Raw genomic sequence first — 72,089 nt, forward strand, 5'->3', positions numbered from 1 at the left:
TCAAGAATCATTTTTATGATTTTTCAGATCCTCAGTAACATGTCTCCTTTTTCATCATTCTTTCAAGAGTCAACATTCATGAACCATAAATTCAAAAGACATATGCACTGTTTAAGCATACATTCAGAAAACAAAAGTGTTGCCACCACATCAAAATAATCAATCTGTTATAAAATTCAAAATTCATGCAATTCTTCTCTTTTTCAGTTAAGAACATTGTTTATTTAAGAAAGGTGATGGATTCATAGGACATTCATAACTTTAAGGCATAGACACTAATGATCATAAGACACAAAACATGGATAAACATAAAGCATAATTTTCGAAAAACAGAAAAATAAAGAACAAGGAGATTAAAGAACGGGTCCACCTTAGTGATGGCGGCTTGTTCTTCCTCTTGAAGATCTTATGGAGTGCTTGAGCTCCTCAATGTCTCTTCCTTGTCTTTGTTGCTCCTCTCTCATGATTCTTTGATCTTCTCTAATTTCATGGAGGAGAATGGAGTGTTCTTGGTGCTCCACCCTTAGTTGTCCCATGTTGGAACTCAATTCTCCTAGGGAGGTGTTGATTTGCTCCCAATAGTTTTGTGGAGGACAGTGCATCCCTTGAGGTATCTTAGGGATTTCATGATGAGTGGGATCTCTTGTTTGCTCCATCCTTTTCTTAGTGATGGGCTTGAGGTCATGCCTTCTCAGTTGAACCGGCTTTCCTCTTGAATCTCTCTTCCATTGAGCGCCCTCTTCACAAATGTCTGTGAGGACTTGGTCCAACCTTTGATCAAAGTTGACCCTTCTTCATGGCCACAACTTCATAGAAGTGGTCTTGATGCACCCTTGAGATGAATCTCTCTATCTCCCATGACTCGGAGGTGAAAGCTTTTGCCTTCCCTTTCCTCTTTCTAGAGGTTTTTCCGGCCTTGGATGCCATAAATGGTTATGGAAAAACAAAAAGCAATGCTTTTACCACACCAAACTTAAAAGGTTTGCTCGTCCTCGAGCAAAAGAAGAAAGAAGAGAGTAGAAGAAGAAGAAATGGAGGAGAGGGAGATGGCTTTGTGGTTCGGCCAAAAGGGGAAGAAGTAGTGTTTAGGGTGTGTAAAAATGAAGGAGTGAAGATGGGTTTATATAGGGGTGAAGAAGAGAGAGGGTGGTGGGGTAGGTGGGGATCCTGTGGGGTCCACAGATCCTGAGGTGTCAAGGAAAAGTCATCCCTGCACCAAGTGGCGTGCAAAAATGCACTTTGTGCCAATTCTGGCGTTAAACGCCGGGCTGGTGCCCATTTCTGGCGTTTAACGCCAGCTTCTTGCCCTTTTCTGGCGTTTAACGCCAGTCTGGTGCCCCTTTCTGGCGTTAAACGCCCAGAATGGTTCCAGACTGGGCGTTAAATGCCCAACTGCTACTCTTACTGGCGTTTAAACACCAGCAAGGCCTTCCTCCAGGGTGTGCTATTTTTCTTCCTGTTTTTCATTCTGTTTTTGCTTTTTCAATTGATTTTGTGACTTCTCATGATCATCAACCTACAGAAAACATAAAATAACAAAGGAAAATAGATAAAATATAACATTGGGTTGCCTCCCAACAAGCGCTTCTTTAATGTCAGTAGCTTGACAGAGGGCTCTCATGGAGCCTCACAAGTGATCAGAGCAATGTTGGAACCTCCCAACACCAAACTTAGAGTTTGAATGTGGGGGTTCAACACCAAACTTAGAGTTTGGTTGTGGCCTCCCAACACCAAACTTAGAGTTTGACTGTGGGGGCTCTGTTTGGCTCTATTTTGAGAGAAGCTCTTCATGCTTCCTCTCCATGGTGACAGAGGGGTATCCTTGAGCCTTAAACACAAAGGATTCTTCATTCACTTGAATGATCAGTTCACCTCTATCAACATCAATCACAGCCTTTGCTGTGGCAAGGAAGGGTCTGCCAAGGATGATGGATTCATCCATGCACTTCCCAGTCTCTAGGACTATAAAATCAGTAGGGATGTAATGGTCTTCAACTTTCACCAGAACATCCTCTACTAGCCCATAAGCTTGTTTTCTTGAGTTGTCTGCCATCTCTAGTGAGATTCTTGCAGCTTGTACCTCAAAGATCCCTAGCTTCTCCATTACAGAGAGAGGCATGAGGTTTACACTTGACCCTAAGTCACACAGAGCCTTCTTGAAGGTCATGGTGCCTATGGTACAAGGTATTGAAAACTTCCCAGGGTCTTGTCTCTTTTGAGGTAATTTCTGCCTAGACAAGTCATCCAGTTCTTTGGTGAGCAAAGGAGGTTTGTTCTCCCAAGTCTCATTTCCAAATAACTTGTCATTTAGCTTCATGATTGCTCCAAGGTATTTAGCAACTTGCTCTTCAGTGACATACTCATCCTCTTCAGAGGAAGAATACTCATCAGAGCTCATGAATGGCAGAAGTAAATTCATTGGAATCTCTATAGTCTCATTTTGAGCCTCAGATTTCCATGGTTCCTCATTAGGGAACTCATTGGAGATCAGTGCACGCCCATTGAGGTCTTCCTCAGTGGCATTTACTGCCTCTCCTTCCTCTCCAAATTCGGCCATGTTGATGGCCTTGCACTCTCCTTTTGGATTTTCTTCTGTATTGCTTGGAAGAGTACTAGGAGGGAGTTCAGTAACTTTCTTGCTCAGCTGTCCCACTTGTGCCTCCAAATTTCTAATGGAGGACCTTGTTTCAGTCATAAAACTTTGAGTGGTTTTGATTAGATCAGAGATCATTGTTACTAAGTCAGAGGGGTTCTGCTTAGAACTCTCTGTCTGTTGCTGAGAAGATGATGGAAAAGGCTTGCCATTGCTAAACCTGTTTCTTCCACCATTATTGTTGTTGAAACCTTGTTGAGGTCTCTGTTGATCCTTCCAAGAGAAATTTGGGTGATTTCTCCATGAAGAATTATAGGTGTTTCCATAGGGTTCTCCCATGTAATTCACCTCTTCCATTGAAGGGTTCTCAGGATCATAAGCTTCTTCTTCAGATGAAGCATCCTTAGTACTGCTTGGTGCATTTTGCATTCCACACAGACTTTGAGAAATCAAATTGACTTGCTGAGTCAATATCTTGTTCTGAGCCAGAATGGCATTCAGAGTATCAATCTCAAGAACTCCTTTCTTCTGATTTGTCCCATTGTTTACAGGATTCCTTTCAGAAGTGTACATGAATTGGTTATTTGCAACCATTTCAATTAGTTCTTGAGCTTCTGTAGGCGTCTTCTTCAGATGAAGAGATCCTTCAGCAGAGCTATCCAAAGACATCTTAGATAGTTCAGAGAGACCATCATAAAAAATACCTATGATGCTCCATTCAGAAAGCATATCAGAGGGACACTTTCTGATCAATTGTTTGTATCTTTCCCAAGCTTCATAGAGGGATTCTCCTTCCTTCTGTCTGAAGGTTTGGACTTCCACTCTAAGCTTACTCAATTTTTGAGGTGGAAAGAATTTTGCCAAGAAGGCATTGACTAGCTTTTCCCAAGAGTTCAGGCTTTCTTTAGGTTGGGAATCCAACCATATCCTAGCTCTGTCTCTTACAGCAAAAGGGAATAGCATTAGTCTGTAGACCTCAAGGTCAACCCCATTAGTCTTGACAGTGTCACAGATTTGCAAGAACTCAGCTAAAAACTGATGAGGATCTTCCAATGGAAGTCCATGGAACTTGCAATTCTGTTGCATTAGAGAAACTAATTGAGGCTTAAGCTCAAAATTGTTTGCTCCAATGGCAGGGATAGAGATGCTTCTCCCATAGAAGTCGGGAGTAGGTGCAGTAAAGTCACCCGCACCTTCCTTGCACTGTTGGCATTGTTGTTGTTTTCGGCTGCCATGGGTTCTTCTTCTTTGAAGATTTCTGTCAGGTCCTTTATAGAGAATTGTGCTTTAGCTTCTCTTAGCTTTCGCTTCAAGGTCCTTTCAGGTTCAGGGTCAGCTTCAACAAGGATGCCTTTGTCTTTGTTCCTGCTCATATGAAAGAGAAGAGAACAAGAAAATGTGGAATCCTCTATGTCAAAGTATAGAGATTCCTTGAGGTGTCAGAGAAGAAAGAAAATTAGAAGGAAGAGGTAGAAGAATTCGAACTTAGTGAGATAGAGTTCGAATTGTGCATTGAGGAGGAGTGGTACTCCATAAATAGAAGGATGTGAGAAGAGGGGAAGAAATTTTTCGAAAATTAATTAAAAAGATTTTAAAAACGTTTTGAAATATTGATTGATAATTTTCAAAAACTAAAAGTGGGAAAGAAGTCAAGTGATTTTTGAAAAAGATTTTGAAATAAGAAATTAAAAAGATATGATTGAAAACTATTTTTGAAAAAGATGTGATTAAAAAGATATGATTGAAAAGATATGATTTGAAAAACAATTTAAAAAAAGATTTGATTTTAAAAATTAAAGACTTGCCTAACAAGAAAAGATATGATTCAAACATTAAACCTTTCTCAACAGAAAAGGCAACATACTTGAAATGTTGAATCAAATCATTAATTGATAGCAAGTATCTTTGAAAAAGGAAAGAAATTGATTTTGAAAACATTTGATTGAAAAAATTTGATTTGAAAAAGATTTGATTTTGAAAAACTTTGAAAACTTGAAAAAAAAATCTGAATTAAAAACAGAATCTTCCCTCTTGTGCCATCCTGGCGTTAAACGCCCAGAATGGTGCACATTCTGGCGTTTAACGCCCAATGCACTACCTTTTTGGGTGTTAAACGCCCAACCAGGCACCCTGGCTGGCGTTTAAACGCCAGTCTGTCCTTCTTCACTGGGCGTTTTGAACGCCCAGCTTTTTCTGTGTAATTCCTCTGCTGTATGTTCTGAATCTTTAATTCTCTGTATTATTGACTTGAAAAGACACAAATTAAAAATATTTTTGGATTTTTAATAATGAGGAATAATCAAAATGCAACTAAAATCAAATAGATAATGCATGCAAGACACAAAACTTAGCAATTTGTATACTATTGACACTAACAAAATGAGAATGCACATGAGAAATAACAAAACACTCAAGTCAATAGAATTCAAAGATCAAAACAAGGAAATCATCAAGAACAACTTGAAGATTAATGAAGACACATGCATAAATTCGAAAAATGCAAGAAGAACAGAAACATGCAATTGACACCAAACTTAAAATGAGACACTAGACTTAGACAAGAAATATTTTTGGTTTTTATGATTTTGTAATTTTTTTTGGTTTTTTTTCGAAAATTAAGTGGAAAAAGAAGATAAAGGTATCAAAATTCTTAATGAGAATTCCAGGAATCATGCAATGTTAGTCTAAAGCTTTAGTCTAAAGGAATTAGACATAGCTAGCCAAGCTTCAGCAGGACATTGCATTCAAGAGCTAAATTGATGAGGATCAATCAGCTTTGGTGATGATAAGAACATCACCTTGAAACACTAGAATTCATTCTTAAGAACTCTGAAAAAAAATACCTAATCTAAGCAACAAGATGAACCGTCAGTTGTCCATACACGAAACAATCCCCGGCAACGGCGCCAAAAACTTGGTGTGCGAAATTGTGATCACTACTTTTCACAACTCAAATAATCCCTAGTAATGGCCCCAAAAACTTGGTGCTCAATACCATGGCATAAACACAACTTTGCACAACTAACCAGCAAGTGCACTGGGTCGTCCAAGTAATAAACCTTACGCGAGTAAGGGTCGATCCCACGGAGATTGTTGGTATGAAGCAAGCTATGGTCACCTTGTAAATCTTAGTCAGGCAGACTCAAATGGTTATGGATGATATATGAATAAAACATAAAGATAAAGATAGAGATACTTATGTATATCATTGGTGAGAGCTTCAGATAAGCGTATGAAGATGCTTGTCCCTTCCGTCTCTCTGCTTTCCTACTGTCTTCATCCAATCCTTCTTACTCCTTTCCATGGCAAGCTTATGCAAGGGTTTCACCGTTGTCAGTGGCTACCTCCCATCCTCTCAGTGGAAATGTTCAACGCACCCTGTCACGGCACGGCTATCCATCTGTCGGTTCTCGATCAGGCCGGAATAGAATCCAGTGATTCTTTTGCGTTTGTCACTAACGCCCCGCCCTCAGGAGTTTGAAGCACGTCATAGTCATTCAATCCTTGAATCCTACTCAGAATACCACAGACAAGGTTAGACCTTCCGGATTCTCTTGAATGCCGCCATCAGTTCTTGCCTATACCACGAAGATTCCGGTTAAAGAATCCAAGAGATAAACACTAGAGCCTTGTTTGCTTGTAGAACAGAAGTGGTTGTCAGTCACTTTGTTCATAAGTGAGAATGATGATGAGTGTCACATAATCATCACATTCATCAAGTTCTTGAGTGCGAATGAATATCTTGGAATAAGAACAAGCAGAATTGAATAGAAGAACAATAGTAATTGCATTAATACTCGAGGTACAGCAGAGCTCCACACCTTAATCTATGGTGTGTAGAAACTCCACCGTTGAAAATACATAAGAACAAGGTCTAGGCTGGCCATTAAAGTGATCAAAAGATCTAAAGATCAAAAGATTCCAAAGATCAGAAGATGAAAATACAATAGTAAAAGGTCCTATATATAGAGAACTAGTAGCCTAGGGTGTACATAGATGAGTAAATGACATAAAAATCCACTTCCGGGCCCACTTGGTGTGTGCTTGGGCTGAGCATTGAAGCATTTTTGTGTAGAGACTCTTCTTGGAGTTAAACGCCAGCTTTTATGCCAGTTTGGGCGTTTAACTCCCATTTTGGTGCCAGTTCCGGCGTTTAACGCTGGGAATTCTGAAAGTGACTTTGAACGCCGGTTTGGGCCATCAAATCTTGGGCAAAGTATGAACTATCATATATTGCTGGAAAGCCCAGGATGTCTACTTTCCAACGCCATTGAGAGCGCGCCAATTGGGCTTCTGTAGCTCCAGAAAATCCACTTTGAGTGCAAAGAGGTCAGAATCCAACAGCATCTGCAGTCCTTTTCAGTCTCTGAATCAGATTTTTGCTCAGGTCCCTCAATTTCAGCCAGAAAATACCTGAAATCACAGAAAAACACACAAACTCATAGTAAAGTCCAGAAAAGTGAATTTTAACTAAAAACTAATAAAAATATACTAAAAACTCAACTAAAACTACTAAAAACATACTAAAAACAATGCCAAAAAGCGTACAAATTATCCGCTCATCAGGGAATAAGAGAAGGACAGTATATAGATATATAACATAAGTAAATAGTCACTAGTCGCAACCCGCGAAGTTTAGGTCGGCTAGGATACAGTATGACAGTAGTTGACAACAGTATCTCCTAATCTCTCCCAAAGAAACATAAGAACCTCTATAGGCAAGTTCAAAAGAGTTCAATACATAATATAAGCTTTTCAAAATAAAGGTGGAGAGATTCTAAGCAAAATATAAAGTGGAGAATATAAAGATCTTTGCCATCTCTCAAATGAACCATAGCTCACTTCTGAGCACCTGGACTTGTATCTGAAAAATAAGAGATATATACGGAATGAAAACTCCCGATCCATGGGTTTCTTGTACGGTAAAAGTGCCAAATAAATACAATAATAAAAACTCACTAAGAATTCTAAACTTCCTTTGACCAAATATTCATCCTATGTTCTCGCTAATCCATAAATAGACAACTGTCATAAGGGAATGCTAATTCATATTCCTCATGCTTCCCAACTTTCTAACTCTTCGACAATTTATAATTAGAATTATAACCAAAACCGTCGCCGGCTATTCTGTCTCAGCAATCCTATATCAATACCTCATATCCTCACCTGGAGCAAGTGAAATCACTTCACTGTGTCTACCCAGGGAGCTCAAATTATCCGATTCTCTACTTGGAGCAAGTGAAATCACTTTACTGGTCTACCCAGGGAACTCAAATTATCTCATTCTCTACCTGGAGCAAGTGAAATCACTTCACTGCGTCTACCCAGGGAGCTCAATTACCTCATTCAATAATCATCATCATTATTTAATTATATCATCAACTCATCTCATCAAGAACAACCCTCAGCGTCAACTGACACCAGCATGAGGGACCTCTCAATTGTACAAACACAAACAATACATGCAAGTAATACATAATAAGGTACAAGTAAAACAAGTAGCACATAATCAGGTAGCATAGCATATATGATATAGCAATCCAAAACAAATAGGCAAACCCAAACAATTCAAACATATGCAAATGATGTATGTCTGCCCTATGGCTGATGAGTCTCATCTGTCAGTTATAAAGCCAACCTGACAAGTCTTGGTAGCTAACCATTGGACTGTCCCTCTGTCGTACATCCCCAACTCGAGTTATTCACAATCATAATCATAATCACACAACACCCACACTGGTGTTTATCCACGGGGGCGAGCTCATCCAGAACTTTCACATTGTCCGGCCACACTTACAGCATAGGGTCAACAGAATCTCGGATCTCAACCTGGAGCAAGTAGAGCCGACCCACTACATCTACCCAAGGAAATCTGAAACTCAGATAATTTCACAAATCTCAAATCAACCTCATCTGGGAGCAAGTAGGGGCTAACCACTGCATCTACCCTAAGAGTTGCAAACCAAACCCGGAGCAAATAGAATCAATGTCACTGCATCTATCCAGGCAAGTATATCTCAACACATCCCAGAGCAAGTGGATCAATGCCACTACATCTACCCAAACAGGTATATCTCACTACATCCCGGAGCAAGTGGATCAATGTCACTGCATCTACCCAGGTAGGTGTTTAAAAGCTCAACCTGGAGCGAGTGGAATTACCACTACTGCCACTACTACTCAGGCATCATAAACACTGACCTGGAGTAAGTGGGACGAACCACAACCCTTGCTACTACCCAAGCATCTCAAACATACATTCATTCAAAACTTCATAATTAAACTCATTTATCAAAATCCTCCTACCCCATCTCAAATCTGGAGCAAGTGGACAACACCACTGCCTACTACCCGGGGTCACACATCATAATCAATATTTTCCATCATTATTTATTTACCACATTTAATCATTAATCATATACATATACATACTCAGCCATAATTCAATTCTTATCATAACCATCCGGCTCAAACTATACACAGCACTTCCACCATCATCCTCAGCAACTCACACAATCATCATTACTCATCATTCATCATCGATTCTCACTTTACTTCATCCACAAGTTACCACATGTCCTAGCTTCTTTTCATTACTAGGCATATTATAAAAATTTGGGACTTAAAGGATAACAATGGAGGCTTAGAAGTCTAAAATTTGGCTTTAAAATATCAAAAATTAATTTTTGCTGAAAATGGGGTCACGCGTGCGCGTCGCCCACGCACACGCGTGAGAATACGCGTCACCCATGCGTACGCGTGGATGCATTTTGTGCTCATCGCATAAAACCGGCACGCTACCATCACAACTCTCTAGAATTTGTACCACGCACTTGCATCAATGCAGCGACGCGTACGCGTTGGCCAGGCACACGCGTGGAGAGTAAAAGTTGTGAGTGACGCGTGCACATCAGCCATGCGTGCGCATCGGAGTACGTTTTACCTAAAATTTTACTAAGATTAATAGGCTGCAAGATTACATTCTCAAACCCCAAACTTCCATCGGGCATAACTTTTTCGTTTCAAATTATTTTCCACCCGTTCTTCGAACGGTATAAACATCTCAGATCCAATTTTACTTCTAAACAAGTTTGATACAAATCGGGGATCCGGGGACAAGTTACGCTCTGTTAAAGTAGGCCCAAATCACAACTTTCATAAATACTAAGAAAACTAAATTTTCAACACAAACAAATTTCAAACCTTTTCAAAACCAACCAAAACTTACCAAATCAACCTCAAGCCTCCTCAACTCATATTTTCAATATTCTCATTTAATTCACAATCTACTAATCCACCAATTTGACCAATCTCAATCAAATAACTCAATTTCAAACAAAATACCATATCATATATTTCATTCCACATCTCAAGTTCCAACAATACCAATTTCATCAACACCCAATACATATAAGCCTATATCATCATATACAACTCACGTGCATTATCAACAAAGACATCAATTCCTCCCTTTAAACCAATAACCACATAATCCATACAATCCCTTGTAACCAAATAACAACAATCATAATTCCCTTTAATCTCATATGACATCACACAATACACACATCACTTACCTCCTTACTTCTTTCCGGCCTCCAGCCCAAGATTCACGGCCTCCGGCCCAAATTCACAATTTAAATACATGTTCCACAAACTAATATTCATTATCCAATTTATCAATTTTTCAACACACCAAACATACAATTCACACAATTCTCAACCCAATCATTAATTTACATTGCATATCAACTATACATTTTAGTACCAACCATTTACACAATCCAAATGTAATCCTAGGGTCATCTAGCCTAGGAATTCTCATCACACCACATGGTACTTAAATGAAACTTAAATTGTACCTCTTGTAGCCAAAATAATTGAGCTTATTCTTGGAAGTCTCCACCAACCCTTAGCTCCAAGCCTCACCAAAGCTCCACAAGCAACACCAACCTCACAATTGTGCACCAAAATCAACCAATACTCTAACATAATCAATTTTCACACATATAATCAACCTAGGGTTCATTGATAAATCACAAGGGTTTGGGCACTTTTTACCTTAGCCCATATGAAATAGGGGTAGAACCCACTTAGAATTCATGTTAGAGTATCCCTAAACAATCGAAATCACAAGATTTTAACACTAACTATTCAAAAACGTGTAACAATGAAAAATTTCAAAAACTGGGAAGAGATAAATAAAATACTTACCACAATAACTAGATAGAATCAAAGATGATGAGAAGAGCAATGCGTGGCCACAAACGGCTCATCAATCGGAGTTTCGGAGAGAAAGTTATGGTGATTTGAAGTTTTGTGGAGTTAGGATTTTCTCTCTCCTTCCTCTCTTCTCCATAGTTGTGCCACAAACCCCTTTCTTTGGGCCCGGTTCACTTATTTTTGCCCGTTGACCTAATTTTGGGCCGAAACCTTTAAGATTAGAGTTTAAATCGTATTTTAAATATTTCTAGCTTCCAAAATTATAATTGCTCATTTCTTAACCTTATTCACTTATAATTAATTTATTCAGCTGCAGTACCGGATAGATCTCAGCCGGTATTGCCGGTCAAATTTTTAGTGCATATTTTTACGTAGAAACTTATGTTTTCTGACTCAGAAAAATTCACTGAGTACAAATATCATTTTTAAATTATCAAATTCTGATTGCTAAATTTTCTAACCATATTTGCTCCTACTTAATTTATTATTTACTTAATTACGGTTTGACCGGATTTTATACATTAACCTCACAATTAATAATAACCCTTTGATTAAGGAGCTATGTCTGTCATCTTGTCAAAGTAGCTAGTTTTGTGCTTCTTTAATTCTTTTATGATTAATAATGTCTCCTTTTAGGCAACATGAGATGATCATTGATCAGGAGACATGCATATAGAATGCTCAAAGCCAGATATCACAATCTAATTAAAAATCAGAAGGAAAAGAAAAAAATTCTTTCATTGCATAACTAGTGGGAAATATTGCATAATATTTGATGGTCTAGGGGGTTGCATGTTCATATCTTCATTGTAACTAGAAAAAAATTCAAAAATATAGCCTCTGATTTATTGAATTAATTTTTGATTTATTTTTTCACATGGGTAATGATGACTGTTAACTTTAATCATAGTTTTTTAATTAAAAATATCTAAAATTGTTACACCACTGAGAAGTAGGAATATTAATAATGGTAATTAAGAATTTAACGGAGTAGATGTTGCTCATGCAAATAGAGAATTAGAAAAACTAATGATAATTTTTTTGTGCACCGTCAACTAAGTTTCATTGTTGCAATAGAATGTCCTATTTTCCTTATTAGTTTCCTCCTCTAGATACACGTTTGCCTTTGGCTTTTGCTTTTTTAATTTATATGTAGTTGGATCATTTGGGAAAAAAGGTTCCTTTTATATAATTAATATATGTACGTATATATAATGTTATTTACTATCCTGTGATATAGTTATAATGCGAGTAATCTTATTAGCCTAAGATGCGGTAGTTGTATTAACAAGCTGTAAATGTATATAATTTTAATTAATATCCACTGTTTAAGTATGGGAATTTAATCAACACAAAAGGTGAAAGAGAATCAACAGTTATTTGTTTGTTAATTATTCTATTAGTCTAAGATTAACTAATGTTTTTTGGCATGCTACATATGTTTATACTAGGATTTTAAGATGACCAAGAAAGCTCGCTACACGAAAGGCACAAGAGTGGTGCCACCACGTCAGCAACCTCCAGCTGCACCTCCTACGTCTTCACCTTTTGCTGACGATGATTGGCTCATCCCCCTTCCCCTTAGTAATGGTGTTGTCTCCGCAGCGGCTCCTCTCCAACCCTTTTGTCCGCCCCGAAGTGAACCAAGACCTGAGCTACAGACCGCTAACGGTGTACAAGTGACAGAACCGTACAATGAAGACATGGACCTAAAGGCGAACGAGGTAGATTCATTTGACGAACACATTGACAGGATGTTTGCTACTTCTGATGCTGAAAAGTGCAAAGAACAAAAGGCTACTGAGTTTTGGAATGTTGATCTCATTGGTAACAAGTGTTGAACCATATGACTTTTTAATTGATTAGCTAATGATATTGTTATGTTTCTCACATGTTGGGTACATTGGACACATAAAATAAGATTTTGTTTTATAGATTCTAATGGAATAGTCGAGCAAGCTAAAATGAGTGTGAGGGAGGCTTTGGAGCGGTCTCTTAATGGTAGCAAGATCATACTGAGGTTCAACGAGGAACTGCAAGCAGTCTGAGATGGAGCTGGCCTGTTGAGTGGCATTCTAGGAGCGTTGGGTTTTTATTACAGCAAATTTTCTATCTGTGAGAAAAGTTGGGCAAAGGTGTAGGACAAAGACAGGGTTTATGATGATTGCATAAAGGTAATAACTTTCGGAATTGTTTAATTATATCAAACCTTTCAACTTACAATTACTTACAGTTGGACATTGTCGTCGCAGGAAATGTTCCACTTTCAGGAAGATAGCAATGGTAGAATCAAGAAAATATTTTTGCAACAAATGGGGAGGTCATGGAAGGATACAAATGGGAGGCTGTATGACTCACATTACAAACCAACAAGGACACTTGAGCAGAATCTTGACAACCACCCGGAGGGAATTCCTAGAGAGCATTGGAGGTGGTTCATTTATTATCGTAATGATCTTGCAACAAAGGTACCCCATTTTTTAAGTAGCCCTTGTCTTTAATCCACCTAGGTTCCAAATAAACGCATATAATACCAACTAATTTTCAGTCTTAGAGATTACTTTATTGTATATAAGCTTTTTTGGAGTTATATACATTACTTTTCAAAGAAAGAGAAAAATAACGTATATATAAATAATACACCAAAGTAAAAGAGAAATATAAGAACATTTAACTATTTATGGTACACTCGTATGTAATCATTCTGTTTCTAACCTATGTTACTGTTGATGACATAATAGGCGAAGTGCAAGCGAAACGCGCTGAATCGAAAGAAGCAACTTTACACGCACACTGGAAGTTCTAAAAGCTTGGCTAGGGCAAGGGAAGAAGAGGTAATATAAATTTAAAATCAAGTATAGGTGCCTATCATTGTCTCGAATAATTCTCTTTTTTTTAAGCGAATCATTATTCAGTTTTGATTGATAAGGAATTGACAAGTGATGCTGATTTCCAAAAAATAAATGCCGGAGCTATTAAAATAAATTTACTATTTAGGGATAATCAATTACTCAATCCTTGAAAATTAAATGGAGCAATCATTAGATACTTAACCGATTGAGGTAAAATAAATTGGTTGGTATGTAGTTTGGATTTATTTATAGAGTAGAACAAGAAAAAATTATTGGAGAAAATTAAATAAGTGAAACTTATGGTATAAACTGTATTGTCACAGACACAAAAACAAGGGAGGAGAGTTGGTAGGGGAGAAATATGGATCCTAAAGCACAAAGGACGTGATGGCACCTACATACATGAAGAAGCGCAGAGAATTGCTGTAAGTATAATTGATCATTTATGTTGTTACATGTTAGGTTTAATTATTAAAATGTCTTGAGTATGCTATATTCCTAGTGTGATTGTGTATGGTTATTTACGTCTGTAGGAAAAATATCTGAGATTGAGCAGCTGGATGAAACTACGAAAATATTGTCTGAAAATAATTCCCTTGCCCAGGCTCTCGGTAAAGAGTGCTTGGGTAGAGTGCGTGGCATAGGCTTCGGGCCGACACCAAGTCAACTCTTTCATCCGAGTTCGCAGCCGCCAGTGGATAAAGCTCAAACAGAAGAGGCCCAAAGGATGCTTTTTGAATTACAGGCAGAGGTGACGGCCGAGAAATTGAGAAGGAAGGCAGTGGAGGATGAAGTAGCAGCAGAAAAATTGAAAAGGAAGGCAATAGAGGATAAAATAGCAGCAGAGAAAACGAAGAGACAGGCATTAGAGAGTGTGCTGAGTTATGTAGTCCAACAGCAAGGTGTGAAGCTGCCACTAGACATCACTGAACAAATGAATTCTTTGAATGGACATGGCGGGAAATAGAAATTAGGATATATGTGATAGTTTATTTTTCAGTATATGTTTTGTTTATGTTACTATGCAGCATTAATTATTATCCAAATACTTTACTTTTTAGGTGACTATTGAAATACTTTATTGATATTACAATAAATATGTTAGTTTTTTTTACAGTTAAATATTCTTGAGTTTTTTGCCTGTAATATAGATTTTTAGAGGATAACGATAAGATTTTTAAAATAAAAAATTACTCCATACGATTAAGAAATACTCCCAGGTTAATAAAATAAATCAAAATAAAATTTTAGAATTAAAAAAAAGCGTCGATTTAAATAATATGGCTAATAAAAGTGCAAATAAAAACCATATAAAACAGAGGAAGCCACTACAAGAAACATCGTTAAAATCGACGGCCAAATCGACAGCTAAGCCGTCGATAATATTAAAATTCGACGGCAAAATAGATGGCTGTGGTAGTTGCTATTAAGCTTGTCGATTTTTCAAAATTCTAATATAATCAACGGCTTGCCTGGCCGTCGATAATAATTTAATAAAATCGACAGTGTTTCTGTCTATAATATGAGTTTAAGAATTTTACCTTCTTATTAAAATCGACAACATTGCCGTCGATATTTGATTCAATAAAATCAACAATATTTTCGTCTATAATATGCTTAATAAAATCGACAACATAGCCGTAGATATTTGATTAATAAAATCGACACAGTTTCCGTCGATTTAATTATTTAGATACCGACAAATTCTTTGTCTATATTTTGTTTTTTTTGTCTATTTTAAATTTAAAAAGCAACAACGTAACCGTCAATTTTAATAGTTATATGTTTTAATTATTTTTTTATTTAAAAAATAGTAAACCAATAATGCAAATAAATTTTTAAATATAGAAATAAAATGTATATAGAATATTAGATAATAAGACAAAATAAACTTTTAAATATAAAAATAAAATTTATACTAAATATTAGATAATGAGTTTACAAACTTATAAAAATAATAAATAATTCTCTAACATAAAGACTCAAGACAAAATAAATAACTAGTAAGAGAAAGATGCCAAAGTAAAAGAAAAAAGAAAAAGATGCATTAAAATACAAAAAATTACTATGTATGATATCATACAGTTGGACTAGCAATTGAAGAGATTCTTGAATCCACAATTACTATGTCTTCTTCTTCTTCCAAATTCGCACACGCAAGTTTTTCTTCTTCTTCTCCTCCTCCTCCTCCTTCTTCTTCCGAATTCGCATACGGAGGTTCTTCTTTTTCTTCTTCTTCTTCCTCTTTTTGAATAGCCTTTCCTAGAAAACTTAGCAATAGATAGGTAACTTACAAATAAGATACAATGTTTAGTAACTATTATAATATCTTGAAACATAGTATTCATATCCAATCATAAACATAAGAAATAGTAAAATAAACAATGCATATAGCTTAAATATCTTGCTAGTGATCATATAAATATAAGAGAATTTCTTGATCTATTTGCAGGTAGAACATCTCCAACATCAATCTAAAGGTACAAGAGAAAAAGTTAATATTGACATGGTTGATGAGGAGTATTAGAGATGAAGTTCTAAATTTGGAATTAACCTGCCAGTAACCCTTTTGAGATATTGGAACATAAGTGTGTTCACCTCTAAAATGCCTCGAATTAATACCACCAAAGACAATCTCACCCCCTATCTTTGCCTTTGGATCTTTATTTAGCCAAAGAGAGAAAACATTTTGATATATGTACCCTTGATCTATCATATTGTACCTGTATTCATAGAACTAATCACTCTTTTGAAGAATCGTACTTTAAACTAGTCACACCACTAATCATGCAATATTGTTTAATAACTATATGATAAGAGAAAAATGAAGAAATATGTGAATTATTGAAACACTCAAATAAACAAAAGTTACCACACTGGTGTGACTTCTCCAATTGAAATATCTTCGAATCCAAGTCCAAGTATCCCATCATCATGCAAAGCTAGAAGGGCCAATGATCCTTCCTTTGTACTTTTAGCGAATACCTGGAGAATGGAAAGCACCCATCTGTCAATGCATATAAAACTTAATAACACAGTTCGAAATAAAAATAATATTTTGTGGCTGTGTATGCTCTATACATAAAAAACTATGATATTCTGGTTCATATGCTGCTCTAAAGATGATATTGTGTCATCCTAAGAAATTCACATTCATGGAAATAAAAGTTGAAAATACTAGCTCCCTTTGTTATGGGATTGTAGCAGTCGTGGGGCTAATTGAGTTGCACAAGATGCTATCTACTCGAGTTATTTATCTAAGTACTTGTGTTGCTCTAATGAATCTCTGAAAATATGTGATAATTGTTATTTTGGTTTGTGCTGTGCTAGACATTACTATTCTGAATCTGAATTCCTCATTTTCTTTATGAATAATGTTGGCACTTTTTCTTAGATTTTAATCTTAGGTGACAAGTAGCATTTCATTGCATCATAGAGCAATAGGTTGTCTTTATTGAATTATTTTTTACTAGCTTATGCTTGTTAAACTATGAATATATGAGATTTGAAATATTCTTTGTATTTTAAAAGAAAGCATATGAAACTTAATAACACAGTTTGAAAGAAAATAAAATAAAGAGGGTAAAATACTAACTTGGTCTTTGATGATGATATCCCCAACTTTTACAACATCTTGGCTGAAGAATCTATAAATGGATCCATGGCCATAAGGAATTTTGCAAGATGTGCCTAGATAATTTTTCTAATCAGTTCAACACCAACTTTAGAAACTGAGTTTCACAAAACAAACCTTCTGTTTATACTTTGTACATATAAACCCAAACAGAAGCATGTCAAAATGATAAACATTATGATACATCATCAAATATAAAAATAATCCAAAGATACCTATCAATTTCAGTATAGGTGCTAGATATCTTTGACTTGTACTTGGAATGAAAATAGCAAGGAATCTGCATTGCAGTCACATTTATTTCTAAAATAAGTTCAATCTGAGAAACTAGCATTGTTCCCAAACCTATTATGTGAGGAAGACTTTTGTTTTTCATGTAAAGTTATCAAACTCTCGAGCAACCTCAAAGTTTCATGAGTTTATGAGTTTAGATTCTCAAATTGAGTTTAATTTTTATGGTAAACTTATAGCTGAGTTTCTAGATTCGAAATTACCTAAGCTCCACGAGTTTAGATGAACTCTCGAGTTTGATTACATTTGCTCTGTTGTAGTTTTAAAAAAAATCTGAAAACATTAAAAAAGGATCATTCAAAAAAGTTTTGCTAACTAAAGCAGGGCATTTCTTAAAGAGTCAAACAAAAATGTCTAACTTTTCAATGCAATAAGCATGTCAAAACTCAATTTTGGCTCCTTAAGCAGCACTGGATAGCAAAACCTTAACTTAACTAACTAACCATGCTAGCTGTCCACAAAATTTTTGTTTTAGAAGTCAGTCTGAATGTATTTCTTAACCTTTCAAATAGTTTTGGTTGTTGATAAAAACTTAACCAACAACAATGAGTAATCTCTTCCTCCAAATTTAAATGATAAAGACTAGACTAGATATTGCAGCAGCAGCAGCATTAAAGCAACTTCCGTAGATGTTAATACTAAATAGTTTTTATGAAGACTAAGCTAAGCTTTAGTGCATCTTCTTAGTTCTTACTTACTAACCTAAATGGGCCCCACAGCCCCTAAATAACGTGGTCTTGAATATCATATTCCACTCTCCCACGTCCCCACCAATATCATATTTCACTCCCCTCCTCCTATTTTATAAAGCTTAAATCACCCTCTAATTGCAAACAGAATATAACAGAACATAACTTTGCATATTTTACAAGTATAAAAGAGATAAACACATAATACATCAAGAAAAAACAATCACACTATTCATGCTTAGCAGGGTACAATCAAAATTGAAGCCAATTATATAGAAAGATAACAAATCAATAACATTCAAACAAAAATAAAATAGAAAACTCACCGCCTTACGTAGCTTCTTGATGAGTGCCATAGGCTTACGAGTCAAACCGCGCTGAAACCTGCAACAGCAAAAAACAATTAAAAACTTCAACACATAAATGCAAAATCCAAATGCAAATGTTTCACACATGTACCTTCTGCGAGCACGAATAATAAAGAGCTTAACGAGTTCATCGGTGGACATGTCCAAGAGTGCATCGAGATCCACGCCTCTGAAACTGAACATCTTGAACGTCCTCTTCTTTGGTACTACAGCTTGCGCTATCTCTGCATCCACATCAGCCTTCAACAAACAAAAACAAAAACGAAAATTAATCACCAGAAATAATGAATCGATGAGAAGGGTTCAAATCAAATTGATATGGGAATGAGCGACAGGCGGCGAGAGCAAACGGAGTGACGCAGCGCAACCGTCACGCCAGAAGCGGAGAATGAGGGTTGGTGAGGAAATTAACAATATTGTTCCTAATACGCTCGAATGCAGAAAAGAAAAGGATAAAATGAGGGTTGGTGAGGAATTTGGGGGTAAAATTGTGTTTCTAAAATTGGAGGCGGGAAGTGGGCACGGGGTTTATTTGGGGGTAAAATGAGGGTTGGTATTTTAAGCAGTAAAAATCGACGGTATAGTTGTCGATTTTAATTTGAAAAAAAAGCAACGTCTTTAGTATCTATTTATATATTAAATCCACAGCATTTATTTAATTTTAGAAAACAATCTAGACCGTTCAAATTTATCGACGGAAAAGTTGTTGATATTTTAAATATAAAAATAGACGCCATGTCCGTCGATTTTAAAAATCGACAGTATATTTGTCGATTTTAATTTGAAAAAAAACGTCTTTAGTGTCTATTTTATATATTAAATCCACACAATTTATTTAATGTTAGAAAGCAATCTAGACCGTTCAAATTTATCGACAGAAAAATTGTTGATAATTTAAATATAAAAATAGACACCATGCTCGTCGATTTTAAAATAAAAGTATTTTCACCCAGTAATTCGTTGCCAATATGACAATAGTTTAAAAGTGGTCTAATGCATCATAAAAAAATCGACAACGCTGCCGTCAATTTTATAATTTTATTTTTAATTATTTTTTTTATAAATATCAACTTCAAGCCGTCGAAAAATATCGATGGGAGAGATAGCCATCGATTTTTTGCGTCGAAAAATACGCTTTTTCTTGTTAGTGAGCAAATAGCGGCGGTTGAAATACGTCGCAAATAATATGGCTAAATCTCTCTTGTCGATTTGCGGCGGTTTATCCAACCAACGCAAATTAATTGATTTGCTGCAGTTATGCTTGGGTTGCTGGAAACCACTGCCGAATGTCATTCCCATCCCCTTATATGTTGTGTTTGTAGTTTCGCTGGTGTTATATTTAGCGGCAGTATAAAACCGCCGCAAATCGACAATTAAACCGTCGTTATCCTCCGTTTCTGTTGTAATAAACTTTAAAATTTAAATAAAAAAATATTTAATTATCATAAAAATTATATAAATTTTTTAATTGATTTTAGACTCAAAATCTCGTAACTTTAATTTAATTACTTTTAGTAAATAATTTTTTGTATAAAAAATCATAAATAAACATACGAATAACTTATTATTTAATTTCAAACACTTGACATCTTACTGAATATAATACATATCACACAATTTATCTAATAATCCTTGAAGGAAAAATATTTATATTACATGCCACAATAGTCTTTAATGTTAACGCTGTAACTGAAGTTCAGTAATGCAAGATGATCAAATGGCTTATACTTCAAAGGGTGCTCTTCATCTATAAGCTTTTCAGGTGCTTGAAGAATCCCTTTGTAAAAGGCAAACAAACCAAGAGAGTACCTCGTTTCATTCTTGTTATTATAATTCATCACAACTTTATGGTTCGGTGACTTGATTCTCTCATTGCTCCATGCCTACCAAAAGAGTAATAAGATCATATATAAACATCATCACCAAGAAAAACTACTGTGCTTTCATTATAATCAGTGGGTTATATAATGGTAGTATCTAGTGGTGCCATTTTAGTCTTTCTTATTTAACATAGTATTTATTTATATAATAGTAGTATGTTATTTAGTATTGCTTGTACACCATATTGCCATTTTTTTTAATGTGGTATAATTAATTAAAGCCACTCTCTTTAATTTTTTTTTAAAAAAAATATAAAAATTTATTTTCCTTTTTGCATAAACTGATTATAATATCAAATTCAAACGAATGTTTTAAAAATAACATTTTCAGTTAATTTTATTTTTGGTAAAGAGAAAATAAAAACAACTGAACTATATATATACTAGTATATCAATAAATATTAACTTTTTATTTATCCAATATGTATAAAAATAATATAAATTGAAGTAGATAAAATGGTAATGATTTGGATTTTAATGAAAAAGTTTTGAGTTTAAATAATAAAAATAATAATTTTTTATTATATATATATATATATATACTAGGGAAAGGAAGTGAATGATAATTAATTACCATTAAACCATCGCCAGCCATGACCACAAAGGAATTAGTAGAAGAAAAATCAACATGGATCCAATTCCCATCTTTTGTCTCCACCATGAGTCCATTGACATGGTTTTGGTGAAGAATTGTTGTGAAGCTCTTGTCAGTGTGACACACCAAACCCAGTTGAGGCTCCTCAACAACCTCTTTTGGTGATTTGTGTGCCAACAACCTTAGGAGATAACTTGTGGACCCCATGTATGCTTCATAATGCTCCTCCATTAGACCATAACTTTCAAATATCATTCTTGCTACCATTCGATCCAATTCCTCTGCTATCTTTGCATACTCAAACAAATTCTTACTACAAAAGTCAACAATAACACGAAATAATTAATTAGGATAATAACATGTATGTTGAGTATTTTTATACAAACTTAGCTATGTGTTGGAAGAATGGTTCAATGTGTGATTATTTCATGTATTATAAGTGTTCAAAATATACTTATTATACAATAATATATGTCTCTCTAATTTTTCGAAATAGAAAAATATCTTCAAAAACAAAGAGATTAAAAGAGTGAGAAAGTAAAAAAATAATAATTATCATCCATGGAGGAGTTCATTATCTTAATTCAAAGTGATTAGACTTTTATTTTTTTATTTTATCAATCTTTTTGTTTTAGAAAAATTTATTATTTCAAAAATTACCGGATTATTATCGCATCCTAACATAAGTGTAAAGACTAAGTAAAAAAAAAAGTAAGATATTATTATAAAAAAATACGATAACACTATCGGATTTTATTATTTTTAGTCATCAGTTAATTATTAATATTTAAAATTTTAAAATAAAATATGTTATTAAATTACTAGACTAAAAAAATTAAACTAAAAAAATTGAATGAATGATTAAGTGATAACTAAAAATAATAAATTCTCATAATCATACATCATTTTTCATTATTATATTATGTGTAAGTACCAGAAATGATGATTTCCATTGGGCCACAGTTTTTGAGCAAAGCCTTGAATCTTGTGAAGCGTTGTTCCCTCATCTATGCCCATGCTTTCATGGAGAGGAATCTTGGGGATCTGTCCAACGTAGCCTTTCAAGGGCATCCCCTCATAGTTGTTTCTCATTTTTGTTTCTGTTGGGAGATCAAACAGTTCCTTCATGGAATTGAAAACACCATTTTCAAGCTCGTCAGAAACTTTATCAAACACAACTACAAAGCAGCCATGTTCTTCGAGTGCTTTGCGCACCCTCTCGCATGCAAATGACCAGGAATTGCTTCCCAGCTTCAGATCTTCTTTGGTGAAGTTTAGAATCGGAAGCTTGATTTTTTCTTCGGAACCCATGAATAATGAATAATTCTCTCTTAATTAGTTGTTGTTTCTTAGATAGCTTTTCATAACCTTTTAGGATATATATATATATATATATATATATGGAAGTTCGAAATGGAGTGAGGAGAAAAGTCTCTATGATCATTTGGATAAATAAAAACACTACATGTAAAGAAAAAAAATTAGTCACCAAAAAATAATCATCATATATTAAAAAAATATTTAAAAAATTTATCAAAATTTATTATTTTTTATTATTAGTTTTAGACATTAACTAAAATTTTTTATTCTAATAATTTAATAATATATTTTTAGTTTATATTTTTAAATATTAGTAATTAATTAATTACCAAATTCATAAGATTTTGATAGTCCTTTAACATTTTTATTTATGTTATTTAACTTATTTTAATATATATTTTATATTTTAACTTATATTTTATATTAATTATTAATTTAGTGATAAAGTTTTTATATACACTATATAAATTAACACCCCAACTACACATCCAAGCATTTTTGTATCCAAATCCAACCAAGCAGGTTCAAACTCAACAAAAATCACTTTCATTACACCTGCATATACACACGCGCATTTCAATTTCGTCTTTGTCTTCATCTTCGCGTTCTTCTTTCTTCTTCTTCACTTTCCTCCTTCTTTGTCTTCGCATTCTTTCTTCTTCTTCTTTTTCGCCTTCCTCCTTCTTCTTTTTCGCATTCCTTCTTCTTCTTTGCATGTTTTCTCTCAATTGTCATTCTTTTATTGTTGCTGTTGTTGCTGCGTTTTTTCTTTTCCTCCTTTTAATTGAGGTTCATTTAGATTCAGAAATAAACTGAATTTGGCTCAGATTTGGTGAATACTTAACAGTAGTATCAAGTGAACCTAACTCAATTCACAAATGAACTGAATTTGGTTCAGATTTGAACAAATATTGATAAACATTCAATCAGTAAGAAAAATACATTTTAATTCATTTTTACATGCAAATGAACTCAATTAAACTAAGAGATGAACCATATTCTTAAGGAATAACATATTTAGTGAATACTGATGGTGTTTTTGCGGAAAAATAAATTTCCAACACACAAATCCAACCGGCAAGTGTACCGGGTCGCATCAAGTAGTAATAACTCACTTAGAGTGAGGTCGATCCCACAGGGATTGATGGATCAAGCAATTTTAGTGGGTGATTAGTTTAGTCAAGCTAACATTGAAGTGAATTTGGATGAAGTGTAGCCAACAGAAAGTAAATAGCAAGGAAAATTAAAGTGCAGAAAGTAAAATTGCAAGTAACTTAAAGAACAAGAAAGTAAAATAGCTGAAACTTAAATTGCAAGAATTCTAAATTGCATCAAATGTAAAGGGGGCTAGGGTGCTGGAAATTAAATGAAAGCAGTAGATCCAAGCTTAGAACAATTGCAGGGAGATTAAAGTGCTTGAAAGTAAATTAGAAGCAATAGAAACAGAAAGGTAAAAATGCAGATGAAATAAAAGCAGCAGATGTAAACAGCAAGGCAAAATTTCTTGAAGGAGCAAACAGAAATTAAGTTCAGCTTAAGTGCAGAATAAAATTGAAAATCTCAGGAAATCATAGAGACTAGAAAATAAGTCTAGATCTCAATTCATTCCTTGATCAAAGTAGAAGACAACTTGCAGAAGAGAAGAAAGATGAAAGCAGTAAAAGAAACTTCAGATCCAATTTCTCAATTTCCTCAATTATGCAGAAGAACACAAATGAATTTCAGATGGAGAATTGAAACAGAATTCCTTCAATTCTTGATCCAAAATTTAAGCAGAAAGGAAAATTTAAAAGAGAGAGCTATCTACTACTCCCTAATGGAGCGAACCTTTTTTTTCTAATGGAGCTCTATTGATGCCTTTATATAGGCTTTACAAAATGAAAAATGAAAATGAAATTAAAACAAATTACAAAAATGAAAATCCTAATTTAATTGATCCATGTGCCTTTGAGTGATGATGTGGGCTTTGCTTGCTTTGGATTTGAGGAGAAATGGGTTTGGTTGGCCTTGATTTAATTTGGAGAGGAATTGAATTTAAATGAAATTTTAGTTGAATTTTGGCCCATGTTGCTCCCAGGAGGCTACCCTGCCCTTGTGGAGGGCAGAGCAGGGAAGCCTTGTGTAAGGATCCAACTAGCGTGCCAAATTTTGGGAGAGACCTTCAGGATGCTGCCCTGCCCTTGTGGAGGGCAGGGCAATGTTGCCATGATGCACCAAGCCTTGCCTCCCTGCCCGTGTTGTGATGCGCCAAGGATGTGCGCCCAAGCACCTGGCCGTGCCAAATTGTGCGTGCCATGCACCAAGGAATGTTGCTCTGCCCTCCTTGTGGGAAGCGCTTTCCTTGTTATTGGGTGAGGTCCCAAGTTCGAATCTTGGTGGAGGAAGTTGCTGCAATTTTTCCTTGGTTTCCTTGGCACCTAATTCACGCATAAGGCTTGGCTTCCTTGGAGGTCTTGTGTTCGAACCTTGGTGAAAGCATTTGGGGGAGCAATTTTCCTTGATTCTTCATGAAGAGAGCACGACATTGCCCTGCTCTCCAAGAGGGCAGAGCAGAAAAATGAGCGCTACTTGCTTTGGAGTGAGGCTCTAGCTTCGAACCTTGGTGGAAGCACTTTGGTTTATTTTCGCTTATTTTTGGCCCTTAAAGATGCCTTTCACTCATGCCTCAATTGTGTGCCAAATATGGATTGCTATATATCGTTGGAAAGCTCTGAATGTCAGCTTTCCAACGCAACTGGAAGCACATCAATTGGACATCTGTAGCTCAAGTTATAGCCCTTTGAAGTAGGCATGGTCATGTTGTGAACGCCCAGATTTTAACTTAGCGAATTTTGCTTCCAACCTCACTTTGCATCACGATATTGCCCTGCTCTTGGCAAGGGCAGGGCAGTGTGCGTGCTGGTTGCTTTCTTCTTTGATTTGGTCATGGGCCACGCTTTTAAAAGCGTGGCCTAAGGCTCCAAAGTGTGCTCCAACTTCAAAGTGTGTCCCAAAGCTCTTTTTTTCTCCTTTTTTGTGCTTTTTTGCTTCTTTTTCTTCTTATTTCCTACAAGATTTATAAAATTAAAAGATCAAGGAAATATACCAATTAAGTATAAAAGCATTCAATATTTAAGCACAATTTATCAATTTCTTGTATGAAAAAGCATAGAAAAATAGGTATATGATGACTTGTCATCAAATACTTAAAAGTAGTATCAAGTGAACCTAACTTAATTCATAAATGAACCAAATTCGATTCAGATTTGAACAAACAGTTAAAAAATTACTTAAAGAATATAAAAATTGGTCAATACTTATCAAGAGCATCAAGTGAACCTCAATTAACGCACAAATGAACCGAAATAAACTAAGAAAAGAACCAAAATTCTTTAATGATAGCATCAGAGAAAATCAAAATTAATAAAGATGTTAGCAAAATGTTGGTGTTATTGGTGATGATGATAACGAAAAAGAAAAAGAAAAAGAAGAAGACATAACATTGGGAAAGAAGAAGAAGGAGGAGGAGGAGGAAGGAAGAAGAAGTATCTGGAAGAAGAAGAAGAAGGACGAGGAGGAGGAGAAGGAGAATGAGAAGGAAATGGAGAAGGAGAAGGAGGCGCGTAATTTGAAAAGTTGTTATAATAACTTTGTTAGACTTGTTTAAGTATTTTTCTTGGATGTAGAGTTTTATTCATAAATTAATTAAGATCAGAGTTGATTATATGCGAGTTTGATTTGGAGAATGTGGGTTTTGTTGGGCCTTTAATTTTTGGTGGAGACTCAAATATATAAAGAAAATGTACATAGAATACAGAGTTTCCTCGTTATAAAAAAAATAAAGAAAAACCCTAGCCATATTGCAAAAAATTCTCTCATCTGGACAAACCTTTCTTTCATCTAGGAGAGTCATCTGTAGGAACGTCTGGTTCTTTTTTATTAGGAGGAGTTTCTCCTTAAGGGAGTTTTACCAACACCCATCAACGTGTAGTTTCACACTATAGAAGCATTGTCAGTCTGCACAAAGTGGGAAGAATGTCATATATGAAAGTGAGAGGAGCTGTAGCTATGGAGCCAATAGAAGGTAAAACAATCAGAATAGAAAATCATGTACAACACTGCTTCAAGGAGGATTGCCTAAATCTCATTGAAAATTTCATAACTGAAAAAGAAATGAATTTAAAAGCTTGCAAGAACACTATTATGGGGATATGGGGTAACCCTAGGGACTAGCTATCTCAGAAATTGGAAGAAATATGCTCCTGCTTAGTTTCAAAGACAAGTATAAAGAAAAGTAGGTTCTTAATGGTGGGTCGTGGAGCATTAAAGGATATTTGCTGAAGCTACAAGAATGGATGAAGGGCCAATCAGTATTTGAAGTCAAGCATAATTTTATAGATTTTTGGGTACAAATTCGTGGGGTGCCCTTAGAGTTAATGGAAAGGGATACAACAAAAGTAATAGGAGATATGATGGGATTAGTTTTAGAGGTGGAGAATCCATGGAGAGAGACTAAACTGGTGATAACCTTCTTAAGAGTTAAGATAGCTCTGGATGTTGCTGAACCCTTCCCAATAGGTTTCTATCTCGAAAGAGATGATCTGCCTAATGCTTGGATCCACTTTAAATATGAAAGGCTACAAGACCATTACTGCTTGAACTGTGAAAGATTGGGCATGGAGTCAAGGAATGCAAAAATCAGAGAGTTATGGCAAGCTAGGATTCGAATAAACTAAGATTCATGAAAGGATTGGAAGTGCCTCAAACTAAAGCTTTCGAAAATCCAGAAAGAAGAAGGTTCAGGGATGGTAGCGAAGAGGGGCAAGAGGAAGATGGAAAGGCACGTGGCAAAAGTGTGAGGAAGAAAAGGAGTATGGAGAAATTGAAATCAGAGAGGAGTGGGGTTGGTAGTACGGAAGGTATAGGGAGTGGAGGAGTTAGTAAGGGGATGCAGGAGGCAAGGGTATTAAGTGAGGAAGAGGCTGGTGTAGAAAAAGAATGGTGCAATAGAATCCCTGAAAATCAGAAATTAAGGGATTTAGGAGCCAACAAAAAGGAAGTTAGAATTAGCAAGATGTATGGAGATAGGATTGAACCTGAAAAGAAAGAGAGAAGACAAAGAGTTGCTCTAGATCACTAATGTTGAATGGGATAAGTTACTTACAGAGAGTGAGGAGCAAGTAACCAAAAGGATGAAGAACGAAATGGAAAGAGAAAACAAGCTGGTAAACACTAAAAATATAGAAGGAGAAACTATGGCATGGGACAATACTATGACTGAGGAGGCGGGCATGCTCCACCCTTAGCCATGAGTATTGTAAGTTGGAATTCTCGTGGACTTTTGGCCGCCTCGACAATTCTTGAACTTATTAATCTGTGTAAACGGATTAAACCGGCCATAGTGTTCTTGATGGAAACTAAAGCTGATAAAGTGAAGATTAATACGATTAAGAAAAAGCTTCATTTTGATAAGTTTTTTTGTGTAGAACTCCAAAGTTTGTCCAGAGGACTATGTTTATTTTGGAAATCTAATATAAATATTAATGTTTATTCGTGGTGTGATAACTATATTAAATCTGACATTGATATAGCAAATGGAGAATGCTGGAAAGGGTGTTTTATTTATGGCAATCCAGTGTTTAAGCAAAGAAGGAAGCTTTGGAAGGAGCTCACTGTAAGTAATAACTGTCTGATTGGGTCACAGGCGTATTTCAGAGATTTTAACGATATATTAACACAAGAGGAAAAGATAGGGCTTAATCCTAAACCAAAAGTACAGTTAGATGTGTTCAAGAGTTTTGTAGATGCTAATAAGCTTATGGACCTTGAATTGAAAGGTGGAAAATTTACGTGGTTCAGCACTCTTAAAAATGGGTTCATTACAAAAGAGAGATTAAATAGGGTCCTAGTTAATTAGGAATGGAGAGAAGTGTTTCCAAATGCCATTCTTAAGGCTATTCCAGCAATGAGCTCAGACCACAGTCTCTTAGTAGTGGATATGGAACCTAAAGCTAGAGGTAAAAGGGAGTTTAAGTTTGAAGCTTTTTGAACGGATCACGAGGAGTGTTTAGAACTTATAAAAAGAAGCTGGATAGGGATGCTAATGAGATTAGATCTTGGGATAGGTTTATAAAAAAGAGAAATAAGTGCAAAGAAGAGTTGAGTAGACGGAGTCAAAAGAAGTTTAAGAGGGCTGATAAGGAGATAGAGAAGCTTAAAGAAAGATTGCTTTTTTTTGCAAAGATCTAACCTGATGAACCGAGAACAACAGAAAATTAATCTTATTAGAGAGAACATTTCACATTTATGGAAGCAAGAAGAAAATTTTTTGGGGCAAAGATCTAGATTAAAGTGGCTTAAGTGGGGAGATAAGAATACAAAATTTTTTCATGCCACTACATTACAAAGACGTGATAGAAACAGAATTGTGATATTAAAAGATTAAGAAGGAAGATGGGTACAAGGAGAAAAAGAGATTCTTAAACTTATTGAGGACCATTTCAGAAATCTCTTTACTACATCAGGGAGTAGAAATTTGGAGAATTGTATCAAAAAAGTACCTAGAAAAATTACTATGGACACAAACATAAAACTTACTAAAGCGGTAACTAAAAAGAAAATAAAGGAAGCAGTTTTTAGCATGGGAGATTTAAAAGAGCTAGGCCCAGATGGATTGAATGGGATCTTTTATTAGAAACACTAAGATATTTTGAAGGAGGATGTCTATACGGCGGTGAATTATCTTTTTGAAACAGGTGTTTTACCGCAAGAAATCAGTTAGACCATAGTGGTTCTTGCTCCAAAAGTTAATCAACCAGAGAATTTGAACCAATTAAGACCCATCAGTTGTTGCAATTTTATTTACAAGATCATATCGCGAATCTTAGTACAGAGAATGAAGAAAGTATTGGAAGATTTAATTTCACCTATTCAAAGCACTTTTGTCGGAGGAAGGCTGAAATAAGTAAAACCGTCGGCTTGGAATTTTCACAAAATAAGATCCGCGTTGTAAGTATAGTTCCAAGCCAACAAGTAATGCTCACTCAATTTTAAATCACAAGATGTCATAATCCAATACAAAATAACCAGGAGATTTTAAGTTCCGGGTCGTCTTCCCTAGAAGTTGTAATGAAATGTTTTTATTATTGGCTATGCAGAATTTTGATTATAAGAGGCAAGAAATATAAATGACAATAAAATAAAAATGCATGCAATAAATTAAATGAAAGCAATTAAAGCAATAAAAAGGGAATTCAAATACTAAAAAGGGCTCTTGGCAAGAATTGGGGAATTAAAGATCCCTATCCTAGTCATGGACCACAAACATGGTAATTGTGTAGAATTAATCCCAATTAGTCAATCCTAACATCGAGAATTAGTCAAAAGGGCATAATTAGTCCCAATCCACAAGTCCTAGCCAACTCTATTAATGGAAGGCTTAGAGTTAGTGGAAACCAAATCAATTAACAATCCTCACATAATGTAGAATGGACATCCACCACTTACGTTCACCTAATTACCCAATTTTCCAACCAAGAATGTGAAAAACTATACAAAAACTAAGCCAAGCATTTTATCAAATACTTAGTGTGCATGAAAATAAAACATGATAAAATAACAAGAAATAATAAAATCTACAACTACCAATTGTAAGAAAAACAACAATAACAACTAAATTAAACAATAAAGGAACATAAAACATAAATTGCATTGAATGGAAATCAAAATAACAAGATTGCTCATAAACATAAAAAGTAACAAAAATGAGAAATTAACAAGATAACATAAGAAAATTAACAAGATAACATAAGAAAATTAAGACAATAGAACAAAGAAAGGTAGAAGAAACTAAATGAAAACAAGAATTATAAAGAGAAAATACAAAGAAATTAAACTAAAACTCTAGTTTCTAGAGAGAAGGAGGAGATTCTCTCTCTAGAAAATGACCTACATGATGCTAAAATACCCCTAATTTCTCCCCCCTTGACATGGAATGAGGCCCCCTTTGATATAGCATTCAATCAGATTCAGAAAGTCCAAAACTGCGCTCTGGAGGCCCAGAAATCGTCCCCAATGATTTGCAATAAATGAGTCACGTGCTGGGACTTGTGCGTACACACAGGGTTGTGTGCGTACGCACACTTGCTAATCTTTCACTTGTGTGTGTGCACACACACATGCTGTTGTGCTTCTTGTGCGTTTGCATAGCAGGTTGTGCGTACGCACACTCCAATGTGTGCTTCTCCTTTGTTTTCTTCATGTTTTCTCCCTCTTGCATACTTCTCCTCCACTCTCATCAAGCCATTCCTACCTATTATACCTAAAACCACTCATCAAAACCATCAAGGTATCGAATGGGATGAAAGTGGGATAAAATTGATTAAATTAGGCAAAAATAGCATATTTTCACAATTAAGCTCAACTTAGGGAGAGAACACAAAAGTATGCTATTTGAATGTATAAATGTGGGTTTATATGATGAAATCCACTCAAATCAATCCAAAATTTATCATCAAATATGGATTCATCAATTTTCCTGTACTTAAACAATAACATGTCCTCATGCTAATCATAATCAAAGGAGAAGGGAAAAAGGGCAAGCAATTTATTCAATGCATCTACCTACATGCATGCAACTATGCAAAATTTTACCTATATCTATAATATGGTTCCTATTGATTTTGACAAAAACAAACAAAAGAATCTCAATCAATCCAAAGTAAGCTTTAGGGCCAAGGCAAAGAAAATATAGAAATATGATCAATGTCCAAAGATTTGATTTAAAATTTTCAAAAATTGCTTTCAACAACTTGCAAGAAGACATAAAATAAGCTATGGAAACATAGAATTGAGCGATCGAAGCCTTCACCGGATATGTATACACTCTAGTCGCTCAGTGTTTAGGGCTTAATCACTCAATGCTCCTTTAATCATGTTTTCTAGGATTTGCTAGTCATCTAACAATCAACAAATACTTGATGAATGAATACAAATATCATGAGGACTTTTGTGGGTTGTAATGGGGCTAGGGTAAGGGTAGGATTAATATGGTTAAGTGGGCTAATAGATTGGATCTTTGATTAGCTCAAGTATCACACATAATCTTATATCAACCTATGTACACAAAAGAGAACAACATAACTTCCCATTCATCTCTTTTTCTCATATTCACTCATGCATCTTCTTTCTAATTCAACCACATATACATCCTTTATTTTTATTATTATTGTCATTTCTTTTCCTTTCTCTTTTTTTTAATAAACAAAGTATGTACACCAAAATTTGTTTTTAGCATTAAAAAGAGATGCATATGTTTTAAGTATAAATGCATAAGTGTTTACCCATTTTTTCAATTTTTTCTCAATGAACACCCAAAGTAAACTAACTACCAATATTTTTTTGTAAATTCTCCCCACACTTGGTTAACACACACTCTTCAAATCCAAGCTAATCAAAGATACAATTCAAGGACATAATGGTCTTTCACTTAGGGTGAATGATGCATGTGCTTAAAATTAGAACAAAAAGAGAATTAAAGGCTCAAAAGTGGTTTACAAAAGTAGATGTAAGGGTTGGCCATATGGTTTAGTGAGTTCAATTTCAAAAAAAATGGCCTCAATCATACTAAATGCATTCGAAACATCAAATATAGGACATAAAGATTTAAGCAAATCTAAGATTACAATCATGAAAGGAGTATAACACACAAGAATAAAATTTGTGGTTGAAAATGTGCAACCGCACAATTAAAGCTAAAATCTCACTTGGTGTTTTATTCAAGCGCTTTTCTATGTTCCATGACAAATAGTACTTCAAGAAAGTTCAAAAACAAGTTTTCAAATCTAATCAATGGAACACCCTAAAAGGTATTTCTTGAAAATTCTTTGTTGTTTTACCAAACTTATTTCCTATACTAGGTAACATGCAAATATTTACTACTATAAAGCTATAAGTGTAACACCCTACCACACTAAGCTTTATGCTTAAGTCGTAAAGCAGAGGTGGTGTGGTATTACGACCTCTAAAATAAAATGTATATTTATAATAGCAGAAGAATTATAATATGCTAGGAGCCTTGAAGAATAGAGGAAATAAAAATCGCGAATATAAAAGCGCAATACTCGAGAAATGAGTTAACTTGCATGCTAAGAAAGCTACAGCTGTCAAGTGTAAAGAAACCCAAAACAAGAACAGAGAGTCAAAGATACAAAATAACGAGCTCCTGACTCAGCCTGCGAAGTCAAGACTGGCCGGAGAATATACACCCATATATACATATATATATACATATCCAAAACCTAAATGTACATAAACAAAATTCTGCCTCTCCATACACCTCTAGGAGGATCAAAAAGAATAAGTTATGTGGAGAGAAAGCTAAGTACATATATATACATCATAACATAACAAAATAACCCAGTAACCACTCCGCTTCAAGAGTCCAGACGCCTAACGAGATGCCTCTCGACCTGCATCTGAAAAACAACAACATAGTATGGAATGAGAACCAGAGGTTCTCAGTATGGTAAAGGTGCCACACACATAATATATAAGGTCCTGGAAATGCCAGAGGCAATCCTAGAACGCCGACACTCAGTTTGTAGAGCTTAAAGTATTAAACAGAAGCCATAAAAGGTGGTTTTCTAAGAATATGTAAACCTGATTTAACTTAACCTTAAACCTAAATCTCATATTGCCATTCCTCCATACCTCCATCTCCATCAGGATTTCACAGACAAACAAACAGATAAAGCAAGCACAGGAAGGTTACAAGTACTGCAAGTAACAAATATACATTTAGCATAGCAGATACATTTAGGCACACCCAGTTAATGCACAAGCAAGTAGTTCAAATAGTATGCATATGATGCATGCCTGTCCTATGGCTGATGAGGCTCATCTGTCGGTTATCCAGCCAACCCGACAAGTCTGAATTGTCCTTAGACTGTCCCCCGACGTGCATCCCCAAGAGTCTATGCATAGCTTTATCTCAAATAATCAATATTGCTCAATGGGGGTAACATTCCCGGGAATTTATATAGTGCCCGGTCACACTTATGTCGTAGGGTTAACAGAGTATCGAGTTTTCTACCTGGTACACGTGGTGGCAAGTCACGGCACTTTATCCAGGGAACCTCGTATCTCAGATTATTCAAATTCATAAGCCATATAAATAATTCAATTATAATTCATTAACATCCACATCATTCTCAATTGCATCTCATTCATCATCATACGTTAAACATATTCAATCCTTATCCTTCGATATCACACCTCTCATTTCGTCCATCAATAGTTCCAATTCAAAACATAATTCATTCTTTTCTAAGAATCAAACTTCAAACTTAAAACATACTTATTTTCTTAATAACTCTAATTCAAACCATATAATCTTTGAATCTAAATCTTTTTAGATAATCATATAAACAAAATCTCTAATTTTTATAAAATTTTGGCAGCACCTCCTCTAAAACTCGGACTTTGCCACCCTTTACGTGTCCAAACCTGCTTTCTTTTCAATTCAACACACCCTTCCTCATCATCATAACAGTCACCACAATAAATCTACCTCAGATCAACAATTATACTCATACAATATTCAAATCCAACAACCAAAAATTCAACTAAGGATCATAGTTCACTAATCCTAGGCTTCTAACACAAGATACCTCAAATCAATAATTCACCAAATTATTAGTTAATCAACAAGCACCAAACTAACCATGTTCATCAATAATAACATTCACCATCCAAAATTAATAACTAATTATCCAATAAACTTCAACCAAATATATTCATCGAAAAATTACTAAACATTAAACATACACCCGCATTCCAACTTATCCTATGGTCATCTAGCCTAAGTTTTCACAGAACATTATATATTAAATGCAAGAAACCTAAACCATACCTTAGCCGATTCCCAAGTATTATTCCAAGACAATTTTCCTAAAAGAACACAGCCCTCAAAACTTCAACTAATCCGCTTCCTCCAAGTTCCAGTATTCACAATTTCAAGCTCCAATTATTTATTCACAACCTAATACACATTCATAACACATATACATCCAATTTAATACTCAAAGCTCAAATTCAATGAAATTAAAATAAAATTATCGTATCCTCACCTTACCCAAGCTTCACATAAGCAAGAGTAAACGTTTTCCTCAAGCTAATTGGATCCTAAAACATCAGAAATCAAAGAAATTCAACATTCCCACTTAAAATTCGAAAATTGGGGGAAGAGAAGGCTGAGAGTGATTAAACAAGTTACCAGTGAAATTATTCCGATAGAAATGTAGAGCTCGACGCGATGAACGTGTGGCCGCAAACGGTGCAGCGATTGAAACTCGGACGGAGAAGTTACGGGGATCGGAAGTTTACTGTAACCTTATGGAAGCTTTCTCCCCTCCCTGGAATGTTTCACGCTGCTGCATCCAAATGAGGGAGAGAAAGGAGTTCGGCTTCTTTTAATGAGTTGGTCCGGTTGGACCGACAGCCCGGTTCGGGTCCGGTTCAACCGGTTCGACCCGTTCGGTCCAATCTTGGACCGATTTTTTTGAAATTGGTATCAAAATTCTCGTTTCGATGAGCTCTATCCTAATTTGGTATAATATTTACATTTATAATCCTCCTTATTAAAAACTAATTTATTGACTAATTATCTACTAATTTAACCGGGGTTTACAATAAGCAAGCTAAGATATATACAAGCAAACTAAGCGAATTGCAATGTAATGAAATATCAACAAATATTCACAAGAAAGCATAACTACTAAAAACTAAAGAATAATGCAAAGTGTTGAGAAAATGAAATTTACGTCCCAAAAATTGCGGATCCTTCCCCACAGTTAAACGTTGCACGGTTGGTGCACGAAATTGTGATCACTACTTTTCACAACTCAAATAATCCCCGGTAATGAATCCAAAAACTTGGTGCTCAATACCATGGTATAAACATAATTTCACAACTTCGCACAACTAACCAGCAAGTGCACTGGGTCGTCCAAGTAATAAACCTTACGCGAGTAAGGGTCGATCCCACGGAGATTGTTGGTATGAAGCAAGCTATGGTCACGTTGTAAATCTCAGTCAGGCAGATTCAAATGGTTATGGATGATATATGAATAAAACATAAAACAAGGATAGAGATACTTATGTATTTCATTGGTGAGAATTTCAGATAAGCGAATGGAGATGCTTTGTCCCTTCCGTCTCTTTGCTTTCCTACTGTCTTCATCCAATCCTTCTTACTCCTTTCCATGGCAAGCTGTATGTTGGGCATCACCGTTGTCAGTGGCTACAATCCCGTCCTCTCAGTGAAAATGTTCAACGCACCCTGTCACGGCATGGCTAGTCATCTGTCGGTTCTCAATCAGGTTGGAATAGAATCCATTGATTCTTTTGCGTCTGTCACTAACGCCCAGCCTTCAGGAGTTTGAAGCTCGTCACAGTCATTCAATCATTGAATCCTACTCAGAATACCACAGACAAGGTTTAGACCTTCCGGATTCTCTTGAATACCGCCATCAATTCTAGCTTATACCACGAAGATTCCGATTAAGGAATCCAAGAGATAAACATTCAAGCCTTGTTTGCTTGTAGAACGGGAGTGGTTGTCAGGCACGCGTTCATAAGTGAGAATGATGATGAGCGTCACATAATCATCACATTCATCAAGTTCTTGAGTGCGAATGAATATCTTGGAATAAGAACAAGCTGAATTGAATAGAAGAACAATAGTAATTGCATTAATACTCGAGGTACAGCAGAGCTCCACACCTTAATCTATGGTATGTAGAAACTCCACCGTTGAAAATACATAAGAACAAGGTCCAGGCATGGCCGAATGGCCAGCCTCCCAATACATGATCAAAAGACTCCAAATGATCAAGGATCAAAAGATTCAAAGATCTAAAGATGAAAATACAATAGCAAAAGGTCCTATTTGTAGAGAACTAGTAGCCTAGGATTTACAGAAATGAGTAAATGACATAAAAATCCACTTCCGGGCCCACTTGGTGTGTGCTTGGGCTGAGCATTGAAGCATTTTCGTGTAGAGACTTCTCTTGGAGTTAAACGCCAGCTTTTGTGCCAGTTTGGGCGTTTAACTCCCATTCTTGTGCCAGTTCCGGCGTTTAACGCCGGGCAGTTTTGAGCTGATTTGGAACGCCGGTTTGGGCCATCAAATCTTGGGCAAAGTATAGATTATTATACATTTCTGGAAAGCCCAGGATGTCTACTTTCCAACGCCGTTGAGAGCACGCCAATTGGGCTTCTGTAGCTCCAGAAAATCTACTTGGAGTGCAGGGAGGTCAGAATCCAACAACATCTGCAGTCCTTTTCAGTCTCTGAATCAGATTTTTGCTCAGGTCCCTCAATTTTAGCCAGAAAATACCTGAAATCACAGAAAAACACACAAACTCATAGTAAAGTCCAGAAAAGTGAATTTTAACTAAAAATTAATAAAAATATAATAAAAACTAACTAAAACATACTAAAAACATACTAAAAACAATGCCAAAAAGCGTATAAATTATCCGCTCATCACAACACCAAACTTAAATTGTTGCTTGTCCCCAAGCAACTGAAAATCAAATAAGATAAAAAGAAGAGAATATGCAATGAATTCCAAAAACATCTATGAAGATCAGTATTAATTAGATGAGCGGGGCTTTTAGCTTTTTGCCTCTGAATAGTTTTGGCATCTCACTCTATCCTTTAAAATTCAGAATGATTGGCTTCAATAGGAACTCAGAATCCAGATAGTGTTATTGATTCTCCTAGTTAAGTATGATGATTCTTGAACACAGCTACTTTATGAGTCTTGGCCGTGGCCCAAAGCACTCTGTCTTCCAGTATTACTACCGGATACATACATGCCACAGACACATAATTGGGTGAACCTTTTCAGATTGTGACTCAGCTTTGCTAGAGTCCCCAATTAGAGGTGTCCAGGGTTCTTAAGCACACTCTTTTTGCCTTGGATCACAATGTTATTTCTTTCATTTTCTTTCTTTTTCTCTTTCTCCTTTTTTTTCGTTTTTTCCTCTTCTCTTTTTTTTGTATTCACTGCTTTTTCTTGCTTCAAGAATCATTTTTATGATTTTTCAGATCCTCAGTAACATGTCTCCTTTTTTATCATTCTTTCAAGAGCCAACATTCATGAACCACAAATTCAAAAGACATATGCATTGTTTAAGCATACATTCAGAAAACAAAAGTATTGCCACCACATCAAAATAATTAATCTGTTATAAAATTTAAAATTCATGCAATTCTTCTCTTTTTCAATTAAGAACATTTTTCATTTAAGAAAGGTGATGGATTCATAGGACATTCATAACTTTAAGGCATAGACACTAAGACACTAATGATCACAAGACACAAACATAGATAAACATAAGCATGATTTTTCGAAAAACAGAAAAATAAAGAACAAGGAAATTAAAGAACGGGTCCACCTTAGTGATGGCGGCTTGTTCTTCCTCTTGAAGATCTTATGGAGTGCTTGAGCTCCTCAATGTCTCTTCCTTGCCTTTGTTGCTCCTCTCTCATGATTCTTTGATCTTCTCTAATTTCATGGAGGAGGATGGAATGTTCTTGGTGCTCCACCCTTAGTTGTCCCATGTTGGAACTCAATTCTCCTAGGGAGGTGTTGATTTGCTCCCAATAGTTTTGTGGAGAAAAGTGCATCCCTTGAGGCATCTCAGGGATTTCATGATGAGTGGGATCTCCTGTTTGTATTGAGCTCCTTCCACACAGATATCCATGAGGACTTGGTCCAACCTTTGATTAAAGTTGACCTTTTTTGAGTTTGAAAAGGGACCTCAGGGATCACCTTCTTCTTGGCCACAACTTCATAGAAGTGGTCTTGATGCACCCTTGAGATGAATCTCTCCATCTCCCATGACTTGGAGGTGAAAGCTTTTGCCCTCCCTTTCCTCTTTCTAGAGGTTTCTCCGGCCTGGGATGCCATAAATGGTTATGGAAAAACAAAAAGCAATGCTTTTACCACACCAAACTTAAAAGGTTTGCTCGTCCTCGAGCAAAAGAAGAAAGAAGAGAGTAGAAGAAGAAGAAATAGAGGAGATGGAGATGGCTTTATGGTTCGGCCAAAGGGGGAGAAGTAGTGTTTAGTGTGTGTGAAAATGAAGGAGTGAAGATGGGTTTATATAGGGGTGGAGAGAGGGGTAGGGTTCGGCTATGGGAGGGTGGGTTTGGGAGGGAAAGTGGTTTGAATTTGAATGGTGAGGTAGGTGAGGTTTTATGAAGGATGGATGTGAGTGGTGAAGAGAAAGATGGGATTTGATAGGTGAAGGGTTTTTGGGGAAGAGGTGTTGAGGTGATTGGTGAATGGGTGAAGAAGAGAGAGAGTGGTGGGGTAGATAGGGATCCTGTGGGGTCCACAGATCCTGAGGTGTCAAGGAAAAGTCATCCCTGCACCAAGTGGCGAGCAAAATTGCTCTATGTGCCAATTCTGGCGTTAAATGCCAGGCTGGTGCCTATTTCTGGCGTTTAACGCCAACTTCTTGCCCTTTCCTGGCGTTTAACGCCAGTCTGGTGCCCCTTTCCGGTGTTAAACGCCCAGAATGGTGCCAGACTGGGCGTTAAACGCCCATTTGCTAGCTTCACTGGCGTTTAAACGCCAGCAAGTTCTCCTTCAGGGTGTGCTGTTTTTCTTTCTATTTTTCATTCTGTTTTTGCTTTTTCAATTGATTTTGTGACTTCCCATGATCATCAACCTACAGAAAACATAAAATAACAAAGGAAAATAGATTAAATATAACATTGGGTTGCCTCCCAACAAGCGCTTCTTTAATGTCAGTAGCTTGACAGTGGGCTCTCATGGAGCCTCAAAGATACTCAGAGCAATGTTGGAACCTTCCAACACCAAACTTAGAGTTTGAATGTGGGGGTTCAACACCAAACTTAGAATTTGGTTGTGGCCTCCCAACACCAAACTTAGAGTTTGACTGTGGGGGCTCTGTTTGACTCTGTTTTGAGAGAAGCTCTTCATGCTTACTTTCCATGGTAACAGAGGGGTATCCTTGAGCCTTAAACACAAAGGACTCTTCATTCACTTGAATGATCAATTCACCTCTATCAACATCAATCACAGCCTTTGCTGTGGCTAGGAAGGGTTTGCCAAGGATGATGAATTCATCCATGGACTTTTCAGTCTTTAGGACTATGAAATCAGCAGGGATGTAATGGTCTTCAATCTTTACCAGAACATCCTCTACAAGTCCATAAGCTTGTTTTCTTGAGTTATCTGCCATCTCTAGTGAGATTCTTGCAGCTTGTACCTCAAAGATCCCTAGCTTCTCCATTACAGAGAGAGGCATGAGGTTTACACTTGACCCTAGGTCACACAGAGCCTTCTTAAAGGTCATGGTGCCTATGGTACAAGGTATTGAAAAATTCCCAGGATCTTGTCTCTTTTGAGGTAATCTCTGCCTAGACAAGTCATCCAGTTCTTTGGTGAGTAAAGGGGGTTCATCATCCCAAGTCTCATTACTAAATAACTTGTCATTTAGCTTCATGATTGCTTCAAGGTATTTAGCAACTTGCTCTTCAGTGACATACTCATCCTCTTCAGAGGAAGAATACTCATCAGAGCACATGAATGGAAAAAGTAAATCCAATGGAATCTCTATGGTCTCAGTGTGAGCCTCAGATTCCCATGGTTCCTCATTAAGGAACTCATTGGAGGCCAGTGGACGTCCATTGAGGTTTTCCTCAGTGGCGTTCACTGCCTCTCCCTCCTCTCCAAGTTCGGCCATGTTGATGGCCTTACATTCTCCTTTTGGATTCTCTTCTGTATTGCTTGGAAGAGTACTAGGAGGGAGTTCAGTAATTTTCTTGCTCAGCTGTCCCACTTGTGCCTCCAAATTCCTAATGGAAGACCTTGTTTCAGTCATGAAACTTTGAGTTATTTTGATTAGATCAGAGACCATGGTTGCTAAGTCAGAGTGGCTCTGCTTAGAATTCTCTGTCTGTTGCTGAGAAGATGATGGAAAAGGCTTGCCATTGCTAAACCTGTTTCTTCCACCATTATTGTTGTTGAAACCTTGTTGAGGTCTCTGTTGATCCTTCCATGAGAGATTTGGATGATTTCTCCATGAAGAATTATAGGTATTTCCATAGGGTTCTCCCGTGTAATTCACCTCTTCCATTGAAGGGTTCTCAGGATCATAAGCTTCTTCTTCAGATGAAGCATCCTTAGTACTGCCAGGTGCAGCTTGCATTCCAGACAGACTTTGAGAAATCAAATTGACTTACTGAGTCAATATTTTGTTCTGAGCCAATATGGCATTCAGAGTATCAATCTCAAGAACTCTTTTCTTCTGATTTGTCCCATTGTTCACAGGATTCCTTTCAGAAGTGTACATGAATTGGTTATTTACAACCATTTCAATTAGTTCTTGAGCTTCTGCAGGCGTCTTCTTCAGATGAAGAGATCCTCCAGCAGAGATATCCAAAGACATCTTGGACAGTTCAGACAGACCATCATAGAAAATACCTATGATGCTCCATTCAGAAAGCATATCAGAGGGACACTTTCTGATCAATTGTTTGTATCTTTCTCAAGCTTCATAGAGGGATTCTCCTTCTTTTTGTCTGAAGGTTTGGACTTCCACTCTAAGCTTACTCAATTTTTGAGGTGGAAAGAACTTTGCCAAGAAGGCATTGACTAGCTTTTCCCAAGAGTTCAGGCTTTCTTTAGGTTGTGAATCCAACCATATTCTAGCTCTGTCTCTTACAGCAAATGGGAATAGCATAAGTCTGTAGACTTCAGGGTCAACCCCATTAGTCTTGACAGTGTCACAGATTTGCAAGAATTCAGCTAAAAACTGATGAGGATCTTCCAATGGAAGTCCATGAAACTTGCAATTCTGTTGTATTAGAGAAACTAATTGAGGCTTAAGCTCAAAGTTGTTTGCTCCAATGGCAGGGATAGAGATGCTTCTCCCATAGAAGTCGGGAGTAGGTGCAGTAAAGTCACCCAGCACCTTCCTTGCATTGTTGGCATTGTTGTTGTTTTTGGCTGCCATGGGTTCTTCTTCTTTGAAGATTTCTGTTAGGTCCTCTACAGAGAGTTGTGCCTTAGCTTCTCTTAGCTTTCGCTTCAAGGTCCTTTCAGGTTCAGGGTCAGCCTCAACAAGAATGCTTTTGTCTTTGCTCCTGCTCATATGAAAGAGAAGATAACAAGAAAATATGGAATCCTCTATGTCACAGTATAGAGATTCCTTGAGGTGTCAGAGGAAATGAAAAATAGAAGGAAGAGGTAGAAGAATTCAAACTTATCAAGAGAGATGGAGTTCGAATTGTTCCTTGAGGAATAGTGTTAGTCCATAAATAGAAGGATGTGAGAAGAGGGGAAGAAATTTTCGAAAATAAATTAAAAAGATTTTAAAAATATTTTGAAAAACTTTAATTGATTTTCGAAAACTAAGAGTGGAAAAGAAATCAAGTGATTTTTGAAAAAGATTTTGAAATAAGAAATCAAAAAGATATGATTGAAAACTATTTTGAAAAAGATGTGATTAAAAAGATATGAGTTAAAAGTTATGGTTTTAAAAAGATGTGATTGAGAAGATATGATCTGAAAAGCAATTTAAAAAGATTTGATTTTAAAAATTAATGACTTGGCTAACAAGAAAAGATATGATTCAAACATTAAACCTTTCTCAACAGAAAAGGCAACATACTTGAAATGTTGAATCAAATCATTAATTGATAGCAAGTATTTTTGAAAATGGAAAGAAATTGATTTTGAAAACATATGATTGAAAAGATATGATTTGAAAAAGATTTGATTTTGAAAAATTTTGAAAACTTGAAAAAATTTGAATTGAAAACAGAATCTTCCCTCTTGTGCCATCCTGGCGTTAAACGCCCAGAATGGTGCACATTCTGGTGTTTAACGCCCAAAGCACTACCCTTTTGGGCGTTAAACGCCCAGCCAGGCACCCTGGCTGGCGTTTAAACGCCAATTTGCCTTCTTCACTTGGCGTTTTGAACGTCCAGCTTTTTCTGTGTAATTCCTCTGCTGTATATTCTGAATCTTCAATTCTCTGTATTATTGACTTGAAAAGACACAAATTAAAAAATTTTTTTGGATTTTTTTTAATAATGAGGAATAATCAAAATGCAACTAAAATCAAATAACAATGCATGCAAGACACCAAACTTAGAAGTTTGTATACTATTGACACTAACAACTTGAGAATGCATATGAGAAACAACAAAACACTCAAGTCAAGAGAATTCAAAGATCAGAGCAAGGAAATCATCAAGAACATCTTGAAGATCACTTAAGACACATGAATGAATGCAAGAAGAACAGAAACATGCAATTGACACCAAACTTAACATGAGACACTAGACTCAACAAGAAACATAAAATATTTTTGGTTTTTATCATTTTGTAATTTTTTTGGATTTTTCGAAAATTAAGTGAAAAAGAAAATAAAGGTATCAAAATTCTTAATGAGAATTCCAAGAATCATGCAATGTTAGTCTAAAGCTTCAGTCTAAAGGAATTAGACATGGCTAGCCAAGTTTCAGCAGGACATTGCATTCAAGAGCTAAATTGATGAGAATCAATAAGCTTTGGTGATGATAAGGACATCACCTTGAAACACTAGAATTCATTCTTAAGAACTCTGAAGAAAAATACCTAATCTAAGCAACAAGATGAACCGTCAGTTGTCCAAACTCAACAATCCCCGGCAACGGCGCCAAAAACATGGTGTTGTTGCCGGATCAAAACTTGGCACTGTTATTGCAGGGAACAAATGCGAAACTGTAGTTAGGACATTTAATTCCCCGGCAACGGCGCCAAAAACTTGGTGCACGAAATTGTGATCACTACTTTTCACAACTCAAATAATCCTCGGTAATGAATCCAAAAACTTGGTGCTCAATACCATGGTATAAACATAATTTCACAACTTCGCACAACTAAGCAGCAAGTGCACTGGGTCGTCCAAGTAATAAACCTTACGCGAGTAAGGGTCGATCCCACGGAGATTGTTGGTATGAAGCAAGCTATGGTCACCTTGTAAATCTCAGTCAGGCAGATTCAAATGGTTATGGATGATATATGAATAAAACATAAAACAAGGATAGAGATACTTATGTATTTGATTGGTGAGAATTTCAGATAAGTGAATGGAGATGCTTTGTCCCTTCCGTCTCTCTGCTTTCCTACTGTCTTCATCCAATCCTTCTTACTCCTTTCCATGGCAAGCTGTATGTTGGGCATCACCGTTGTCAGTGGCTACAATCCCGTCCTCTCAGTGAAAATGTTCAACGTACCCTGTCACGGCACGGCTAGTCATCTGTCGGTTCTCAATCAGGTTGGAATAGAATCCATTAAGTCTTTTGCGTCTGTCACTAACGCCCAGCCTTCAGAAGTTTGAAGCTCGTCACAGTCATTCAATCATTGAATCCTACTCAGAATACCACAGACAAGGTTTAGACCTTCCGGATTCTCTTGAATGCCGCCATCAATTCTAGCTTATACCACGAAGATTCCGATTAAGGAATCCAAGAGATAAACATTCAAGCCTTGTTTGCTTGTAGAACGGGAGTGGTTGTCAGGCACGCGTTCATAAGTGAGAATGATGATGAGCGTCACATAATCATCACATTCATCAAGTTCTTGAGTGCGAATGAATATCTTGGAATAAGAACAAGCTGAATTGAATAGAAGAACAATAGTAATTGCATTAATACTCGAGGTACAGCAGAGCTCCACACCTTAATCTATGGTGTGTAGAAACTCCACCATTGAAAATACATAAGAACAAGGTCCAGGCATGGCCGAATGGCCAGCCTCCCAATACATGATCAAAAGACTCCAAATGATCAAGGATCAAAAGATTCAAAGATCTAAAGATGAAAATACAATAGCAAAAGGTCCTATTTGCAGAGAACTAGTAGCCTAGGGTTTACATAAATGAGTAAATGACATAAAAATCTACTTCCGGGCCCACTTGGTGTGTGCTTGGGCTGAGCATTGAAGCATTTTCGTGTAGAGACTTCTCTTGGAGTTAAACGCCAGCTTTTGTGCCAGTTTGGGCGTTTAACTCCCATTCTTGTGCCAGTTCCGGCGTTTAACGCCGGGCAGTTTTTAGCTGATTTGGAACGCCAGTTTGGGCCATCAAATCTTGGGCAAAGTATAGACTATTATACATTGCTGGAAAGCCCAGGATGTCTACTTTCCAACTCCGTTGAGAGCGCGCCAATTGGGCTTCTGTAGCTCCAGAAAATCCACTTCGAGTGCAGGGAGGTCAGAATCCAACAGCATCTGCAGTCCTTTTCAGTCTCTGAATCAGATTTTTGCTCAGGTCCCTCAATTTCAGCCAGAAAATACCTGAAATCACAGAAAAACACACAAACTCATAGTAAAGTCCAGAAAAGTGAATTTTAACTAAAAACTAATAAAAATATAATTAAAACTAACTAAAACATACTAAAAACAATGCCAAAAAGCGTATAAATTATCCGCTCATCAACGGTCCTCCGTGTATGCACTCAATCTCCGGGGCTCGGGTCGCTATATAAAATAAACAAACATGAATTAAGGAAGAAGTCATATGAGTGTGGTATGATAAAAGACAATGTGTGTATTCTAAGTGTGCACGGTTTAGACACACACAGTGACCAGGTAAAAATGGTAACAACAAAAGCAACAGAAAAAGCATGTATTCCTCAATTAAGTGGCCTAGGTTGCAAGTGAAGAAAAACAAGAGATAGGGCACAAACAAACCTAGATAGCCACAACTAAGGTGAATTGAATATATAAAATATTGGCTATTGAAGTTGTGCAAGTGAAAGCGCAAGATGAATGTAAAATGGCACAATCAACAATAACCAATTCCATGATAAAAAGCAAAGTACTTGTTCATCCCTAACATCATGCAATAGTCACATAATAAAGGTACTTGTTGCAAAAAATGACAAGTTTGATAGCAATCAATTCAAGTCACTCAAAAAAAATGCAAAGCATTAAAAACAAACAAGTATTAGTCATGTGATTAATTTGGTATGAAAATCATGATGAACAAGTAATGTAACTCAATTCACTAAAGTAAAAGTGTACAATTCATGATTAATTTGCCAAACAAGGATATAGTCTAATGCATATGCTAGCTACAACATATGAATCAAACTCAAAATTCATTTAGGCAAACAAACAAATACTTAATGCTTAGTGCACATACTCATCAAAACTACGCCGAAATTCAAGCCAGAAGCAACCCAATCAACATCAAGCAAACACTTGCAATTTATTTAATTAATAAAAACTAAACCAAAACTAATAAAATTACTAAAATAAAAATAAAATGCAATTAAAACTAAGTAAAACAAGTAGAAAAACATGAAAAAAGTAAGATAAGGGAGGGATGGAGGTGGTGGAAGTGTGTTAGGGCTTAATTCAACGTGCAATAAAAATTTTGTCCAAAACAGCATTTGTGCACACGCACAGGTGCATGTGCGTATGCACACAAGGTGAAACAGGGGAGGTGTGCGCTACACAAGGGCATGCGAACGCTCTGAGCAGAAAGGGAATTAAGAAGTGTGCGTACGCACAAGTGTGTGCGTACGCAGACGAGCAAAAAATGGATGGGGTTCATGCACACAGGTTGTGCCAGCGCTCCCACTAGAGGGAGTGCAAGGGAGTGTGCGTGCGCACAAGGCTGTGCGCATGCACAGAAAGCTCTATATTTTTCTTTTATCTTTTTTTAGAAAATGAAATGTCAAAAAATTCCAGCTATCTCGACGTGTGTGCGCATGCACACAGGTCCATACGTACGCACAAAAGGCAAAAAGAAGGGGGATGCGGACGTACAAGGCATGCAAACGCTCCCAGCAAAAGGGGGTATAAGCTGGTGTGTGTACACACAGATCTGTGTGCACGCACAGGTCACAAAAAAACAGGAGAGCGTCCACGCACAAGCCATGGCGACGTTGTAAACAGATGGTACAATCATGAGTGTGCGCGCGCACAGGCTTGTGCATACGTACGATGCCTTGTTTTCTCAAAAAACAAATTTCTCAAAATCTCAACCCCAAACATACAAACATTCAAAATTTCATGACCTATATAAAAATCAACCTATCTAATTCTCAAAATTAGACTAATCCTAAGTTAGCTAAAAGAAGCAAAAATGCAAGAAAACAAGACTATAAACAAAGAAAATGGTAAGAAAGATTTTACCATGATAGGGGTGTCTCCCACCTAGCACTTTGGTTTAATGTCCTTAAGTTGGACTTATGGAGAGATCTAATGAAGGAGATTTGTTCTTTTAATCATTTTGGAGCTTCCAACAATGCTTGAATCTCCAAAATTCTCAATTGATTGCACCAAGCTTTGATGGAGTTTCCAACAAGCTATGAGCTCCTGATGAGCATATAATTTATACGCTTTTTGGCATTGTTTTTAGATAGTTTTTAGTATAATCTAGCTATTTTTATGGATATTTTCATTAGTTTTTATGCTAAATTCAGATTTCTGGACTTTACTATGAGTTTGTATATTTTTCTATGATTTCAGGTAATTTCTGGCTGAAATTGAGGGACCTGAGCAAAACTCTGATAAAAGGCTGACAAAGGACTGCTGATGTTGTTGGATTCTGACCTCCCTGCACTGAAAATGGATTTTCTAGAGCTACAGAACTTCAAATGGCGCGCTCTTAACGGCGTTGAAAAGTAGACATCTAGATCTTTCCAGAAATATATAATAGTTCATACTTTATTTGTGATTAAACGACGTAAACTGGCGCTCAACGCCAGTTCCATGCTGCATTCTGGAGTCAAACGCCAGAAACATGTCACGAACCAGAGTTGAACGCCAAAAACACGTTACAACTTGGCGTTCAACTCCAAAAGAAGTCTCAGCTCGTGTAAAGTTCAAGCTCAGCCCAAGCACACACCAAGTGGGCCCCGGAATTGGATTTCTGCATCAATTACTTACTTCTGTAAACCCTAGTAGCTAGTCTAGTATAGATAGGACTTTTTACTATTGTATTCAGTGTCTTTTGACCATTTGGTCTTTTGACCATAGGTCCTTCTCCCTATTTTTGAATTCATATCATATTTTGGGGGCTGGCCATTCGGCCATGCCTGGACCTTCACTTATGTATTTTCAATGGTGGAGTCTCTACACACCATAGATTAAGGGTGTGGAGCTCTACTGTACCTCAAGTTTTAATGCAATTACTACTATTTTCTATTCAATTCGATTTATTCCAGTTCTATGATACCATTTGTACTTCAACCTGATGGATGTGATGATCCATGACACTCATCATCATCCGTCCCTATGAACGCGTGCCTGACAACCACTTCCGTTCTACAAGTGAAAGCTAGAGTGTGTATCTCTTGGATTCCTGATGCACGACGCATGGTTGCCCTCGCCTGACAACCATGCCTTCCATTCTGTGAGATCAGAGTCTTCGTGGTATAAGCTAGAATTGATGGTGGCATTCATGAGAATCCGAAAAGTCTAAACCTTGTCTGTGGTATTCCGAGTAGGATTCCAGGATTGAATGACTGTGACGAGCTTCAAACTCGCGATTGTTGGGCGTGATGACAAACGCAAAAGAATCAAGGGATTCTATTCTGACATGATAAAGAACCGACAGATGATTAGCCGTGCCATGATAGAGCATTTGGACCTTTTTCACTGAGAGGATGGGATGTAGCCATTAACAACGGTGATGCCCTACATACAGCTTGCCATGAAAAGAAGTAAGAAGGATTGGATGAAGGCAGTAAGAAAGTAGAGATTCAGAAGGAGCACAGCATCTTCATACGCCTATCTGAAATTCCCATAGATGATCTACATAAGTATTTCTATCTTTATTTTCTGTTTATTTACTATTATTATTTGAAAACTCTATCACCATTTATTATCCGCCTGACTGAGATTTACAAGATGACTATAGCTTGCTTCATACCAACAATCTCTGTGGGATCGACCCTTACTCACGTAAGGTTTATTACTTGGACGACCCAGTACACTTGCTGGTTAGTTGAGCGAAGTTGTGAAATTATGTTAGATCATGGTATTGAGTACCAAGTTTTTGGGGCCATTACCAGGAAATCAATTTCGAACAACAATTTAAGTATGAATCACAATTTCGTCCACCAGCTCCCAAAATATACCTTATATAAAACAAAATCAAGAAAACAAACAAAAAGCAAGATATTCACATATTAACATATTCACAATAGCCAAAAATAAGCAAGCAACATATGCACAATCAACCAAAAATAAGCTATTCACAATATTCACATATGCACAATAGCCAACAATAAGCACACATTGCAACTCTCCGGCAATGGCGCCAAAAATTTGATGATAAGCAAAACCGTCGGCTTGGAATTTTTACAAAATAATATAGGTGTTGCAAGTATATTTCCAAGCCAACAAGTAATGCTCACCCAAATTTTAATTCACAAGATGTCATAATCCAATACAAAATAACTGAGAGTTTTTAAGTCTGGTGCACGAATTTGCAATCCGTACAACTAACCAGCAAGTGCACTGGGTCGTCCAAGTGATACCTTACGTGAGTAAGGGTCGATCCCACAGAGATTATTGGTTTGAAGCAAGCTATGTTTATTTTATTATTCTTAGTCAGGATATTAATTAAAATTATCAGTTGGAATTATTAGATTGGAAACATAAAAGAGAATAAAACCGTTACTTGTTGTGCAGTAATGAGAAATATGTTGGAGTTTTGGAGATGCTTTGTCCTCTGAATTTCTGCAATGTAATATTCAACTCAATTATTTGTAAAGCATGTCTACGGCAAGCTGTATGTAGGGTGTCACCATTGTCAGTGGCTACCTCCCATCCTCTCAGTGAAAACGGTCCAGGTGCTCTGTCATAGCACGGCTAATCAGCTGTTGGTTCTCGATCATGTTGGAATAGGATCCATTGATCCTTTTGCGTTTGTCATCACGCCCAGCAATCGTGAGTTTGAAGCTCGTCACAGCCATTCAATCCCAGAATCCTACTCGGAATACCAAAGACAAGGTTTAGACTTTCCGGATCCTCAAGAATGGCCGCCACCAATTCTAGCTTATACCGCGAAGATTCTGATTAAAGAATCTAAGAGAAGCTCATTCAATCTGACGTAGAACGGAGGTGTTTGTCAGGCACGCGTTCATGAGTTGAGGAAGGTGATGAGTGTCACGGATCATCACCTTCTCTATAATTAAGCGCGAATGAACATCTTAGATAGGAGCATACAAATGTTTGAGTGGAGAAATAGAAACAATCGCATTAATTCATCGAGACGCTGCAGAGCTCCTCACCCCCAACAATGGAGTTTAGAGACTCATGCCGTCAAAGTGTATAAAGTTCAGATCTAAAAATGTCATGAGGTACAAAATAATTCTCTAAAAGTTGTTTAAATAGTAAACTAGTAACCTAGGTTTACAGAATATGAGTAAACTAAGATAATTGGTGCAGAAATCCACTTCTGGGGCCCACTTGGTGTGTGCTGGGGCTGAGACTAAAGCTATCCACGAGTTGAGGCTTTTCTTGGAGTTGAACTCCAAGTTATGACGTGTTTTGGGCGTTCAACTCCGGATCATGACGTGTTTCTGGCGTTTAACTCCAGACAGCAGCATGTACTTGGCGTTCAACGCCAAGTTACGTCGTCTATCCTCACGCAAAGTATGGACTATTATATATTGCTGGAAAGCCCTGGATGTCTACTTTCCAACGTCGTTGAGAGCGCGCCAATTGGACTCCTGTAGCTCCAGAAAATCCATTTCGAGTGCAGGGAGGTCAGGATCCAACAGCATCAGCAGTCCTTTTTCAGCCTAAGTCAGATTTTTGCTCAGCTCCCTCAATTTCAGCCAGAAAATACCTGAAATCATAGAAAAATACACAAACTCATAGTAAAGTCCAGAAATATGATTTTTGCCTAAAAACTAATAATATTTAACTAAAAACCAATTAAAACATACTAAAATCTACATGAAATTATCCCCGAAAAGCGTATAAAATATCCGCTCATCACAACACCAAACTTAAACTGTTGCTTGTCCTCAAGCAACTAGATAAATAAAATAGGATGCAAGAAATTAAGAAGTAATAATATCTAAGAGTTTTAAATGGAGCTCAGATTCTTATTAGATGAGCGGGGCTTGTAGCTTTTTGTTTCTGAACAGTTTTGGCATCTCCCTTTATCCTTTGAAATTTAGAATGATTGGCATCCTTAGGAACTCAGAATTCAGATAGTACTATTGATTCTCCTAGTGTAGTGTGCTGATTCTTGAACACAGTTATTTTATGAGTCTTGGCCGTGGCCCTAAGCACTTTATTTTCTAGTATTACCACCGGATACATAAATGCCACAGACACATGACTGGGTGAACCTTTTCAGATTGTGACTCAGCTTTGCTAAAGTCCCCAGTTAGAGGTGTCCAGAGCTCTTAAGCACACTCTTTTGCTTTGGATCATGACTTTAACCACTCAGTCTCAAGCTTTTCACTTGGACCTTCATGCCACAAGCACATGGTTAGGGACAGCTTGATTTAGCCGCTTAGGCCTGGATTTTATTTCCTTGGGCCCTCCTATCCATTGATGCTCAAAGCCTTGGATCCCCCCCTTTTTTTTTGACTGCTTTTTCTTGCTTCAAGAATCCAATTCATGATTTTTCAGATCATCAATAGTATTTTTCGTGATCCTCATTCTTTCAGGAGCCAATATTCATCAAATTCAAAATACAAATTATGCACTGTTCAAGCATTCATTCAGAGAACAAAAAGTATTGCCACCACACATAGTTAATTATAATTTTTATTATTAAGAACTCGAAAAAGAAAAATTACTTCTTTATTCTAATTATCTACTATTTTATTCATGCTTGATGATGATGAGAAAAATAAATTATAACTTAATTGGGAATAAAACCAGAATAGATATACTAATTACTACTACTGCTACTAATACTACTACTATATATATCTCCTAAGGAAATTTTCTATAAAAACACTATCACAGAGATAAAGCTAAAAATTGGAACCCAACAACCTGTTGTTTTGAGAAGTAGATGTTCCTCTAATTTGTGGGGTGCTTTTCAAGGATTAATTTTTGGCGCTTCAGCTCCCTTAGATCACGCCCTTGCTCTTCCTGTTCCTTAAGCAGTTTGCAAAGCATGCTACTTTGATTGTTCTGTTCTTCCTTTATTTGGTCCATAGCTTCTTGCAATTTGGAAATAGAAGCCTCAAGATGTTCCCAATATTCGAATTGAGGAAGTTCTGGGAGGACTTCCTGTGCTCTCTTCTTGATTGGATCATCCTGCAGCTGTTGTCTGTCCATTGATATTCTAGTGATTGGCCTCTCAACTGAGATATACTCTGTTATTCCCATCTTCACTCCGGCATCTTTGCAGAGCATAGAAATTAAGCTTGGATAGGCCAATCTGGCGTCCTTGGAATTCTTGTTTGCTATTTTGTATAATTCACATGAGATCAGTTGATGGACCTCTACTTCTTTTCCCAACATGATGCAGTGAATCATTACTGCTCTTTTAATGGTAACTTCAGAACGGTTGCTGGTGGGCAATATGGAACGCCCAATGAAATCCAGCCAGCCTCTGGCTACTGGTTTTAGATCTTCTCTTTTGAGTTGAATTGGGGTGCCAGTCGTGCTGGTGGTCCACCTGACTTCAGGGATGCATATATCCTCTAGAATCTTGTCTAGACCTTTATTTACCCTCATCATTCTCCTATTAAAGGAGTCTGGGTCATCTTTCAGTTGAGGAAGCTTAAATATCTCCCTGATCTTGTCAGGATGGGTATGAACAATCTTTCCTCTGACTAAGGTCCGATGGTCATAGAGAGCAGCTCCAATTATTCTTTGCCTGTCTGTCTGCCATAGATTAGCATAGAACTCCTGAACCATGTTCCTTTCTACTTTCGTTTCTGGATTGGCTAGAATTTCCCAGTTTCTGTTTTGAATTTGCTCTTGGATCTCCGGATATTCATCTTCTTTCAGATCAAATTTGACTTCCGGGATCACTGATCTGTGACTCATTATTTTGTAGTAATGGTCTGAATGTTCTTTAGTTAAGAACTTCCCTTGATTCTAAAGTGGCTTTGGAGTATTCTCTTTCTTGCCTCTTGGGGTGGGTTGTTTTCCTTTAGGAGCCATGCTCTTAATGAGTATGTTTTTGTGATCACGGATAACCACACCAAACTTAGAGCTTTGCTTGTCCGCAAGCAAAAGAGAAGAAAGGAGAGGGATAGGAGGAGAGCAAGTGTGGCATGGTGATGATGAGAGGGGCGCCGAATTCAATATATAGGGAGGGGGTGGGAAATTTCGAAAATAAGAAAAAGATAAGATAGAATATATGATTTATAAAAGATAGATATGATAAGAAAAAGATATAGTTTAAAAAGAGAAAGATATGAATAATATTTAAAAAGATAAATCTGAATTTTTAATTTGAAAAAAAAATTTAAAAAGATAATTGAGTTTTGAAAACAAACTTAAAAGAGTTGGATTGGATTGGAAAACAATTTGTCTTTATGGATTAAGATATATTTGATATTTTTGAAAAAGGGATTTTAGAAATTAGGGTTCTTAGAAAACTAATTTGATTTTGAAGGATGACATTTTGAAACATGTTTATGCAAGAAATCATGGATTGAAACATAAAAATTTAGAAAAATTGTAAAGAAAAACGAATTTTACCTCCTCCCCACCATCCTGGCATTAAACGCCCAAACGATGCATGTTTTGGGCATTTAACGCCCAAATTCTGCTTCTCCTGGGCGTTCAACGCCCAGCTGATGCTTCTTTCCGGCGTTGAACGCCAGGAAGTCCTTTGTCACTGGACGTTTTTCTGAACGCCCAGGATGCTGACAATCTGGCATTAAACGCCCAGAAGGTGCTTCTTTCTGGCGTTCAACGCCCAGAAGATGCTCCTTTCTGGCGTTTAACGCCCAGATGGCTACCCTTACTGGCGTTGAACGCCCAATGGGTGCTTCTTTTGGGCGTTCAACACCCAAAATGTTTCTTACTGACTTTTTTGTGCCAGTGAGCTTCCAAATTTCCCTGTAACTCTGTGAATTCAATCAATTGCTATTTTTACCCTTTGAAGATACTTGGACACATACCTGTAAAAAAAGGAAATTTATTTAATTAGTAAATAAACTTTGTAAATGGCTGGGTTGCCTCCCAGCAAGCGCTTCTTTATTGTCTTTAGCTGGACTACCACTGAGTTCTAACTAAGTCTCAGTTTCGAGCATTCTTGCTTGAAGTTACTTTCAAGATAATGTTTAATTCTCTGTCCATTAACAATGAACTTTTTGTTAGAGTCATTATCCTAAAGCTCTACGTATCCATATGGTGATACACTTGTAATTACATATGGACCTCTCCACCGGGATTTTAATTTCCCGGGGAATAATTTGAGCCTAGAATTAAATAGCAGAATTTTCTGCCCCGGCTCAAAGACTCTGGATGACAATTTCTTATCATGCCATCTTTTTGCTTTCTCCTTGTAAATTTTTGCATTCTCGAAAGCATTGAGTCTAAATTTCTCTAGCTCATTTAGCTGTAGTAAACGTTTTTCTCCAGCTAACTTGGCATCAAGGTTCAGGAATCTGGTTGCCCAATAGGCCTTGTGCTCCAGTTCCACTGGCAAGTGACATGCCTTTCCAAACATAAGCTGGTATGGAGAGGTCCCTATAGGGGTCTTGAATGTTGTTCTGTATGCCCACAGAGCATCATCCAAGCTCCTTGCCCAATCCCTTCTACTGTTAATTACAGTCCGTTCCAGGATTCTTTTGAGTTCTCTATTTGAGACTTCAGCTTGCCCATTAGTCTGTGGGTGATATGGAGTAGCTACCCTGTGGCTAACTCCATAACGAACCAAGGCAGAGTAAAGCTGTTTATTGCAGAAATGAGTGCCCCCATCACTGATTAATACTCTAGGGGCACCAAATCTGCTGAAGATGTATTTCTGGAGGAATTTTAACACTGTTTTAGTGTCATTAGTGGGTGTTGCAATAGCTTCCACCCATTTGGATACATAATCCACTGCCACCAGAATATAAGTGTTTGAGTATGATGGTGGGAAAGGTCCCATGAAGTCAATGCCCCATACATCAAACAACTCAATCTCCAAGATCCCTTGTTGAGGCATGGCATAACTGTGAGGTAGATTGCCAGATCTTTGGCAACTGTCACAATTAAGCACAAACACTCGGGAATCTTTATAGAGAGTAGGCCAGTAGAAGCCACTTTGGAAGACTCTTGTGGCTGTTCGCTCGCTTCCAAAATGTCCTCCATACTGTGATCCATGGCAATGCCAAAGGATCTTCTGCGCTTCTTCTTTAGGCACACATCTACGGATTACTCCGTCTGCACATCTCTTAAAGAGATACGGCTCATCCCAAAGATAATACTTTGCATCTGTGATCAGCTTCTTTGATTGCTGTCTACTGTACTCTTTGGGTATGAATCTCACTGCCTTGTAGTTTGCAATGTCTGCAAACCATGGCACTTCCTGGATGGCAAAGAGTTGCTTATCTGGAAAGGTTTCAGAGATCTCAGTGAGAGGGAGGGACGCCCCTTCTACTGGTTCTATTCGGGACAGGTGATCTGCTACTTGATTCTCTGTCCCTTTTCTATCTCTTATTTCTATATCAAACTCTTGCAGAAGCAACACCCATCTTATAAGTCTGGGCTTTGAATCCTGCTTTGTGAGTAGATATTTAAGAGCAGCATGATCAGTATACACAATCACTTTTGATCCTACTAAATAGGATATGAATTTGTCAATGGCGTAAACCAATGCAAGTAGCTCTTTTTCTGTGGTTGTGTAATTCTTCTGTGCGTCATTTAAAACACGGCTGGCATAGTAAATGACGTGTAGAAGCTTGTCATGCCTTTGTCCCAACACTGCACCAATGGCATGGTCACTGGCATCACACATCAATTCAAATGGTAATGTCCAGTCTGGTGCAGAGATGATTGGTGCTGTAACCAATTTAGCTTTCAGAGTCTCAAATGCATGCAGACACTCTTTATCAAAGATAAATGGTGTGTCAGCAGCTAGCAGGTTGCTCAGAGGTTTGGCGATTTTTGAAAAATCCTTTATAAACCTCCTATAGAATCCTGCATGCCCCAGAAAGCTTCTGATTGCCTTAACATTGGCAGGTGGTGGTAATTTTTCAATTACCTCTACCTTAGCTTGATCCACCTCTATCCCCTTGTTCGAGATTTCGTGCCCAAGGACAATTCCTTCAGTCACCATAAAGTGACACTTCTCCCAATTTAAAACCAGGTTAGTCTCTTGGCATCTCTTTAGAACAAGTGCTAAATGGTTAAGGCATGAGCTGAATGAGTCTCCAAATACTGAAAAGTCATCCATGAAGACTTCCAGGAATTTTTCCACCATATCAGAGAAAATTGAGAGCATGCACCTCTGAAAGGTTGCAGGTGCATTGCACAGGCCAAATGGCATCCTTCTGTATGCAAATACTCCAGATGGGCAGGTGAATGCCGTTTTCTCCTGATCCTGGGGATCTACTGTAATTTGATTATAACCTGAATATCCATCCAGGAAGCAGTAGTATTCATGACCTGCTAGTCTTTCTAGCATTTGGTCTATGAATGGTAAAGGAAAATGATCCTTTCTGGTGGCTGTATTGAGCCTTCTATAATCAATACACATACGCCACCCTGTAACTGTTCTTGTAGGAACCAGTTCATTTTTTTTATTGTGAACTACTGTCATGCCTCCCTTTTTAGGGACGACTTGGACAGGGCTTACCCAGAGGCTGTCAGAAATAGGATAAATAATCCCAGCCTCTAGTAATTTAGTGACCTCCTTTTGCACCACTTCCTTCATGGCTGGGTTCAGCCGCCTTTGTGGTTGGACCACAGGCTTGGTGTCACCCTCCAATAGGATCTTGTGCATGCATCTGGCTGGGCTAATGCCCTTAAGATCACTGATGGACCACCCAAGAGCTGTCTTGTATGTCCTTAGCACTTGAATTAGTGCTTCCTCTTCCTGTGGCTCTAAGGTAGAGCTTATAATTACAGGAAAGGTATCACCTTCTCCCAGAAATGCATATTTCAGGGATGGTGGTAATGGTTTGAGCTCGGGTTTAGGAGGTTTCTCCTCTTTCTGAGGGATTTTCAGAGGTTCTACTATTCTCTCTGATTCCTCCAGGTCAGGCTGAACATCTTTAAATATGTCCTCTAGCTCTGATTCGAGACTCTCAGCCATATTGACCTCTCTTACCAGAGAGTCAATAATATCAACACTCATGCAGTCATTTGGGGTGTCTGGATGTCGCATGGCTTTGACAACATTCAACTTGAACTCCTCCTCATTGACTCTCAAGGTTACTTCCCCTTTTTGGACATCAATGAGGGTTCGGCCAGTTGCTAGGAAAGGTCTTCCTAGAATGAGAGTTGCACTCTTGTGCTCCTCCATTTCCAGCACCACAAAGTCAGTAGGAAAGGCGAATGGCCCAACCTTGACAATCATGTCTTCAATCATGCTTGATGGGTATTTAATGGAGCCATCAGCAAGTTGAAGATATATCCTGGTTGGTTTGATTTCTTCAGTTAAACCAAGCTTTCTGATAGTAGATGCAGGTATTAGGTTGATAGTTGCCCCAAGATCACATAAAGCTTGCTTAGTACAAGTACCCTCTAATGTGCATGGTATCATAAAGCTCCCAGGATCTTTAAGCTTCTCAGGTAAGGTTTTCAGAATGACTGCACTGCATTCTTCAGTGAGGTAAACTTTTTCAGTTTCCCTCCAATCCTTCTTATGACTTAAGATCTCTTTCATGAACTTAGCATAAGAGGGTATTTGCTCAAGTGTTTCTGCAAATGGAATCTTTATTTCAAGAGTCCTGAGATAGTCTGCAAAGCGGGCAAATTGCTTATCCTGTTCCGCTTGGCAGAGTTTTTGAGGATAGGGCATTTTGGCTTTGTATTCCTCAACCTTAGTTGCTGCAGGTTTATTACCTACAGAAGTGGGTTGGGAAGCCTTTTTAGAAGGGTTGTGATCAGCACTTGTATGTGACTGATCCCCCACTGGCATTTGAATGCCAGGGGTGGGAGCTGGAGTGGCGTTAGACGCCACCTCCCCATTTGTTACTGGCGTCTGAACACCAGAACTATGCTCCCTTTGGGCGTTCAACGCCGGATTCATGCTTGTTTCTAGCGTTGAACGCCAGGAATGAGCATGGGCTGGGCGTTCAGCGCCAGCATTATTCCTCTCTAGGCTCTGATTGTCCTCAGAGGGATTTTGAGTAGCCATTTGTTCATTTCTTGGCTTCCTGCTGCTTTGAAGTGAGGTATTTAATGTTTTTCCACTTCTTAGTTGAACTGCTTGGCATTCTTCTGTTATTTGTTTTGATAGTTGTTTTTCTGTCTGCTTTAACTGTACTTCCATATTCCTGTTAGCCATTCTTGTTTCCTGTAATAATTCCTTGAATTCGGCTAGCTGCTGAGTTAGAAAGTCTAATTGCTGATTGAATTCATTAGCCTGATCCACCGGACTGAGTTCAGCAGTTACTGTTTTAGCTTCTTCTTTCATGGAAGATTCACTGCTTAGGTACAGATGCTGATTTCTGGCAACTGTATCAATAAGCTCTTGAGCTTCTTCAATTGTTTTTCTCATATGTATAGATCCACCAGCTGGGTGGTCTAGAGAAATCTGAGCTTTTTCTGTAAGCCCATAGTAGAAGATGTCTAATTGCACCCATTCTGAAAACATTTCAGAGGGGCATTTTCTTAGCATCTCTCTGTATCTTTCCCAGGCATCATAAAGGGATTCATTATCTCCTTGTTTGAAGCCTTGGATGCTTAGCCTTAGCTGTGTCATCCGTTTTGGAGGGAAATAGTAATTCAGGAATTTTTCTGACAGCTGTTTCCATGTTTTTATGCTGTTCTTAGGCTGGTTATTTAACCACCTCTTAGCTTGATCTTTTACAGCAAATGGAAACAGTAATAATCTGTAGACATCCTGATCTACTTCTTTATCATGTAATGTGTCAGCAATTTGTAAAAATTGTGCCAGAAATTCTGTAGGTTCTTCATGTGGAAGACCAGAATACTGGCAGTTTTGCTGCACCATGATAATGAGCTGAGGATTCAACTCAAAGCTACTAACTCCAATGGAGGGTATACAGATACTACTCCCATATGAAGCAGTAGTGGGGTTAGCATATGACCCCAGAGTCCTCCTGGACTGTTCATTCCCACTTAATTCCATGATGGAATAAAAGAGATAATATGTATGTTGATATTATTTATTTTATAAAAATTAATTTTTATAAAATAAAATAAAAACGAAATAAATAAAAGAAATTGGAAATATTTTGAAATTGAAAATTGAATTTTTATATAAAATTTTCGAAAAATGTAGTTCAAAATTAGTTAGAATATATATATTGTTTTTGAATTTTGAATTTTATGATGGAAGAGAAAAATATGCAAAAGACACAAGATTTAAAATTTTTAGATCCAATGTTCCTTATTTTCGAAAATTTTGGAAGGAAAACACCAAGGAACATCAAACTTAAAAATTTTAAGATCAAAACACAAGAAAGACTCAAGAACACCTTGAAGATTCACAAGAACACCAAGAACAAAAGAAAGAACACCAAACTTAAAATTTTTAGAAAACCAAGACAAATTTTTGAAAATTAAAGAAAAATTAACAAGGAAACACCAAACTTAGAGTTTGGCACAAAATTCAATCAAAGAAAAGTTATTTTTGAAAAAGATTCCAAAGAGGATACCCAATTATCAAGAACAACTACTAAAGCTCCAGCCAATTGGGCAGCAACTTCAGAGTTGATTTTAAAAATGTATTATATTTATAGATAAAAGTATAAAATTTTTGAAAGCTAATGTTTTGAAAAGGCACCAGAAAAACAAGAAAAGACACAACACAAGAAAAACTCAAGATCAAACAAGAAAATAAACAAGAACAACTTGGAGATCAATGAAGAACAAAGAACACAAGTTCGAAAATTTAAAGAAAAAAAAAGATAAAAAATGCAATTGACACCAAACTTAGAACAAGACACTAGACTCATGAAAAATTAACAATTAATAAAGAAAAATAATATATATTTTTTTTTAAAAGAAATTTTTGAAAAGAAACTATCCTACCAGAATTTGATGACTCTATAACAATAACAATAAAAAAAATAAATTATTCCTAATCTAAGAAATAAAATAAACCTTTAGTTGTTCAAACTCGAATAATCCCCGGCAACGGCGCCAAAAACTTGGTGCACGAATTTGCAATCCGTACAACTAACCAGCAAGTGCACTGGGTCGTCCAAGTGATACCTTACGTGAGTAAGGGTCGATCCCACAGAGATTATTGGTTTGAAGCAAGCTATGTTTATTTTATTATTCTTAGTCAGGATATTAATTAAAATTATCAGTTGGAATTATTAGATTGGAAACATAAAAGAGAATAAAATCGTTACTTGTTGTGCAGTAATGAGAAATATGTTGGAGTTTTGGAGATGCTTTGTCCTCTGAATTTCTGCAATGTAATATTCAACTCAATTGTTTGTAAAGCATGTCTACGGCAAGCTGTATGTAGGGTGTCACCATTGTCAGTGGCTACCTCCCATCCTCTCAGTGAAAACGGTCCAGGTGCTCTGTCACAGCACGGCTAATCAGCTGCTGGTTCTCGATCATGTTGGAATAGGATCCATTGATCCTTTTGCGTTTGTCATCACGCCCAGCAATCGCGAGTTTGAAGCTCGTCACAGCCATTCAATCCCGGAATCCTACTCGGAATACCACAGACAAGGTTTAGACTTTCCGGATCCTCAAGAATGGCCGCCATCAATTCTAGCTTATACCGCGAAGATTCTGATTAAAGAATCTAAGAGAAGCTCATTCAATCTGATGTAGAACGGAGGTGTTTGTCAGGCACGCGTTCATGAGTTGAGGAAGGTGATGAGTGTCACGGATCATCACCTTCTCTATAATTAAGCGCGAATGAACATCTTAGATAGGAGCATACAAACGTTTGAGTGGAGAAATAGAAACAATTGCATTAATTTATCGAGACGCTGCAGAGCTCCTCACCCCCAACAATGGAGTTTAGAGACTCATGCCGTCAAAGTGTATAAAGTTCATATCTAAAAATGTCATGAGGTACAAAATAATTCTCTAAAAGTTGTTTAAATAGTAAACTAGTAACCTAGGTTTACAGAATATGAGTAAACTAAGATAATTGGTGCAGAAATCCACTTCTGGGGCCCACTTGGTGTGTGCTGGGGCTGAGACTAAAGCTATCCACGAGTTGAGGCTTTTCTTGGAGTTGAACTCCAAGTTATGACGTGTTTTGGGCGTTCAACTCCGGATCATGACGTGTTTCTGGCGTTTAACTCCAGACAGCAGCATGTACTTGGCGTTCAACGCCAAGTTACGTCGTCTATCCTCGCGCAAAGTATGGACTATTATATATTGCTGGAAAGCCCTGGATGTCTACTTTCCAACGCCGTTGAGAACGCTCCAATTGGACTCCTGTAGCTCCAGAAAATCCATTTCGAGTGCAGGGAGGTCAGGATCCAACAGCATCAGCAGTCCTTTTTCAGCCTAAGTCAGATTTTTGCTCAGTTCCCTCAATTTCAGCCAGAAAATACCTGAAATCACAGAAAAATACACAAACTCATAGTAAAGTCCAGAAATATGATTTTTGCCTAAAAACTAATAATATTTAACTAAAAACCAATTAAAACATACTAAAATCTACATGAAATTACCCCCGAAAAGCGTATAAAATATCCGCTCATCAAAGTCCCGGATCGTCTTTCCTAGAAGTTGCAATGAAATGTTCTTATTATTGGCTATGGAAAATTTTGGGGGTTTTTTATTGTAAGAGGCAAGAAATATAAATGACAATAAAATAAAGATGCATGCAAGAAATTAAATGAAAGCAATTAAAGCAATAAAAAGGGAATTCAAATACTAAAAACGGCTCTTGGCAAGAATTGGTGAATTAAGGATCCCTATCCTAGTCATGGACCACAAACATGGTAATTGTGTGGAATTAATCCCAATTAGTCAATCTTAACATCGAGAATTAGTCAAAAGGGCATAATTAATCCCAATCCACAAGTCCTAGCCAACTCTATTAATGGAAGGCTTAGAGTTAGTGGAAACCAAATCAATTAACAATCCTCACATACTGTAGAATGGACATCCCCCACTCAAGTTCACCTAATTACCCAATTTTCCAACCAAGAGTGTGAAAAACTATACAAAAACTAAGCCAAGCATTTTATCAAATACTTGGTGTGCATGAAAATAAAACATGGTAATATAACAAAAAATAATAAAATCTACAACTAACAATTGTAAGAGAACAATAATAATAACTAAATTAAACAATAAAAGAACATAAAACATAAATTGCATTAAATAGAAATCAAAATAACAAGAGTACTCATAAATATAAAAAGTAACAAAAATGAGAAATTAACAAGATAACATAAGAAAATTAAGACAATAGAACAAAGAAAGGTAGAAGAAACTAGATGAAAAAAAGAATTAAAAAGATAAATTACAAAGAAATTAAACTACAACCTTAGTTTCTAGAGAGAAGGGGGAGCTTCTCTCTAGAAAATGACCTACCTGATGCTAAACTAACCCTAATTTCTCCCCTCCCCCCCGACATGGAATGAGTTCCCCTTTGATATAGCACTCAATCACCCCAGTGATTTGCAATAAATGAGTCACACGCTGAAACTTGTACGTATGCACAGGATTGTGTGCGTACGCACACTTGCTGATCTTTTACTTGTGTGTGTGCACAGATTGTCGTGCGCACGCACACATGCTGTTGTGCTTCTTGTGCGTACGTATAGCTGGTTGTGCGTATGTACACTCCAATGTGTGCTTCTCCTTTGTTTTCTTCATGTTTTCTCCCTCTTGCATATTTCTCCTCCACTCTCATCAAGTCGTTCCTACCCATTATACCTGAAATCACTCATCTAAACCATCAAGGCATCGGATGGGATAAAAGTGGGATAAAATTAATTAAATTAGGCACAAAATAGCATGTTTTCACAATTAAGCTCAACTTAGGGAGAGAACACAAAAAGTATGCTATTTGAATGAATAAATGTGGGTTTATATGATGAAATCCACTCAAATCAATCCAAAAATAATCATCAAATATGGATTCATCAAAGGCTCATTCAAGATAATATTGTCATCATCCAAGAAGCTTTCAATAAACTTTCTAGAAAGAGTAGAGAAGGATCTATGGAGCTGGCTATTAAGTTAGATATGAATAAGGCTTATGATAGGATGGAGTAGGACTTTTTGGAAAAGATTCTAGAAGCTTTCAGTTTTTGTAAAAAATGGGTGAAAATGTTGATTGCCTGCATAAGAAGCACGCGATATAAGTTTAAAGTGAATGAGAACTATTCAAGAGAGGTAGAATCGAAAAGAGAGTTAAGGCAAGGGGATTTTCTATCTCCATATTTATTCATTATAGCAGCCGAGGTTTTCACAATTTTTATGAAGAGTACGGAAAGAAAAAATTTAATATCTGGGTTCAAGATGGCACCTACAGTACCAGCCATATCTCATATGTTATTTGCAAATGATTGCATTGTTTTTGCAAAAGTAAAAGAAGAAGAGATAGATCGGATTATACATATTTTCAATCAATATACTGAAGCTTCAGGATAGAGAATTAATCTAGACAAATCTAGCATCACCTTTGGATATCAAATTCTCATACAAACTAGAGTGGATATCGAAGAAATCCTTAGAATATCTTCTTGGGATAATTAGGGAAAGTATTTGGGGCTACCAGCCAAATAGGGAAAATCAAAGCAAAAGGCGCTGGAATGGATAGAAAAAAAGGTGCTAAAAAAATTAAAAGGTTGGAAAGAGAAATTGTTGAATCAGGCAGGTAAGGAAGTTTTGATCAAAGCGGTAGTGCAAGCTATCCCATCATACGTGATTAATGTTATAAAATTTCCAAAAGATGCGAAAAGTTAGGAGCCAGAATTGCCAAATTTTGGTGGGCTAGACTGGGAAAGGATAGGAGCAATCATTGGAAAAGTTAGAATAAAATTATTTGGAGTAAACAAAGTGGAGGGCTAGGGTTCAAAGATTTAGAATGCCAAAATTTAGCGCATCTAGCGAAGCAAGCTTGGAGAGTGTTAAATAACCCTGAAGTCATTTGGGTTAAAATCTTAAAGGCAATATATTTTTTGGGAAGCAGCTTTTGGGAGGCCAAACATAATAAACATGCTTCATGGGTATGGAAGAGTATCTTGGAGGGGAGAGATTTTCTGAGGTGGAACAGGAGTTGGGGTATTAGAAATGGTTCAAAAATTAACATTTGGGAAGATAGATGGATTGTGGGAGAAAGTAAACTTGCTAAATCAGGGGATATGGAGCTCAATTCGGTCAGGGATATTCTGTCAGAAGAGATAGATTAGAATAAGGAAAAGATTCAAAAATGTTTTTCAACTCAAGTAAGGGATAAGCAACCCCAATCAGCACAATACACAAAGAGAATAGGCTTATTTGGCCAAGTAGGATAAATGGAGTTTATACCATCAAGACTGGTTATCAATGTGCCAAAAAGAAAAAGAATACGCTGACATGAAGCAAGCATCATTAAGTGTTGAGTATGAGGGGCTCTGGAAAGAAATTTGGGGGATGTAAGTTCCATCGAAAATAAAGATGTTTTTTATGGAAGGCTTGCCATAATATAATTGCTGTCAATACTAATCTTTATAAAAGAAGCCTAACTAAGTGTCCTTTGTGCAGGATTTGTGGAACATGCTATTTTGTTATGCAATTGGACAAGAGCACTTGGTTCAGGGCCCAGGTACAAAGTTTACCCACACATGACTCAGTTAAATCTTTTGCAGAGTGGTTGAGAATAAGCATTAAAAAAATTAGGAAAGAGGGTAAAGAGATGCAAGACGAGTTAACAAGAAGTTTGGGATTTCTATGTTGGTCAGTGTGTAAGAGCAGAAATCAATATATGTTCCAAAATATAGGAATTATTCCAAAATTGACAATTATTAGAACAACTATCACAGAATCAGAATTCAAGAGGGTCAAAGATAAAATTCAAAATATACAGAAGAGCAGAGCAACTAAAAGAAGCAGAAGAGTAACCTGGATAGCGCCTCCCAAGGATTGGTTAAAAATAAACATTGATACATTCTTTTGCAGCTAGACAGGAAGAGTAGCAACCGCAGTTGTGGTAAGGGATTGAAAGGGGTCAGTGATCACAGGTTCAGCAACAAAAATCATGACAAATTTCAGTTTGTCAGCCGAGGCCTATGCTTTCAGGGAGGCATCAATTATGGTGCAAAATTTGCAATTAAGAAAATCATTAATAGAAACAGATTGTCAATCTCTAGCTCAAGTTTTAAAATAAAAAAGTTCAATAGGAGAAATTGATGCAATTATTAGAGATATCCAGGCTTTGATAAAAAAAGTTCTAGAAACAAGAATAACATGGGTTCCAAGAGAAGGAAACAAATTATCACATACAGTGGTTAAATTGGGAGATGGAGATGAACTTAATCGGATTTGGACTAGCGATCTTCCGCAATAATTAAGCAACATCATCCGAGAGAAGGCAAGAGCAACTCTCTTGAAATTTGAGGGAAGAGGATGTTGAATTCCTTGCTAGAGACCCCAGGTTTGAATACTACCTGATCCAATGGGGTTGGCTAGTCAAGGAAACCAGGGATGGAGCGCTATACCAAGGTAGTAGGATTCTACATAGTGGAGGTGTACAACAAGGCAATAGAGTTTCAGCACCTAAGTTCGGAATAGGCAAAAATATTATGCACCCAAGCCTACGACACCGGCGGAGACAACCCAATAGAGGCGACGACTGAAAGCAAAGGCAAGCCGACGATGAGAGGAGGGAGGCGAGCCCTGCGAGGTCGCCAGCGGTAGAGGTCTCGAGACCGAATTGCAGAGAGAGCCAGCGACAGTGTGCTCGATTCAGGAGGAGTGGCGCTTCGATTTCTATAACAAAAAAGAGGCTATTCATCATTCACCATTGGAAGCCTTATCTCAGGTGCTGATAGGGAGAGAGAATAACATATTCAAATGCAACCTGAAGCCAAGTCGGATAAGGCTTTGTATTCTTTGGGCTGGGCCTTGCTATGGGCCCGTTGCCCTGACAAAAAAAAATAAATAAATAAAGAAAATGAAAGGAAGAAAAAGAGAAACCCACATTAATTTTTTTTTCTCATTCTATATCTATACACATTTAAAATATGTATGTATGAGAGCAACCAGCCACCCACCTTAGTTATTTTGCATATGTTGCCAAGAAAGGGGCATCAGAACAAGCTATAAGATATACACTAATAGACAATAATATCAGGTAAAAAATAATTTGCTTAGACAACTATACAATTACTCCATAACAAGACAGATTAGAGATGTATGATTTTAATTATAAATATTTATATTATGTACATTTCTTTTTTTATTTGTAATATAATGTATGATTTTCTGTACTTTCTTTGTTTGTTATAATGTCCGTTATCTTTGTTTATATATCATTATTATATAATATCCTAATGGATCAGACAAATAACGTACAAATAATGCATGCTTAAAGATAAAGTTGATTAACTTTTTATTTACTAATTATCTAATAGAAATTATTCTATTAATTTTTGTTCCAGCCAAATTACTTTTAACAGTACAAAAATAATTTAACAAATTGATCTTTTAATCTTTTAAGATAATAAACATCGTAGTCTTTAATAAAATAAAATAAAATTAAAAAGTAAATCAATTTGTTATATTTTAATTTAAACATTTCAATGATTTATTAAATAGTTTTTTTTAATTTGGGTCCAACTTGTTTTTGTTAAATTATTAGAGACTAAATTATTATTTTCTTTTATTAAAAGCTAACATATCTAATATTTTAGAAAGCCTAGAGACTGATTTGCTGATTTCATTTCTCTAAATCTTAATTGTTCTAATACAAATTAAAATTCTAAATGATATATATAAAAAAATGGTTTTAAGGATTTTACGGAATTAATTTTAAGAACAAATGAAAAAAGTGGTCCTCGGTTGAGTTTAATTAGCAGAATTAAAAGTGTATTATAACAGGGGAACAGATCTCGTATGTCAACAAGCCTGGGATCGGACCAGAATGCAATTTGCAGTTAATTAGTCAATATTATCGAATTGCTTATAAAAAATATTTTAAATTTGTTAACAATAAAATAATTCTCAAAATATTTTAAAACGTAATAAAATATTCAACTGTTAAATATATATTATTAAAAAATTTAAATGTCAAATTTTGATGTTTTTTTAAATATGTTTAGATCAATGAAATATTTTTGTTCTTAAAATTTAATAATTTTAAGTCAAAAGAATTTTTATTTTTGTAAATTTTTTAGCTATCAATAATGCAAAAAAATATTTTAAAAAATAAAAACAACTATACCAAGAGGTTAGATTTTAATCTCATTTTTTTACATATACTTTCAAAAAAGTTATTCGCATAGTTTCAAAAAAGTTTGGATCAAATGTGCAGTAGTTTTTGAAATAGAAAAGTGTTAATACCTTCACTATACGATCCACTGTTATCATATATCAAAAAACTGTTTTTAAAACTTTAGGTAATACTTTATATTAGCAATAGTTTTTTTTTTCGATTGAATATTCGAACGATATTGAATAAAATAGACAACTGTTTTTTATATATGGTAGCTGATGAGCGGATATTTTATACGCTTTTTGGGGGTAATTTCATGTAAATTTTAGCATGTTTTAATTAGTTTTTAGTTAAATATTATTAGTTTTTAGGCAAAAATCATATTTCTGGACTTTACTATGAGTTTGTGTATTTTTCTATGATTTCAGGTATTTTTTGGCTGAAATTGAGGGAGCTGAGCAAAAATCTGACTTAGGCTGAAAAAGGACTGCTGATGCTGTTGGATCCTGACCTCCCTGAACTCGAAATGGATTTTCTGGAGTTACAAGAGTCCAATTGACGCGCTCTCAACGGCGTTAGAAAGTAGACATCCAGGGCTTTCCAGCAATATATAATAGTCCATACTTTGCGCGAGGATAGATGACGTAACTTGGCGTTGAACGCCAAGTACATGCTGCTGTCTGGAGTTAAACGCCAGAAACACGTCATGATCCGGAGTTGAACGCCCAAAACACGTCATAACTTGGAGTTCAACTCCAAGAAAAGCCTCAACTCGTGGATAGCTTTAGTCTAAGCCCCAGCACACACCAAGTGGGCCCCAGAAGTGGATTTCTGCACCAATTATCTTAGTTTACTCATATTCTGTAAACCTAGGTTACTAGTTTACTATTTAAACAACTTTTAGAGAATTATTTTGTACCTCATGACATTTTCAGATCTGAATTACATACTTTTTGACGGCATGAGTCTCTAAACTCCATTGTTGGGGGTGAGGAGCTCTGCAGCGTCTTGATGAATTAATGCAATTGTTTCTATTTCACTCAAACGTGTGTGTGTTCCTATCTAAGATGTTTATTCGCGCTTAATTATGAAGGAGGTGATGATCCGTGACACTCATAACCTCCCTCAACCCATGAACGTGTGCCTGACAAACACCTCCGTTCTACATCAGATTGAATGAGCATCTCTTAGTTTCTTTAATCAGAATCTTCGTGGTATAAGCTAGAATTGATGGCGGCCACTCTTGAGGATCCGGAAAGTCTAAACCTTGTCTGTGGTATTCCGAGTAGGATTCAAGGATTGAATAGCTGTGACGAGCTTCAAACTCGCGATTGCTGGGCGTGATGACAAACGCAAAAGGATCAATGGATCCTACTCCAACATGATCGAGAACCAACAGCTGATTAGCCGTGCTGTGACAGAGCATCTGGACCATTTTCACTGAGAGGATGGGAAGTAGCCACTGACAATGGTGACACCCTACATACAGCTTGCCATGGATGGAACTTTACAAACAATTGAGTTGAATATTACATTACAGGAATAAATGAGACAAAGCATCTCCAAAACTCCAATATATTCTCCACTACTGCACAACAAGTAACTGTTCCTCACTCTTTTATTTTTCTAATAATTCCAACTGATAATTTTAATTAATATCCTGACTAAGAATAATAAAATAAACATAGCTTGCTTCAAACCAATAATCTTCGTGGGATCGACCCTTACTCACGTAAGGTATTACTTGGACGACCCAGTGCACTTGCTGGTTAGTTGTGCGGATTGCAAAAGTGTGATTGCAATTTCGTGCACCAAGTTTTTGGCGCCGTTGCCGGGGATTATTCGAGTTTGAACAACTAAAGGTTTATTTTGTTGCTTAGATTAGGAAGAATTTATCCTCTTTTCACTAGAGTTGCATCTTTTATTATCCCTTTTTAAAAAAATTTTTCAAAAATATTATTTTTCTTTGTCAATTTTTAATTTTTTTTTCGTGAGTTTAGTGTCTTGTTCTAAATTTGGTGTCAATTATATATTTGATATTTTTCTTTAAAAAATTTTCGAACTTGTGTTCTTTGTTCTTCATTGATCTTCAAGTTGTTCTTGTTTATCTTTCTTGTTGATCTTGAGTTTTTCTTGTTTTGTGTCTTTTCTTGTTTCACTTGTGTTCTTTTTAAAGCATTAATCTTCCAAAAAGAATATACCTATTCAAAACAAGTGTTACATTTACTCCCAATTGGCTAGAGTATTGGTTTATATTCTTGATGATTGGACACCAGTTCTTTTGAAAATCTTTTTCAAAAATAATTTTTCTTGATTTAATCTTGTGCCAAACTTTAAGTTTGATGTTTTCTTGTTAATTTTGATATAATTTTCGAAAATTTATTTGGGTTTTCTAAAAAAACTTAAGTTTGGTGTTCTTTCTTTTGTTCTTGGTGTTCTTGTGAATCTTCAAGGTGTTCTTGAGTCTTTCTTGTGTTTGATCTTAAAATTTTTAAGTTTGGTGTTCCTTGGTGTTTTCCCTCCAAAATTTTCGAAAATAAGGAGCATTAGATCTAAAAATTTTAAGTCTTGTGTCTTTTGTGTGTTTTTCTCTTTCATCATAAAATTCAAAATTCAAAAAATATATATATTTTCTAACTAATTTTAAACTATTTTTTTCGAAATTTTTTTTATAAAAATTCAGATTTCAATTTTAAAATTTTTCAATTCTTATCTTTTTAAGTTAAAAAAAAATTATTATTATCTTTTTCAAAAATATCCTAACCACTTTCTCTCTCCTCACTTTTTCAAAAATATTCATAAAATATTTTCAAATTCTTATTAAATTTTTTTATTTTAATTTTCTTATTTTATCGTATTTTTATTTTGGTTTTTATTTTATTTCGAATTTTTTTTATTTATAAACTAAAAATTTAAATCCACATTACCCCTTTACTCCAACATGGACATAAGCAGAAATGAACAGTCCAAGAGGACTTTGGGGTCATATGCTAGCCCCACTACTGCTTCATATGGGAGTAGTATCTGTATACCCTCCATTGGAGTTAGTAGCTTTGAGTTGAATCCTCAGCTCATTATCATGGTGCAGCAAAGCTGCCAGTATTCCGGTCTTCCACATGAAGAACCTACAGAGTTTCTGGTACAATTTTTACAAATTGCTGACACAGTACACGATAAGGAAGTAGATCAGGATGTCTACAGATTATTACTGTTTCCATTTGCTGTAAAAGATCAAGCTAAGAGGTGGTTAAACAACCAACCTATGAACAGCATAAAAACATGGAAACAGCTGTCAGAAAAATTTCTGAATCACTATTTCCCTCCAAAACGGATGACACAACTAAGGCTAAGCATCCAAGGCTTCAAACAAGGAGATAATGAATCCCTTTATGATGCCTGGGAGAGATACAGAGAGATGCTCAGAAAATGCCCCTCTGAAATGTTTTCAGAGTGGGTGCAATTAGACATCTTCTACTATGGGCTTACAGAAAAAGCTCAGATTTCTCTAGACCACTCAGCTGGTGGATCTATACACATGAGAAAGACAGTTGCCAGAAATCAGCATCTGTACCTAAGCAGTGAATCTTCCATGAAAGAAGAAGCTAAAACAGTAACTGCTGAACTCAGTCCTGTAGATCAGGCTAATGAATTCAATCAGCAGCTGGACTTTCTAACCCAGCAACTAGCCGAATTCAAGGAAATACTACAGGAAACAAGAATGGCTAACAGGAATATGGAAGTACAGTTAAAGCAAACAGAAAAGCAACTGTCAAAACAAATATCAGAAGAATGCCAAGCAGTTCAATTAAGAAGTGGGAAAATATTAAACACTTCACTTCAAAACAACAGGAAGCCAAGAAGTGAACAAATGGCTAATCAAAATCCCTCTGAGGACAATCAGAGCCCAGAGAGAAATAATGCTGGCGCTGAACGCCCAGCCCATGCTCATTCCTGGCTTTCAACGCCAGAAACAAGCATGAATCCGGTGTTGAACGCCCAAAGGGAGCATGGTTCTGGCGTTCAGACGCCAGTAACAAATAAGGAGTTGGCGTCTAACGCCACTCCAGCTTCCACCCCTGGCATTCAAACGCCAGTGGGGGATCAGTTACATACAAGTGCTAATAACAACCCTTCTAAAAAGGCTTCCCAACCCACTTCTGTAGGTAATAAACCTGCAGCAACTAAGGTTGAGGAATACAAAGCCAAAATGCTTTATCCTCAAAAACTCCGCCAAGCGGAACAGGATAAGCAATTTGCCCGCTTTGCAGACTATCTCAGGACTCTTGAAATAAAGATTCCGTTTGCAGAAGCACTTGAGCAAATACCCTCTTATGCTAAGTTCATGAAAGAGATCTTAAGTCATAAGAAGGATTGGAGGGAAACTGAAAAAGTTTACCTCACTGAAGAATGTAGTGCAGTCATTCTGAAAAGCTTACCTGAGAAGCTTAAAGATCCTGGGAGCTTTATGATACCATGCACATTAGAGGGCACTTGTACCAAGCAAGCTTTATGTGATCTTGGGGCAAGTATCAACCTAATACCTGCATCTACTATCAGAAAGCTTGGTTTAACTGAAGAAATCAAACCAACCAGGATATGTCTTCAACTTGCTGATGGCTCCATTAAATACCCATCAGGCGTGATTGAAGACATGATTGTCAAGGTTGGGCCATTCGCCTTTCCTACTGACTTTGTGGTGCTGGAAATAGAGGAGCACAAGAGTGCAACTCTCATTCTAGGAAGACCTTTCCTAGCAACTGGCTGAACCCTCATTGATGTCCAAAAAGGGGAAGTAACCTTGAGAGTCAATGAGGAGGAGTTCAAGTTGAATGTTGTCAAAGCCATGCAACATCCAGACACCCCAAATGACTGCATGAGTGTTGATATTATTGACTCTCTGGTAAGAGAGGTCAATATGGCTGAGAGTCTCGAATCAGAGCTAGAGGACATATTTAAAGATGTTCAGCCTGACCTGGAGGAATCAGAGAGAATATTAGAACCTCTGAAAATCCCTCAGGAAGAGGAGAAACCTCCAAAACCCGAGCTCAAACCATTACCACCATCCCTAAAATATGCATTTCTGGGAGAAGGTGATACCTTTCCTGTAATTATAAGCTCTACCTTAGAGCCACAGGAAGAGGAAGCACTAATTCAA

General features: G+C 36.7%; 1 protein-coding gene, 1 long non-coding RNA gene and 1 other non-coding gene across 3 annotated transcripts; 1 reads left to right on the plus strand and 2 right to left on the minus strand.

Annotated features, from left to right (window-relative positions):
- The first annotated feature begins 3,316 nt into the window (after window positions 1–3,316).
- LOC130964370 (small nucleolar RNA R71) lies at window positions 3,317–3,424 on the plus strand. The gene has a single exon (XR_009080467.1). It is a non-coding gene; the product is annotated as a small nucleolar RNA R71 (small nucleolar RNA).
- A 16,767-nt stretch (window positions 3,425–20,191) lies between these two features.
- On the minus strand, window positions 20,192–22,496 carry LOC130961522 (2-oxoglutarate-dependent dioxygenase AOP3). The gene is made up of 3 exons (XM_057887455.1): window positions 22,060–22,496; window positions 21,105–21,438; window positions 20,192–20,533 (listed from the first exon to the last, which is right to left on the minus strand). The coding sequence occupies exons 1-3, from the start codon at window positions 22,434–22,436 to the stop codon at window positions 20,303–20,305; spliced, it is 942 nt and encodes a 313-aa protein (XP_057743438.1). The 5' UTR covers window positions 22,437–22,496; the 3' UTR covers window positions 20,192–20,302.
- A 10,075-nt stretch (window positions 22,497–32,571) lies between these two features.
- On the minus strand, window positions 32,572–34,610 carry LOC130962051 (uncharacterized). Its single transcript, XR_009079701.1, has 3 exons — window positions 34,553–34,610; window positions 34,336–34,464; window positions 32,572–32,899 (listed from the first exon to the last, which is right to left on the minus strand). It is a non-coding gene; the product is annotated as an uncharacterized LOC130962051 (long non-coding RNA).
- Window positions 34,611–72,089: the final 37,479 nt, after the last annotated feature.

This window comes from Arachis stenosperma, chromosome 2, assembly GCF_014773155.1.
Source record: "Arachis stenosperma cultivar V10309 chromosome 2, arast.V10309.gnm1.PFL2, whole genome shotgun sequence".
NCBI classification, from domain to species: domain Eukaryota; kingdom Viridiplantae; phylum Streptophyta; class Magnoliopsida; order Fabales; family Fabaceae; genus Arachis; species Arachis stenosperma.

What these genes read in the sequence shown, in the direction of transcription:
- LOC130961522 (XM_057887455.1), bottom strand. Translation starts at nt 22,436, where the DNA reads ATGGGTTCCGAAGAAAAAATCAAGCTTCCGATTCTAAACTTCACCAAA. An exon ending in AATGGAAATCATCATTTCTG is followed by an intron (nt 21,439 to 22,059) that starts GTACTTACACAT and finishes TGACTTTTGTAG; the next exon opens with TAAGAATTTGTTTGAGTATG. An exon ending in TGGCTGGCGATGGTTTAATG is followed by an intron (nt 20,534 to 21,104) that starts GTAATTAATTAT and finishes CTCTTTTGGTAG; the next exon opens with GCATGGAGCAATGAGAGAAT.